This window comes from Saccopteryx leptura, chromosome X (genome assembly GCF_036850995.1).
Source record: "Saccopteryx leptura isolate mSacLep1 chromosome X, mSacLep1_pri_phased_curated, whole genome shotgun sequence".
Classification (NCBI taxonomy): Eukaryota; Metazoa; Chordata; class Mammalia; order Chiroptera; family Emballonuridae; genus Saccopteryx; species Saccopteryx leptura.
The window spans coordinates 4,915,454-4,974,407 of record NC_089516.1 but is presented as its reverse complement, the minus strand read 5'-3'; the positions used below and the strand labels follow the sequence as shown (position 1 = coordinate 4,974,407).

General features: G+C 43.0%; 1 protein-coding gene, 1 long non-coding RNA gene and 1 pseudogene across 2 annotated transcripts; 1 reads left to right on the top strand and 2 right to left on the bottom strand.

The window, feature by feature from the left end:
- Positions 1-1,220: 1,220 nt before the first annotated feature.
- Positions 1,221-11,756, bottom strand: HCCS (holocytochrome c synthase). Its single transcript, XM_066356970.1, has 7 exons — positions 11,609-11,756; positions 10,887-11,030; positions 7,871-8,019; positions 4,871-5,019; positions 4,532-4,651; positions 3,234-3,320; positions 1,221-2,911 (listed from the first exon to the last, which is right to left on the bottom strand). Exons 2-7 carry the CDS (start codon positions 10,996-10,998, stop codon positions 2,713-2,715), a joined length of 816 nt encoding a protein of 271 aa, XP_066213067.1. The 5' UTR covers positions 10,999-11,030; positions 11,609-11,756; the 3' UTR covers positions 1,221-2,712.
- A 263-nt stretch (positions 11,757-12,019) lies between these two features.
- On the top strand, positions 12,020-25,828 carry LOC136386163 (uncharacterized). Its single transcript, XR_010747899.1, has 3 exons — positions 12,020-12,239; positions 22,902-23,000; positions 25,683-25,828. It is a non-coding gene; the product is annotated as an uncharacterized lncRNA (long non-coding RNA).
- Positions 25,829-45,003: 19,175 nt separating this feature from the next.
- On the bottom strand, positions 45,004-45,950 carry LOC136385619 (splicing factor C9orf78 pseudogene; annotated as a pseudogene).
- Between the last annotated feature and the right edge of the window lie 13,004 nt (positions 45,951-58,954).

Genomic DNA, 58,954 nt, shown 5'->3' with positions numbered 1-58,954 from the left:
ACTTACTTAGCATAGTGCTCTCAAGGTCCATTCATGCTGTTGCAAATGCTAAGATAATTCTTTTTTTTTTTTTTTTTTAGAGAAAGGGAGAGATACAGGAACACAGATCTGTTCCTGTCTGTGCCCTGAGGTGGATCTAACAGCAAGCTCCACACTTCGGCATGATGCTCCAACCAACCGAGCTATCTAGTCAGGGCTAAGATACTTCTTTGTAATGGCTGAATAATATTCCATTGTGTGTACGTGATATATGTATCACATTCTCTTTACCCATCTGTCAGTGGACACTTAGGTTGTTTCCGTATCGTGGCTATTGTGAATGATGCTGCGGTGAACATGGTGGGGGTGCAGTTCTCTTTTCGAGGACAAGCATTCTTGATCACCACACATGGCTTCAAGCCTAGAAAGACCACAGTACAAGTCCCACAGTCACCAGAGGTGAGGCGTGAGATGTGCACCTTTTCACGTTAGCTAGGGAAGAACAACTCTGGTTCTTCTTCCATATTGGTGACAGCACAGAAGTTGGTAACTAGATATTCAAAACTACTCATGAGAACTCGCCTTCCCTGGATGGCCGAGGCGGTTGGAATTCTAGCACTAAAGGACCATTTCAGTCGTAGACTCTCCTCTGGGAGACTTTATTTTAAAATATACAAAGGAGGGTTGCACCCTTTCCCGTTTTACATGTCCAGGATGAGGCAGGGAGCATGAACGTTCAATTAGTGCATTTCGCTAGGTGATTGTGGGAATACTCCATGTTTATATGCAGTCTGTTTGACCTCCCCACCTTGTTCGTTCATATTTAGCCCAATGTACCATGGTTTGTTCTGATTCTGAAATGTTTCCATAGATCAAAGACTTAGTTCCAGACTCCAGAGAATATCCAAAATGAATTTCGAGTTATAAAGAAAACCTCCCATTAGAGCAGAGAACTATTGATCCGTCAATATGACCATGTTTCATCTGGACACAGAGCAGCTCAGAAAGCTCACAGGCTGCTTTCCCAGGAGCGGTGGGTGTATGAGCTGTCGATCTTGTCATCAGGTTTGCTTGATGGTGGACTGTTGAGGTGGTTTTTCTCAAGAAGTACTAGAGCCCTATAAAAGGGTGCCTGCCTGCCTATGATGCAATTTTGTTTCCAGTTACAACACTTTTTTCTCATAATGCCTTATCCTGTAATTATAAAAACACACCAATGATTTTCCTTATCCAGGCATACCTCGTTTTATTGATTTGCTTTATTGAGTTCCACAGGTGTCGCTTGTTTTTACAAATGGAGGCAGACCTTCCCCAGCAAAGATGACTCACTTTACTGTGCTACTTATTTATTGTGGAGGCCTGGAGCCAAGCCCACCTTGTCCCCGAAGGGTGCTGTATAATGTGACTCGAGAAGACGGCTGCCCCTAGCAAGGGGACTGTACATTACTTCTTTCAAAGTTACTCCTGCCTGAGAAATGACTCTGAAGTGGCAAGTTACTCTTAGAGATGTTCAAAACCTGTTAACCATCCGCTTTATTTTATTTTAAAATATACAAACATTTTGAAATGTAGAAGGCCTTAAAGTTGTTGGATTTAAAATACTGCACGCAAAGCTGTCACAACAAAGAAATACATACCAAATTAATTACTCCAGACTGCTAATTCCATCTACTAACTTAACAATCCAATATTCAGGAGAAATTAAAGGAGTTAATATTGTCAACCAAAACCAAAACCAAAACCAGCTACTAGTCATGTGTGACATGCTGTTCTCAGAGGAACAGCCAGTTTATGGATTGCTGGTACCAAGAATTTCAATGGCAAACTTAGAGCTCCCTTAAAAAATCTGAACTGAGTTGATGCAAACGTACATTTGGGGAAAATACTCTCCTTGTGAATTCTAACACTCAACAGAATACAATCCTGTCTCAGGGAGGACCGTCCCTAACACTGCACCTGGAGCCAGTCTTCCGAGGTTCAGGCGAGGCCGACTGCAGGGAAGGCTTCGGCAGGGGAATGGGACGCCAAAGTGGGCGACTTGTCAAACACCGGGGACTGCTTGTTGGGAGTAGTTACGTATCAGAACAATGGGAATTAAAATGAAAATTAAAAAGTGAAAACACACGTTCCAAAATACATGCACCATCAAATCACAGGGTAGTTGAAACTACTCAATAGCAAGGTCCCGTCAGAACAGTTCCGAGACCTTGGAGAGCCAGCCAACACATCTTAGTTGGCTGAGAGCATTTCCAGTGTCAACTTGTGCATTTTCTTCAGGGGCCGCTGCTGTATCGTAGGAGCTTTAGAAATGCTGGTAACTTTAAAAAGCAGAACCGAACAGGTTTAATGAAAATGCCCGAGCAGGTCAAAGCTGCTGAGCATCGTGTGGGTTTTCAGGTCTACCTCTGAAATATTCCAGAGAAAACAGTAAGGAAAAGAAGCGGCTCTCTCCATGTTTTAAGGGAAGTTCTTTCTCAGAGGTTGTTCAGACTTTTCTAGATTAATACACAGGGAAACCAAAGGGACTGCTTCCCACTTAAGCTAAGTGGGAAACTTGAAATGAACTGCAGTCAAGTGCAGGATGAAAACAGGGCTTAGACAAACAGGTGCACGCTACCCTTTGCTAATGAAGTGTAAGGTCATCACCCCTTGAGCCTCCCAGTACATCCTGAGTGCAGTTCATGGGGAAAGGCTCAGGTATCCCTCAGAACAGAAATCCTCTACCAGCTGTGGCTACGAGGTCCAGCGCCACCAGGCGACCTTCATTCTGTCCCACACGGCCGAGAGCGAGTCCAGAGCGGGCCGCACATCCAGGATGGTGAACTGGTAGTCCTGGTTGACCTCGCCGCCATCGTAGTAGTCGATGACGTACCTGACCTCCGTCCCGCAGCGGTTGACGATCCAGTCGTGCCTGTCGAAAGGCAACTCATACCTGGAATGAAGGCGCTGGTGAGCGGTGAGCCGCTCACGGGACCTCCCGCTCTGGAGAGGCCGTGAGAACGGCGGGAGCAGCGCGGGGCAAGGCCTGCTCTCAGCCAAATGTCTGACTGGGGAAGGATGACGCAGGACCCAGGGCAGGCCACAGACAGTCCACCGGGAACAGGGTCCACGGGAAAGAGAGCCAGCCAGGGTGAGTGCGGCTCTGACTACCCAGGAAGAACAGGGAGGGCCCTGCGCGCAGAGCACTGAAGAGGATTAGGACAACTCAGTTCAGTCCTGCGACATCGACTGTCACCCCAATGCAGCACACTCACCCCATCCAGGAGCGGATTCTGGCCCGCGGCGAGTACGCTTTCGCTTTCCCTCCGAACCGGACCAATGAGGGACCGCAAGGACACTCCCTAGAAAGCCCAAAGAAGAAAAGCCCAGGAAAAGACCTCTTTTCCTTTGAGAAATACGATGTTGCAGTTTATCAATGACAGTGTTCTGTATGCATTTTACATACTATCACATTTACAAAAGAAGATAACTGTAAAATTCAAAGAAATATCCCTATTTGTTAAAAATCTGGCTTTTTATTTCTGGATCAGGTTTGTTCCCCTCCCTCTACTGCTTTCTAAACGTCTGCCCTTTCTGCAGGAGTCAGGAGCCAAGGCGCTCCCCTTCGCCGTGGGGACATGGCACACTCAGGGAAGAAAAGAAGGGCGAAGTACTGGGCACCTGCCTCTTCTGCATAGAGCAGCTGGGTTTTTGTTTTTCCCAGAGGCACATAGCAAATCCTATACTTTTTGTGGATTTGAAACCAATGAATGGCCTACATGAGGAAACAAAATGCTGGATGGAGGCCGAGGAACTGTTGTAACTGACGTCAGGCCTGCTCCTTAAGGGAGTAACCACACACAAGTGGGCGGAGGGCGAGGTCCTGGCTAGAAAATCCGCTCGCTCTCCGAGGGCTGTGGTCAGGTCTTCTGCGGTGCCAGCCAGCCTGTTCCTGGGGCACAGGGACAGGGGGCAGCATCACACAGGAGCCCTTCACTGGGGGAGCTTATGGCCAGCGTTCTCCCCCAGAGAAAGGCCCTGCGTGCAGCGATTTCGTGATGTGGAGGCCGCTGGGGATTCGGTAAATGCTGTTGACTGAGCATCTCCCTGGGGCCAGAGAACAATTTCATGTCCCCTGTTCCACATGCTCTTTTTTCAGTGGACTCTGACACTCCACATGTCAGGCAGGGGTCTCTGGTCCTTGCCCTTGAATCTGGGCAGGCCGGCGACGCCCTGGGCCCGAGGCTAGGTCAGCAAAGGGGACGCGCCTCCACTGGGAGCTCTTTGGAACTCCAGGTCCGGGAACGCAGCTGCCTCTAGAGGCGGTGGGCAGGGCTCGTGGCTGCCAGCCGGGATTACTCATCAGACAGGCAAATGGGGCCATCAGAGGACTCCCACCCGCCACTGTCAAGCCAACCCTGACCACTGAGCATAATGACATGATTGTCATTTTATACCGTTGCGGAGAGTGGTCTGCCACACAACAGTCACTGCAACAAGCCTGCTACCTAAAATGTTTTATCAGATAATTAAGATGATGGTTTTTTTTTTAAAAGATCTCAAACATACTTACGCAGCATGAAGGGCTTCCCACTTCAAAATCTCCTTCCAAGCCTGCTCATTGTTCTGATTGTGGATTCTAATGATGTTGTACATGTCCCTCTGACTGATGTCGTCGTCCTTCCACTTCCATCTAGGCGAGAACGGCTGGTCAGCTCTGACCACCGCGATGCCTCCACGGCCACCCACGCCCTGCTCTGCTTCTCCGGAGAATCCCGACTACTATCCCGGCCTTGCGCCTCTCTTCTGCTAGGTCCCACCATTATTCTCAACAAATTCCCTTTCTACATAAAACCCTTACATGAACGTGACAGGCACTTTCACGTTCTCAGTAACATTCTGCCCCGCTTACCCTTTCTTTAACATCGCGTTCCAGAACATCTGCTCCGAAGGGTACACCCACTTCTTCTCGGAATCTGCTCTCGGAATGGATGACTCCTCTCTCGCGGTGGAGAGGGCAAACGGCTGGTCAGGGGCCGGTGTCTGATTGGGTGGCGGCATCTAAATAACGTAAGCGGAAATGTTTGAAAACACCGGAAATGTAACGTAAAGTAGAAACAAGCACTATAATTAACAACTTCCAGGAAATCAACACACCATACATGTGACAACCACTGGTGTCAAAATTTCAGACCCCTGTGACCACTTGGCTCTTTGAAGAGTCAGTACGGAGGTTGTTTCTCCTTGGTCAAGTTCTACTACGTGGTAAATACACCTTGTGGTTCTATTTTCGGCCTCTTTCTCCTTGAGGGTTAAGAAGCAAAAACAAATGCCATGATCTGCAGGCATTTCTCCAAGCCTTTCTATGGCAGGCTTTACTGGATGGCTTCATTCTTCCGAGGAGGGATCTGGGAGAATACATGTCCAACGCCACTTCCTATTAAAACGTGCTTTCCTTAGGGTCTCCCTTCCGCTTTCTGCTTTGCACTGAACATGCCAGAGACGCGTACTGACAGCCCCACACTGGCAGGCAGGGAAAGGGCGAGTGGGCTTCCTCCCAGGGCAGGCGCAGCCAGGCCGTGCAGGCACTCAGTCGGCCAGGGTGTCTCAGTCTTGGCACTGTGGCCCTCGGGCTGGGCAACACCTGGTTACCGGGCTCTGTCCTGAGCACTGCCGGAGGCTTAGCAACATCACTAACCTCTACCCAATAGGCACTCTCTTCCCCAGTGTGACAGCCAGTGTCTCCCCAGGAGTAAAATGGCCCGAGGTTCAGAAGCACTGGCCTAAAATTTCCTTTTGTTGTAGAGCATGACGGATTTTCTAGCCGGTGCACCTGAATGAAGTCACACGCAGCCCCTGGGTAGAGATGGCAGGAGAGTGGGCGTGCTGGCGTGCTAAGCGTCCACCGCCTCGGGTGTAAGAACACAGGTTGGAAGCAGACGGGGACGCAGTCCGGGCTCTGCCACCTCCCAGTCAGTGACGTGGAGCAGACTGCTCCCTCTCTCAGGGACATCAGCTCTGGAACGGGGCCACGGGGCCACAGGGACTGCTGGCTGCAGAGTTGTTAGGAGGATGACAGGAGAGCGCGCATGGTGCTAGCACAGTCCAGAAGGCGTGAGCAGGGCAGAGCTCTGGCATTAACAGTCTCACTGCAGGTCCGAATCCCACGGGAAAGAGGGTGCCCACAGTTACAGAGGCTCGTGTTCTGACTACAAGGGGAGCCGAGATGACCTGGCCCAGTGGTCTAACAGGTGCTTTCAGAGATGTCTGGGGATGCTTTTACTTGCCACAACTGAGAAAAGACGGTGCTACTGGCACCTAGCAGGCAGTGACCAGGAAAGCTGCTCAATGTCTCAGTGTGCAGGGCAGCATCCACCACAAGGGATCTCCCGGCCAAGGGTCACCAGCGGCCAGGGGGAGAAAGCCTGCTCTCGCCCACCTTCCTCAACCCAGCAGTCCCCTCCCAGGTGCAGCGGCCGGGGGGGGAGAAAGCCTGCTCTCGCCCACCTTCCTCAACCCAGCAGCCCCCTCCCAGGTGCAGCAGCCGGGGGGAGAAGGCCTGCTCTCGCCCACCTTCTTCCTCAACCCAGCAGCCCCCTCCCAGGTGCAGCGGCCGGGGGGAGAAGGCCTGCTCTCGCCCACCTTCTTCCTCAACCCAGCAGTCCCCTTCCAGGTGCAGCGGCCGGGGGGAGGAAGCCTGCTCTCGCCCACCTTCTTCCTCAACCCAGCAGTCCCTCCCAGGTGCAGCGGCCGGGGGGAGAGAGCCTGCTCTCGCCCACCTTCCTCAACCCAGCAGTCCCTCCCAGGTGCAGGGCACTGCAGAGTGCCCCAGGCCGAGGGCCCATGCTGCCCTCCTCCCAGTCACTGACTCTGCCGGCATCTGGATCTCAGACTTCAGCCTCCAGAACGGTGAGAAACACATGTCTGTTGTTTATAAATACCCCAGTCGGTGACACTGTCCTATATAATATATACTGTTTTATATATATCTTCTACACCTTTTCTTTTCCAGGCTAAATACACTGCTCACAAAAATTAGGGGATACAGTATTTCAAAATGAATATGAAGCAATATAAAAAAAGAAGCATTTGATTTTTTCAAATTAAACAAGAACATCAGAAAAGCAAACAACAAGTCAAAGATAGTTGTTCGATTATGCATTTGAGATGCAAAACCAACTTTGATTTCATTGGTGAAAATGCACTGTACAGAGGGCTGAAAGTACTGGGGAATCTGCACGCTCCCTGACCCCTAATGTTTGCGAGCAGTGTGTTTCTAGTTCCCTCAAATGTTGCTAGATTGGTCAAGATTTCTAAATACTTCTGATAATCCTGTGCCCTTCTAGAGGATAGGCCCGTCTGTCTGTCTCTCCATTAAACTGTGCTTCCGAACACGAAACCTCAGTTCTCCTGTTGTCCGACTACCGCAAAACTCACCGAGGCCGCGCTTGTCTTCCCGGCTTCCGCAATGGCACAGCGCTGTCGGCTGTGACGCGGCACTGCACCGCCCCAGTGAGCCACGTGCAGGCTGGCACCCAGCTGCATCTGTAGAGGCCGCCGGTCTTGCAGGGTGCCGGCAGGGTTCCCAAGACCATCAACACCTCTACTGTCTCTAGGTGCACTCCTAACAGAGCTGCCCAGCTACGCTCCCCGAAGGAGCCGCTCCCTTGGCTTGGCCTGTCCTGTCCCGGCCCGCCTCCTCCGGCACTCTGGGACACCACTGTCTTTCCCAGGCGCTCTCTGAACCCCACTTAGTCATGCATTCTGGACGCCCACTGTGGATGGACTATCAGGTTCCTTGGTTTGAAAAAGAACCGAAGAATACGCCCTAGCAGTCCGCGGTTTGACTTGGGATTGCACAAAAGCATCTGTGCACAGAAAGTCCCGGGAACAGGAGCTGAGCCCGGCTTACCAGGTTCGAAGGGTCCAGGCCCTCCTTCTCGGCCGCAGCGCCTGTGATGGGACACCCCACGTACTCATAGGCGCGCTCCTGATGGGCAGGCACAGAGTAGGTCTTGCTCTCACAAGTTGGGTCGGCTGGCCCTGCACTCACTGGACAACCTGAAATAAATGAAGCATGAAAACAGTGTCACCCCAGAGGCCGGACATCTGGCTCTCTCAATCTAGGCCCTAAAGCAGGGGTCCCCAAACGTTTTACACAGCGGGCCAGTTCACTGTCCCTCAGACTGTTGGAGGGCCGCCACATACAGTGCCCCTCTCACCACCAATGAGAGGTGCCTCTTCCGGAAGTGAGGTGGGGGGGTGGATAAATGGCCTCAGGGGGCCGCAGTTTGGGGACACTTGCCCTAAAGTACTGAATTTCTGACCAGGAATGACCATAGGCAAAGCCAGTTGTCTACTGCTGAATGTTGCCCAAAGATAAGCTAGCTAACATTCTAATATCCTAAAAACAGGTAGAAGGCTCTATAAATTCACTGTACCTTTGGAAGAGAAACAAATACCCCTTCTCTTACTGTGTCATGTCCCTAGCAAGGGAGTGCCACAGTCCCAGCAATGGGCTAAAAGGCACTGCGCCTGCACGCGCAGCTGTGAGCTGCTGCAGTGACCTTTGTGGGAGCCAGGCCACTTTTCACTGGCCTCCCTGACTCTGGTCCCACGTTCCAGACAAGGCCCAGCCCCCATCAGCACACAGGAGATGAAAATGAGCAGAGGAACCGTCAAAACAGCTACTGGAGAAAAGTCTCAAGGCACTGTGCTTGTGCTTTGCCCGAGGACTAAAACAAGGCATAGAACACTACCCCCTGGTAGTCTTAACAGGGTTGCTATATGATTAATTGAGATCATGCAGGTTCTATTATTCCTCATCAGCAGACAGCAAGAGGTTAGCAAGAAGAGGCAGACATGATAGGAAATGTTCCACAATCCACGTAGGATCTAGGTGCCACTTAGGAAAGAAGGTCTGAACCTGTGAGACCAGCAGCAGGACGGGCAGTCAGAGCCCAAGGGTCGGGGTGCTGACGGAAGCTGGCGTGGGGACTGAAGCTGGTCTAGATGGCTTGGGAGAGGGAGGAGAAGTTGGGAGAGCTACAGCCCAGGAAAACCGCTGCACGTGGAGCAGAACCCTTGTCCTAGGCCAGGGGTCCCCAAACTACGGCCCGTGGGCTGTATGCGGCCCCAAGGCCATTTATCCGCCCCCCGCCGCACTTCCGGAAGGGACACCTCTTTCACTGGTGGTCAGTGAGAGGAGCACATTGACCATCTCATTTGCCAAAAGCAGGCCCATAGTTCCCATTGAAATACTGGTCAGTATGTTGATTTAAATTTACTTGTTCTTTATTTTAAATATTGTATTTGTTCCCATTTTGTTTTTTTACTTTAAAATAAGATATGTACAGTGTGCATAGGGATTTGTTCATAGTTTTTTTATAGTCCGGCCCTCCAGCAGTCTGAGGGACAGTGAACTGGCCCCCTGTGTAAAAAGTTTGGGGACCCCTGTCCTAGGCAGTAGCAATGACACCAGGAATATGCTTGACGCTGGGTGTCCCACACAAAGAAGACAAGTTTCCTTTCACCTGCTTTCCTCTGCTTCTCCTTCCAGACCCTTCTTCCACTGGAGGGGTGAGGACAGACTTGCTATACCTCCTATCTCTGCTCTCCCACTCATAGTATCCATCTTTTCTGGGTCACTGATCCCAGCTCGGTGTTTGAAAAAAAATACTGTTTATATTTTTCATGTTATGTAACCCACCGGTCTTCAATCTACAAATATTCACATTCTTTACTAGCGCAAAGAAATCCAACTGACAGCTCTTCTGAATACACAACAAATGAAATCAAACCACAGACAGGCTACGATCTCCCCAGGGATGCTCAGAGCAGAAGCACACTCAGCCTGTCTCAATTCTTCCTGTGCCAAGAAACCCCGGAAGAGAACTGACCTGTCCCTGTCCAAGGTCACAGTTTTCACTGGCTTTGCCACTTATGAGCTCTGTGAGCTCTAAGTTTCCTTAACTATAAAACAGGAAGAAAAACCCACCACACAGATTATGAGGATGAAAATGTAAACTCCATCAGGCCAAAGATTTTCCCCTGTTTTATGTATTGCTGTTCTCTCAGTGTAAAAACAAACAAGTGAAACCCACCAGTGCTTGGCACAGGGAGCTGTGGGTGAATCCTTGCCAACTGACCAAGGCAATGAAGTGTTAGCACTCAGTAAGCACGCCGTGTTGGTCCCCCCCCCTCATGTCTTGAAACAAGAAGTCACACATCAGACCGATTCAGGCCCTGTTTATATAAACCATCTACAGCAGATGTGGGTCAATTAAAAACGAAAGCTTTTCTATTTGCACCTAAAGAATAAACAGCACGTCCATCAACTGATGCCTTATTTTTACATACATGAACACTGCCACAGATGTAGGAGTAAAGTTGTCTGGATAAATAAAGACAGCCATCTCTAGACTGAGGTTTCTCTACAACAGCCCTCTTGACATTTGGGGCCAGATGAGTCTTTGTTGGGGGTAGGGAGCTGTTCTTTGCACTGTAAGTTGTTTAGCAGAACTGCTGACTTATACTCATGAAATGTACCCTCTTCTCTCAATTGTGCCAATCAAAAATGTCTCCAGACATTGCCAAATGTCCCCTGGGGGAGAGGGAATCACTCCCAAAGTAGACACGCAAACTGAGGGGAGGGCCAATGTGTGGAACAAACACTATACCCACCTGCATTATCTCAATTAATCGTTATATCAACCCTGTTAAGCAGTATTATATCCTATCTGACAGACGAGAGGTTGAGAAGTAACTTGTCTATAGTGACATAACTTGTAAATAGTAACATAAGGACCCAAGCCAGGCTGCCTCAGTCCCGGACCCCGGGGCCCCACTAGCGTGCAGTACTGCCTCTTCACTAAAATCCTTTCGAGGAGTCTCTTTTGTGTTTGTTTTCTAGACAGAGGCTCAATTACCTTTCATTTTCCCTTCATGCATTGGACATCCTGAGGGTGGGGATGGAGTCTGATGTTGTGAAGCATTTGAGGTCTGAACTGCAACAGCAGGGGTAGATGCAGACAAACCCATGGCAGGAACCGCAGTCTGGAATCCAAGGAAGTCTAAATTCACACGTACCAAAGCGAAGAGAGATGAATGCCGATGCCTGGGTTGGGACTACTCCCCCGGAATTCTAAATCTGGCCAACCCTTGTTCTTCATCCTTGTCCCTTCACCCTTGTCATCCTTAGGGACATCTACATACAGGGCAGGGTATCCGCTTGTAGGGTCAGCTTTAATACGAATTTAAATAGTATTTACCTCCTTTGGGAAATACAAGTGTGATATGCACACTACACTTTGGGGGAACGTGTCTAAGTGTGCGTATTTTGGGGGTGAGGTGAAGAGGGCCCTGAGAAAACATGTCACAGCAAGGGGCTTTGGCCAGAGGACAGAGGGTCCTAGGTGGTAATCGGATGGGAGAGGGGCGGTTCTCAGTCTAGACTAGACCCCCGCCCCGCGGCTTAGCGCGAGTTTGTGGGTCTGGGATGTGTACAGCGCAGAAAAGGGGTCTGAGGAAGGAAGGAAAAGAAGGCACAGGGCAGGGTGCGGACAATCTCCGCACGATCGCCGCGCATCCCCCCGCTTCCAGCCCCAGGACCCCAGACCCCATTAGCCTCAGCTAGCCTGCCCGTCTGCACCTTACTCCTGTCCCGGCTGTTCTGGGCGGTCGGCGCCGCCTCTCACTTCCAATTCCGGCTGGAGCGGCAACGATCCGCCACCACCACCTTCCCCTCGCTCGGTCACCGCTGTCCCCGCGGTCACCGCCGGCACTCTCGCGCGCCCGCGACTTCCTCTTCCGAAGGCGGGACTTCCGGGTGCGCGGGAGGTGAAGCGAGTGCTGAAAAGGAAGAGCTTCTGTCAATCACGAAGGAGCTGACCACGCCCCCTCCTGTCTCGACCTATAAGTGCGAGCGCCGCGTTCTGGTCCCGCCCCTCCTGGCCAGGAGGCTTTCACACTAAGGCGGAGCTCCGGGCAGGGTGAATATATTCTGGGCCAGAGGCTGCCCTGGAGCAAGTCTTTCTAGTATATGCGCTGCCTACAGGAGCGCAGAGCAAGTCTTTCTACGTTAGATTCTTTAAGCGCGAAGGGGTTGCTTTGAAGAGTTAGTTTTTAAAGTTCTAACTTTTAAGTTGTACCTTGTCAGTTTTAATTATAGTAATAACTCAAGAAACCTCTGGTGTCCAGACTGTGGCGGACCCTGGCAACTCAAAGATGAACAAAACAAGATTCCCCCTCCCAAGGCCTTAACTGGGTGTGTGGATTTGAAGGTTTGTATTTTCACTTACGTCTAACAGAAATTTAGTGGGTTTTATTCCCATCAGGGATGCAGACAACAAATCCTCATAGTATTAGCCATATGCGGCACTAATAGAAATCACGGCAAAACTATGCCACATGATTGTTGTTTCTGTCTCAAAATACTTTTCATCACTTGTTTGAAATTAAGATGATTTTGTCTCGTTACTTAAAGTGTTAATAAGAAGCACATGCCGTTCTGCATCACTGTAGTGGATCTGTGAAGTACACCCAGGTGCCCAACGTGCTGGGAGTGCTAGCCGCTGACAGCTCGGGGCTGAGGCTGTCTCCAGGCTTTGTCCAGCCTTAATAACTAACTGCCACAGGCAAACCCCATTCCCTCCCTGCGGTAGGTTGCAGCCTCTGCGTGGTCTCTGCAAGGGTACATAAGCCCAGGCTCCTAGCCTCAAGAGACAACTCAGAAGGGCCCTCCCAGCTTCAGAGCTGCTTATAGGATCAGCTGAAGCTTCCATTGCCACCTATGCACAAATCTATTAATAATTTTAATTATTGCTTAGTTTTGGTTAGGCCAACGGAAACGACTGCCATCGAAAAGACAATTCATTATCTGCACAGATCCCAAGGGAGGGAGTACACATCACACCACAGAGCGCCAAACAGAGGGAAGCACTGGCGTCCATTATTAGGCCGAGGGAGGGGAAACTGTGGGCAAGAGCCTTAATTTTGTTTTCCAAAAGAAGGACCGGGCGAGTTAGGAGAAGCAGGCTTGAGGTTGGCTAATAGGAGTAATTTCAGCAGGCTCTGGAATATAGGGGCTATCCCCACTTGTCTGGTACCTGGCCCTGGGGCAAATAGGGCAGGCGTATTGTTGCCCAGATTGTGAGAACCCAACAGGGGAAGTGGTTGGGGGTGTGTACTTAGCTGCTCAAGTAAAGCAAACCGACCAGCTTCTAGCCAGGGCCTCAAAACTGGATCAAGACAGCACTTAAAATACTGTATATATTAAGTCAGTGTATATTTCCTGGGGAACCTGGCCTTAACAATCAAAGTCACTCTTAAAAAATGTTCATAACTATATTTCAATATAATTGGTTTCTTTTATAATTTCTTGTATTTTGTTTTATGTATGTAAAAATATTATTCTGAGAAAATAGAAACTTCACCAGACTCCAAAGGGACATATGACACAAAAAGGGCAGAAACTTGTAGTAATGGGAGAGACAGTCATGCAGTTTACATCTCAATACATGTACGTGCAGACTACTCTGGGCCCAAAGGGGGAAGTGGCTATTATGAGTGTAGCGTGCAGGTAGTGGGAAGAAAGGGGGAGCGAGTAACAAGAGTATGTATAGAGAAGGCGCCCCTGAGGCCTAGTGCTAAAGGAAGAGATATAGGTGCGTAAGAAGACTGGTGGGATTCCTTCAACACCGATTTACCCTCTCTGCGGGCATTGTTCTTCAGCTGTTTCTTCTAGTTTGTCAATCCATGTTGCAAGAAACAGCCTCCAGTAGTTATACTATACAATTTTGGGGGGAAATCGTGGTTTAGTATTTATGTTATGACTGAAAATATTCATGACTGTTGATAATTTTTTCCTTGTGCAACTTTTCCACTAGATTTTAATATTTACCTTGCTTTTTTCCCCTTTGCCTGGTTTTTAATGATTATTCTTAAATTCTCTGTTGGCATTGTAAATCTCCTCTCGTTGCACTCAAATATATCAACTACTCTGCATGTTTCATTTCCCCCTTTGAGACCTTACCCTTCGGTAAACACCTCACCTCCGTCACTGCCCAATTCTAGACTCTTTGGAAATGACTTCTGTCAGCTGTCTTCCAGAGACTGCTTTAAAACTATTCTTGTCTTGTGTTGGATCTCTGGTTCTTAGATACCATGTATTTTTCTTTGCTTTGTTTGGGGAGCATATATCAATTTTGATGTCTTGAAAATCAGAAAATGTCTGTTTTACCCTCCCGCCTAACTAGTAGTTTGGATATATACATAATTCTAGGTTTAGAAACGTTTCCTCAGAATTGTTAAGTGGTTTCTTCATTTTCTTCTGGTTTTCCTATTGATGTCGAGAAGTCAGCTATCATTTCTTTTTTCCCCCTTTTCAATGTTGTTAACATCTTTTTCCTCCAATAGCCTGAAAAGTTGTGTCTTGACATAGACCTATATTGGCTTGACACTTGATGGGTCTGTTCATTCTAGTTTGTTGTTGTTTAGAGCGGGGGGCGGGGGGGGGGGACAGACAGGGACAGACGGACAGGAAAGGAGAGAGATGAGAAGCATCAACTTATTGTTGTGGTACATTGTGGTACATTGATTGCTTTCTCATATATGCCTTGAACAGGGGGCACCAGCCAAGCAAGTGACCCCTTACTCAAGCCAGTGACCATGGGGTCATGTCTATGATCCCACACTCAAGTTGGTGAGCCCGCACTCAAGCTAGTGGATCCACGCTCAAGCCAGTGACCTCAGGGTTTTGAATCTGGGTCCTCAATGTCCCAAATTGATGCTCTATCCACTGCACCACCACCTGGTCAGGCCTGGGACCATTCATTCTGGAAACCTGTATCCTTAACATTGGGATATTTTCTTCTATTAATTTTTTGATAACTTGCTTCCCTCTCCATTTCTTCATTGTCTCTTTTAGTGATCCTATACCACTTATGTGCTGTATTCCTAGACTGACACTCTTATTATCTTGTACTTTTCTCTTATTTTCTATCAGGTTTTTATTTTTATTTTTTAGGAATTTTAAAATATTCTCAATGATTTTATTAGGCTTATTTTTGCTATGATGTTTGGAATTTCCAAAACATGTGTGTATGTATTTGTATGTCTGTATATGCATGTGAATTTGTGTAAGTATGTGTATGTGTGTGAGCGTCTATATGTGTGTACATGACTATATACAAGACAGTGATGTGGGTTTTCCAATCTATGGTAATGTGATATGAACTGCTGCTGTTAGACCCAAGGGTTTAACAGAGGAAAACTTGAAGCTCCTTTGGAATTACAAGTTGAATTTATGACTGGTCCTGTTAAAATGAGTCTCCTTTCCAAACCTACAGTTGCTTATGTTTAGAAAGTACTGCTTTTGTATTTCTCAGAGCTACCACAATTCCCTGTCTCTTGTACAATTCTCCTTTCATTTCCATAATCCCGTTTCTCCTATAAGTCCTCATGTCTCCCACAATTCTCTGTTCTATCATAATATTCCACTATCTTTCACAATTTCCCAGTTTCTACTTTTCTCTGTCCTCCCTACAACTCCTCCTCTCCCTTCCATAACATTCTGGTTCTGTAATAAATCCCTGTATTTCCCACAATTCTTAATTCTCTCTACCAATACCCCATTATCTTGCACAAATCTCTTCTTCTATAATATTTTCTCCCACAATTCTTCTCTCACAAGTCTGTTTTACCCCACAATTATATCTCTCTTAAAATTCTATTTTTTCTCACTATTATGTTTCTTTACCACAATTCCCAGTTTTATTCCCACAATTCTCCATCTCTCCTACAAATCTCAATTCTCTCCCATAATTCCCTGTTCTTTCCCATAATTCTGTTTTCTCCCAGAAGTCTCTGCATCTCTCACAAGTCTTTATTTTTTCCATAATCTCATTCTTTCCACTAGTTTTCTGCTTCTCCCACAATTCTCTGCTTCTTCCACAATTCTTTTTTCACTCCCATAATCTATTCTCCCACATATTTCTCTGCTTTTCCCATAATTTTTTATTCTCTCTCACAATTTTGTTTTCCTATAATCCCATTATCTTTGGGTTCTGTCCCATAATACTCTTTTGAATAATCCTATTATCTCCTATAATTCTCTTTCTCTCCCATAATCCCATTCTCTGCCATTTTTTGTTTCTCCCATAATTCTTCATTCTCTCCCATAATTCTCTGCTTCTCTCACAATTCTCCATTCTCTTGTTCTCTGCTTCTCCCATAATTCCTTGTTTCCCCCACAATTTTCCATTCTCTCCCATAGTCCCATTTTCTCCCATAGTTCTCTGCTTCTCCCATAAGTCCCTGTTTGTCCTATAATTTTTCACTCTCATAATCCCTTTCTCTCCAATAGCTCTCAGCTTCTTCCACAATTCTCCATTCTCTCCTGTAATTTCTGTTGTTTTTTAGTTTTCAGCTACTGCATATATCTCTTCTCCCACAATTTTGTTCTCTTCCATAATTTCTTGTTTTTTTCTGTCAATTCTCAATTTCTCCCACAATTTCATATTCTCTCCCATAATTCTCTCCCATAGTTCTCTGCTTCTCCCATAATTCCTTGCTTCTCCTATAACTTTTACTCTCCCATAATTCCATTCTCTCCCATAATTCTCTGCTCCTATAATTCCTAGTTTCCCTCACAATTTTCCATTCTCTCCCACTGTCCCATTTTCTTCCATAGTTCTCTGCTTCTCCCATAATTCCTTGCTTCTCCCACAATTCCCATTCTCTCCCACAGTCCCATTTTCACTCATAGTTCTCTCTCTCTCCCATAATTCCCTGCTTCTCTCACAATTTTCCACTCTCCCATAGTCCCTTTCTCTCCCACAATTCTACTTCTTTCACAATTCTCCACTCTCTCCCATAATTTGTGTTGTTTTTTAGTTTTCTGCTACTGCCACATATCTCTTCTCCCACAATTTTGTTCTCTCCTACAATTCTGTCCTCTCCTACAATTTCTTGTTTTCTCCATCAATTCTTCATTTCTCCCATAATTTCATATTCTCTTTCACAATTCTGTTTTCTTTCACAATGTTTACTCTACCACAATTCTCTGTTCTTTTACAAAATACTCCATCTCTCCCACAATTCTCTATTTTCTCCCACAATTATGTTTTTCCCCACAATTATTCATCTCTCTCACTATCCCTTGTTCTATCCTAGAATTTTCAATTCTCCCATAATTTCATTTTCCCTTTTATTCTGATCTCCTTCACAATTTTCTGTTCTCCAAAATTCTCCATCTCTTCCACAATTCTTCATTTTTCTCAAAATTCCCTACATCTTCTTCTATTTTCTGTTCTCTGTCAAAATTCCTTAGATTTCTTTTATATCTTCATGGATGACCTAGGGCCTATCCCACATCCCTAGGGTTTCCCAGGTTCAGACACACCCCCCTAGGTGGAGGGAGCATAGAGGTCGTGACCTTTTCAGAAGTGGCATGACCAGAGTGTGAGAAGGTAGTGTGGCCTGAGAATGAGGACGTGATATAAGGTAAGGCCTCAGAAAGGGAGTGCAGTTAGCTTTTCATGGGGCTTAAGTTTGACCAAAGAGGAAAGCACAGGTGTGGCAAGAGGAGCATGACCTAGAACCATACTCAAGGCAAACCAAAGGTGGGAAACTACCTCTCCTTAATACCTGGCAACAAGAACATGGGCTTGTAACTTCTCTTGGCCAGTATATAATATACTTATACATATACACATATGTGTATGTGAACTTACGTGTTTGTATGCATGCACTAAGTAACTACATTGAGACGATTAAATTTTTTCCTCTTCTCTCCACCTCAAACCACAAAACAATCATTCAAAAGCTGAAATGAGGGGTAGTGTTGAGTAATAAACTAATTATTGTTGTTGAATTACAGTGATTAAGTTATTGGGCTAGTTGTTGCCATCAGTGGACCTTCATGGGTCCACTGGGTGACCAAATTTAACATGGTAGACTGCAAACTATGGGAATCCCACTGGTAACAAGGGGGGTGAAATGTGTGTTGGTCTGGAGAGAAGCTATGTAGAGCAAAATGAGTGCCTTCCCTCCCAGGCAGGAAACCTAAGTATTGTTTTGAGCAGAGAAGTGGGAGATTTCATCCTTTCTTCTCTGTGGAAATAATTAGTAATGGATGTGGTTTGTGAATAATTACCAAATTTAAATAAAAGTGGAACAACAATAGTGTTATGTTAATAAAATTTCCAGTGGGTATTAGATTTGTCTTTCACTTTTTTGAGTATAAACTACAGTCAAGGAGCAATATAATTTTTCTTTTGAAGGGGAGGAACACAGTAGGCTATAGTTGTTTGAAACTGAGAGAAAACTAAGATGAAGAAGGTAAGAAGACAGCAAGTAAAAGGCTCTGATTTTGAGAAATACATCAGTTTAGGGGCAAGATGAGTTCAGTGTTGGACACACTACAGTTGTGATGACAATGGCTATCTAGGAGGTAAAATACAAGAAGCAGTTCAGAACACAGAATGAAATTCAGGAAAGTGAGAGCTGGTTGCAAGTAAAGCAGCGTAAATCACCAGGTATGGTGGGCTATTTAAGCCACCAGTATGAACGGCGATATACTTCAAGGCTTTCGTTTTTTCTTTGTCATCATTCCATATTTACCAAAGGATCGTTCAACTTCTCTGGGTTGTCCTACTAGGAAGAGAGTATTTGAGTTGCCAACCTAAATACATATTCCGGTCTCTTTGGCAGCTTTATTTCTTGTAAGCATTGCTCAATAATAAGTTGGAAAGAATAGACGTAAAAATGGAAAAGACATCAAGAAGGTAAGGTCTGAGTGGCTGTAGAAGGACGGGAAGGTTGTCTTGAGTGGTTTGGACTCACTGTAAAGTGGGAAGGGGCCATTGAAGCCACAAAAGACAAGCTGACAAACCATTCTTTACCAGCCCCACATCAAACAGTTTTCCAAGAAATATGCTTTGGGGATATTAAAACTCATATTTTAACTCTTGAATCCTAGGAAGCACAGATGTTTGTGATATTTTATTGCAAGGTCTCCTTATGCAACACAAACCAAAGATATGCAGGCTCTAAATGCAGAGTTATTGGTGCAAATATTTAAAATATATCAGGCCCTGGCTTGGTAGTTCAGTGGATAGAGCATTGTTCTCCGGTGCTGCTGTCGCAGGTTTGATCCCCAGTCAGGGCACCTACAAGAAGCAATCATGAGTACACAGTTAAATGGAACAATGAGTTGGTGCTTCTCTCTTTCTCTTTCTCTCCCTCTCTTTCTCAAATCAATGGAAAAATGTTTTTAAATTGTAAAAGATATAATCTTACTGTAGTAAAGGTTTGGACCCCCCCCCCCACTCACACACACATTCTGATAATGACAATATAAGGCTTTACATTCAAAGAAATAAATTGTGAATCACAAAGCATTGTTAACACAAATGCTAAAATAGTGTATGTCATTCTTGCCCCTCTGCTCTGCGGGCTCTCTACTAATTTGCTTGCGATTCCTCTTCAGTTGGACCTCCCTTGACATTATTTCAGAAGCAGAGGCAACTATGGTAATAGGAAGCCTTATGCCTGAGGTTATCTTAGGAGTGAGTGCTCTTTTTGTCTCCACATCTCTATCTTACTAAATTAATCAGTACTCTCCAAAGAAACAGAACGAATAAGAGATATCTATCTATCTATCTATCTATCTATCTATCTATCTATCTATCTATCTATCTATCTATCTATCTATAGGTTTATTTTAAGGAATTGGTCCACACAGCTGTAAGGATTGCCAAGTCTGAAATCTGAAGGGCAGAGCAGCAGGCTGGAAACGCAGCAGAAGCTGACATTACAGTCTGGAGCCTGAAATCTGGAGGGCAGGCTGTCAGGCAAACATTTGCTGAACTCCTGCCATGTGCTGGATAGGAGCCAGTCTTGGATGCCATGGATGGGCGGGACATGCCCCCCGCTGCCTCACCAGTGCTCTTGGTACTGAGGTAGGCATGCCTTCAGATAATTTCATTTATTGTGTTAATTTATAAAGTTACTGTAGGAGCATAAAGAAAATATTTTCACCCATGGCATCTCTGGATGATGCCAGTGCTGCTGCTTCGAGGTCCACGCTTTGGATGACAAGGCTTTCGAGCACCCTAGTTGTTGGCCATAGAAAAACATACAGAGGTCAAGAGTAAGCCTTTAGAAACTTGTAGCAGACTGCAAGCCTGATTTTATAGCTGATGAATTTGCTAATGGAGAAATTTGGCTTGCATTTTATTTGTTTGCTCTTTATTAATTTTTTCTCCTTTGTCAAAGATGATTTGTCCATATATATGTTGTTTTATTTCTGGGCTCTCAATTCTGTTCCATTGGTCTATATGTTTTTCTGCCACTACTATGCTGTTTTGATTATCGTGGCTCTGTAGTGTGATTTGAAGTCAGGTAGTATGATACCTCCAGCTCCATTCTTTTTTCTGAGAATTACTTTGGCTATTTGGGTTCTTTTATAAATTCATACAAATCTGATGTTTTTTGTTCTATTTCTTTAAAACATAACATTGAGATTTTAATGGAGATTGAATTAACTTTATATATTGCTTTGATTAATATGGACATTTAAAATATGTTGATTCTTCTAATCCATAAACATGGAACATTTTTCCATTTCATTGTATCTTTTTCAATTTCTTTTAATAAGGTTTTGTAGCCTGACAAGGTGGTGGCACAGTGGGTAGAGCATCGACCTGAGACATTGAGGACCCAGGTTCAAAAACCCAAGGTCTTACGCTTGAGCATTGGCCATCTTGCTTTAGCACGGGCTCACTAGCTTCAGCAAGGGGTTGCTGGCTTGAGCATGGAATCATAGACATGACCCCATGGTCATTGGCTTGAGCCAAAGTTGCTGGCTTGAAGCCCAGGATCGCTGGCTTGAGCAAGGGGTCACTGGCTTGGCTAGAGCCCCCTGGTCAAGGCACATATGAGAAAGCAATCAGTGAACAATTAAAGTGAAGCAACTATGAGTTGATGCTTCTCATCTCTCTCCCTTTCATTTTCTCTCTCTCTCTCTCTCTCTCTCTTGCTAAAACAAAAAACGTGCTTTGTAGTTTTCAGTATGTAGGTCCTTAACATCCTTTAAGTTTATTCCCAGTATTTAATTTTTTTTTTTTTTGTTGCACTTATGAAAGGAATTTTTTTCAATTTATTTTCTAAAGTTTCATTGTTGGCATGTAGAAAAGCAGTATATTTTTGTCTATTGATTTTGTATCCTGCAACATTACTGTATTTGTTTATTGTTTCTAATAGTTTTTTGGTGGATTCTTTGGGGTTTTCTACATACAGCATCATGTCATCTGCAAAAAGTATTATCTTTACTTCTTTACGATGTGCCTTGGAGAAGGCCTGTTTGGATTGAGGTAACTAGGCATTCTGTTTGCTTCTTGGATTCAAGGATCTAACTCTTTCCATAGGCTTGGGAAGTTCTCATCAACTATTTGTTTGAACAAGCTCTCTGTTCCCTTCTCTCTCTTCTTCTGAAATCCCCTTTATTCTTCTGTTGCTCTTTCTGATGGAGTCAGACAGTTCTCATGGAGCTCTCTTATTATTATTATCTTAATTCCTGAGTCTCTCTCACTTCTTTCCTCTATCTCATTTCTAGTTTCCTGTCAATGCTACTGATTCTCTTCTCTATCTGGTTTGTTCTATTAGCTAAACTTGCTACCTCAGTCTTTAATTTATTGGTTGAATTCTTCATCTTTGTTTTTAAAGTTTCAGTCTCCTTGGTGAGGTACTAATTTTGTTTTCAGAGCTCATTAACTTGCCTATTAGTGTTCTTTTGTATCTTGTTGAGTGTTTTCAGAACTTCAATTTTGAATTGTCATTTACCTGCAAGGTTTTCATATGATTTAGATTTCTTTCTGGAGATTTTTTACTTTCTTTCTGAACTGAGTCTTTTTCTTGGGTATCCACAGTCTTTGTTTTTTTGTGCCTTGAGGGATTTAAGAAATCAAGCAAAAATCAACAATGAAAAAATAAAATATAAATAAATAAAAATGAAAATAAAGTAAAATAAATGTATAAAACCACAAAAAGCAAAAAACAAAAAACAAAAAAAACAAAAAAAAACCCCCAATAATCAAAAACAAACAAAGCAACAACAACAAAAACTAAAGAAAAGGAAAAATTAGAAGAAAATCCTCCCACCACCAAATACCCAAGCTGACTTCCAAAAGATTTTTCTATTTTCTTCCAGTTGGTAGAACTCGATGACAAGTTTTAGCTCTGTGAAATTCCCAGGCTGGCCTCCGCTGAGACGTTGCTGTCATGATGATGGGTGGGGTGGGCTGTGATGTTTATGGCTCTAGCAATGGTGTCTCAGGCCTCTGGACGCTTCTCCCCTGTCTCAACAGACCAGGGGCCCAGACACAGAGCACCTCTTTTCTTCAGGAGAGAGAGCATCTCTGGAGAGCTAATTGTGGGGTCTGTCTCTGTCATTCTCTGTACCCTGCAAGGTGAGGGAGGCGGGACCTGGGAGGCTGGGAGGCCGCATTTTGTATTTTTGTGTCTCGGTCTGAGCGTAGGCTATGGGCAGACTGTGGGAACACTGGTGATTATCCCTCATACTGCTGCTTTGGTTCAGTATGTCTCCAAATTCCCCCCAACCTCTGCACTCCTCCCGGCAGAAGAAGACCCAGACAGTCTGGCTTTCTCTCCTCTCCGGAGCCAGCTGCAAGTGCTCTTATCTTCCGCTCCCCTCTCATCCCTTCCCACCTTTAGTTGGTTCCACGCACTCATCTTTCAGGCACGCCTGAAGCCCAGCTGGGGTTCTTTTGCTGAGTTATAGCTGTTCCATTTGCTGAAATTTCAAGAGGAGAGATCAGGGGTATCTCTCATGCAGCTGTTACTCTGATGTCATGTTGATTTATTTTTTAAAGTTTCTTTATGGTTGCTCAAATTGTCCTTGTATTTTATTTTGTTGTTTGCAGTACGGAGCGCTGAGCACTGAGCCACCCGAGTGAGGTGCTGCACCTGTGTGCTTTGAGGGTCACCTGCAGAGGTCCCTGTCCAAGTACCTCCATCCTCGGGTGAGTCTGCTACGATGCTGGGAATTCTAACCCTAGAGTGACTGGTAAAATGAAGAGGCACCAGCACTCCTTGGGAAACATTTTGAAGTATATATTTTATTGTATCAGGTGAAATAGAAACAATAAATTGCAGGTGATACTGATAGTTAAATATTTTAAAGAAATTCCAGTGTCTGGGGACTATGTTTAATTTAATTACAAAAATTTTTTTTGGTCTTTGTTGTGTGTTCATATACTTTGCTTTCTATGAGCCTTTGACAATATATGTGAGAACTGTGTAGTAGAAGAAGGGTTAAAATGAAGAACATTCTATCTGTTAAAGATTTCCTGTAAATTGGGTGTGTGGGGCTACTACAGTGTGTCCGTAAAGTCATGGTGCACTTTTGACCGGTCACAGGAAAGCAACAAAAATCGATAGAAATGTGAAATATGCACCAAATAAAAGGAAAACTCTCCCAGTTTCATACATATTCAGTGCAGTTCGATGTGGGCTCATGCACAGATTTTTTAGGGCTCCTTAGGTAGCTATCCTGTATAGCCTCTACAGACTCGTCACTGACTGTTGGCCTACCAGAACGGGGTTTCTCCACCAAACTGCCGGTTTCCTTCAACTGCTTATCCCACCGAGTCATGTTATTCCTATGTGGTGGCGCTTCGTTATCAATGCGCCGATATTCACGTTGCACTTTGGTCATGGATTCGAATTTAGCGAGCCACAGAACACACTGAACTTTCCTCTGTACTGTCCACATCTCAACTGGCATGGCCGTGGGCTGCTCCGCTGTATACACGCTGTTACGTCATCATCTGCACATGTGCACATGCTGCCACTCATCCTACAGAAACTGGGAGGGTTTTCTTTTTATTTGGTGCAGATTTCACATTTCTATCATCTTTTGTTGCTTTCCTGTGACCGGTTAGAAGTGCACCATGACTTTACGGACACACTGTATTTTATTTTCACAGGGAACAGTCCAGTCTGGCCCCCAAGGTTCCATAGGAAAGCACGGTGAAAACCATCACTTTCAACCTTTAATTCCAATAGATTACATTTGTTTCATAAAAGTTACTTCACTAAAAACAAACCTCAGAAGCATGGTTCAGATGTTCCTTAATGAGAACAAGTAAGCATTTACTCATTGGGTGGTATTTATTAAAGACAATATCGAGTTCTTGTAAAAGAGTTCTTTTCTCTGCTTTTCTTTTATTGTTTTCTCCTCTTTGCTTCCTCCTGTCCTTCTGTCCTTCCTCCTTCCTCCCATCCTTCTCTCCCCTCTCCCCTCTGTTCCCCCTTCCCTTGCTTTTAACAAATTATTGAGCACCTACTATGTGCAAGACATTGTGCTAGATACAAAAAAGAGAAAAGATGTGCTTTGGTACTAATAATGGAGCCCCAGACCAATGGGTGGAGGATGTTGAACAGAAAGGATTTGATGAAGTTTATCCTCCAAGGCAAGGGGAGAAGGGTGGTCAGAGAAAAATATTCTGGCCGAAAGGAGACAGGCTCTGAGCACAGGAAGCTGAAGGCCATCCACTTCCACTCAGGATTGGGGAATGACAGGAATGCTTGGCGTGTAGGAGGTTAACACTGGGTTAGTGTTATTTAAAGGACTGGGAGCCTGGTCTCTAACTTAAAAGGGGTGTGGGGGTGGGGTATAGCAGGTGGGAACCAATGGAATTTATTAGGATCTGAAAAATAAGCGGAAGTGATAACTCCCTTGTGGGCGGGGAGGCAAGAAACTTCCCCTTTTTAAGTCGAAGATAAGCCTCTTGGTCTGGCTTGTTCTCCTAAATTCTCCTTCTATTTCTGGAAAAAGGCAAATACTGTATGCCAGCCACCAAAATCACTGACTGTATTAAACATGAACTTGTGAGCTTGTTATGCTATAAAGTTATTCCTTGGCTATTTCATATACAGGCAGTTTCCAGTTATGAACAAGATAGCGTCTGTAGGTTTGTTCTGAAGTTGAATGTGTGTGTGTAAGTTGGAGCAGGTACATGTACTTATTAAATGCAACTTAGATGTCTATCTTCACCTAGTGTTTATTTTTACGTTTCTGTGCCCATGAATACTTAAACATTTTCCAATACCCCCGTAAGCAGTCTTGGGTGGTGCAGAAGATGACGGACTTGTTGGAGAGGATGGGACTGGTGTTAGAGTCAGGGTTTGATTCTGCTGCTCGAGTCAGTGTCTCGAAGTGTAGACATCAGAGAGATGCGTACAGAGCTTTTCTTTTCCTCGTCATCAACGGCCTGTAGCATCTCAGGCCCTCAGTAAGCATGCAGTAAACTTTGGTGAGCCTCTCCGTGTCAGGATCTTGCTCTTCTAACGTTGCCATTCCTGCTTCCATGAGACAAAATGCATCAGCTAACTCTTGTAGAAAGTTTTTTCGGTTCTGGAGTTTTCAGGTCCGTGCTTTCTTCCCTAAATACTGTCTTCTGCTGCTCTTATTCCGTAAGGCCTACACCAGTTAGTTTTTTGCCAGGGGAGTCGAGTAACTCTGTGATATCATGTTCACTGATGTCCACCTGCAGTTAGTTACTGACAGCCCTGATGGTGCTCCGTTTGTAAGAACGAGTTGTACGCAAGTTGGATGTTTGTAACTCACGGGTTTACTGTATATACATGCTCTTTCCCTCAATATAGTGCATATTTTTGCAATCCCATCTTTTGTTTTTCAGAAAAAATATTTAGTGGCTCTGGCTGGATAAGTTCTCATGCCTAGTCTCTGCAAGCAAGGCCTACTAAGTCCCTCGGCCATCTTGATGCCCTGCCTCTCCTAGGAATGGAGCCTCATAATATGGACCGGATTGAAAAATGTAAAGGTATCTCTGCTTTGAGAACCATGAGAGCAGGTCTTACATCTTATTCATCTTCTTTCTGTAGCACCGCTCACGATGTCTGGCACAAACCGAAGGTAGAGCTGGGTGCGTGGAGGTCATCAGGAGGGAGAGTCAAGTCCACAGCACACTCAACTGAGTGGCTGCAGAATTATTCCTGCAGCGAGCACACTTCTTTCCTCCTCTGTTTTCCACAGGGTACCTTTCTAAGCCTATGTAAATGGATGAGTAGGAGGATAGACTGATGGGGATGGATGAGAGGATGGGATGATAGGTGGGTGGGGGGATGGGGGAATGAATGAAGTGACGCACAGCAGTTCCTCCTGACCATCGAGACTGTTCAGTGTCATTAAACTCTCCATGTTGGATGACTTACGGCAACTCTGCCACCTATTTCTGAATTTCACCTGGTTGAAGTTTGAAATCACTAAAACTTTTATTCATTGGATTCTGCCACTTGATGCGTATTCTGCTGAAATTTTGACAACTTGATGGTGATATATCTACTTACCTTGTGTATGTTTGATGTTGGCTTTTGCAGAATTGAACATATACGGTTTATAAACGTTTATATTTGGGGGCTGTCAATGTTTTCTCACCTCTTTGGACACTGTTACAAAACATGTTATGGTGAAAACGTTTGCAAAGGGATAACGTGAATTAGAAAATTATAGTTAATGGGAGTGATTTATTGGACCAGTAAAGTGGAAACCCAGATCTATATCCTTTAAATTAAAAACCAACTGGTTTTAAATTAAAAACCAGGTGGCTCAGTGGATGAGGCGCCGACCTAGTGCACCGGAGGTTGTAGGCTTGACCCATAGACAGGGAACATATGAGAAGCAATCAATGAGCACACAATTAAATGGGACAACTCTGTGATACAATGAGTTGATGTTTCTCTCTCTCTCTCTCTTTCTCAAATCAATGGAAAATTTTAAAGAAAAACAACTGACTTGGGGTAATCACTTTAATACTGGACATGTCAGCTATGATAGGTAGGAATTTATTGCAAGGGGCACCCTGATTGGCAAGATCTGACAGTTGCATTATTCTTGTCAAGTGCAGGAATCGATAACCCTGTGACTCTGCAGCTATTCACTATATTTTACTAACACACCTTGACACAAACGTTCCATAATCTTCAGTGTAAAATTAAAAAACGTTTTTTAAACAGCTTTGGAGGGAAAAATCATAGCCTAAATATTTTTGAAGATACCCAACAAAAATGGCCACTGGGGGGCGATAGAAGTTCAGAAATAGCTCTGCTAGTCCCTAAAGAACAGAGCACTTTAGCTGGTTTATTTATTTAACTGGAATTTGGACGTGCGAACCACCAAGCTCAGGAAAATTCTTGGATGAGGAACGCAGTCCTGGGGAAAATCGACCAAAGATGGAATTAGCACCTTGGCGGAATGCCTTTAACACAAAGAACTTTCCTTCCTTGTGCGTTTCAAGAATTGACTTCAGTTCCCACCAGTCTGCAACAGAGGGAGTCAAGTTAAACGGTGAAGAAACAAGACAACGAAGAAGGGTGCCTATTTCTCATTCCCTGCACGTGCATGGGAGCGCACAGTTCGATGCCTACGCCCTTAAGGCCCCTCCCAGCAGCTTGGGTCTGGGTTTTGGCTGCTGTGGGCGGGCCTCAGTCAAGAACTTTCCCAGAGGGAGGAGGGCGCTTGTCGACTTTATCTTAGGAAACTCTGAGTCATAGCTAACACTTCAGGTGACAGTTAAAGAATCTAGTGAGGCAGTTGAAACAGGTTTAGGATGGTGTCTATTAGAAAATGGAGAAAAAAATGTGTCTTCACTGAAGGGGCAATTACTGTATTTTTTGCTCCATAAGGCACACTTTCCCCAAAAAAAGTGGAGGGGAAAATGCCCGTGTGTCATGGAGCAAAAAATACGGTATTTTATTAAATATTTTAACACACCATTTGGTTCAGAATACTTTTTTTCTTATTTTCCTCCTTAAAACCCTAGGTGTGTCTTATGGTCAGGTGTGTCTGATGGAGTGAAAAATACAGTGTGTCTCTACTAATTAGGAGGATCTAAGAACTTTTCTATTGGCAAATGCCTCTATTGAAAAAGGAGCCCGAGTTGGACTCAGTACAGTAAGGGAAGCTCCATGAGTTGGGCAGTGGATGCCGAAAAGAAAAGGAAACATGCTAATGATGTTGTAAAGGACCAACAATTGCATTTGGGACTAGCTGTCTGAAATGATCCCCGGTCACCCCTTACGGTCTGCATAATTATTTGCAAGGTCCCCTTAATTCGAGTGATCTGCTTGCTATGTACGTCCTAATCGTAACAAAATGCATGCCCTGGTACAAAACAAACTGAAACAAAGTAAAATTTCCAGAACCTCAGGGCCTAAAATAGCTGTAAGCAAATGCTGATGGGGTATAAATGGAGACAGCAGGGCATCCGGGCCGAGTGACGCAGTCTGTGAGGTGGACGAGAACACTTCCCCCAGGCTGCGGACCTGGAGCCGCATCTGCGCAGGACTCCAAGGCAGAGGATAGCCCGGGCCCTGGCCCCTGTGCTGGGCGGGGCTGGCCCAGAAAGCTGCAGCTCTCCTCCCGGCTCTGCATGTGGAAGCTGCTTCGCTTCGTAGGAGCTCCGCTGCCTCAGTGGTAAAGTGGCAAGCATACCGACCTGTGGAGTCATCTTAGGGATGGAAGGAACACTCAGATGCTGCTCTGACCCAGGAGTCTGGGCACATTTTTGGTAAAGGGCCTGAGAGTAACTATTTGGGGCTTTGTGAGCCATTGTCTCTGTCCCAACTCTGCCGCCCTGGCAGGAAGCAGCCCTGGGCAATCTGTCCATGAATGGCTGTGGCTGTTTTCTTAGGGCAGTGGTTAATCCGGAAAGCATCATCAAAGGGTATTCACAAACCTGCATTTCTAGGACAGCTTCTCAAACTGTGCTCACCTGAAATCCAGGAGTGTCACCTGGGCTGCTCTGTAACAAGGCACTTCCGGGGGTAGGATGACCACCTGTTCTGGTTGGCCACACTGAACAGTTTCCCGGACCTGGGACTCTCTGTGCTAAAACCTGATCCTGGATGGCTGACCACCGGACCCCAGGGCTGCTGTGAACTGCTGGCACCCAGCAATCCGCCCGCCTTTAAACTGACTCTCCAGAAGATCATTGTAAATGCGGAAGTCTGAGATCCACTCCATCAGCTATGGGAGGGGATTACTCAAAGAAAAGAATTGGAGATGAGTTTCAGGACATAGGTGATGGGTGAAAACATCAATTTTCATTGGTGCGGTGTGTTGGACTCTGTCTGGTACTGAGGTGGAACAACAGCACCCAGCCTGCAGCCCAGGGGCGTCCGTGGAGACGCTGTTTCACTCTAGGTGCAAAGTAGACGCTGCTTCTTCAACTTGAGACGTTTCAGTTGAGGAATGATGGAGCTCCCGTGAGGTCCTTATGAGGCCGCTATTTGTCAGGTGGGATTAGTGAATCTATATTAATTTGGGGCATGGCTTCTCAACCTTGGCAGCTCAATACATTCACCAGGGAGAGTTTAAAAATCCTCAGACCAGCCTATCCCAGAGCAATTTTATCAGAATCTCTGCGATTTGGAGCCCGGAACCAGTAATTTTGTGGTTTGAGGACCATGGAGCTACAACTGCACTGTCCAATAAAGCTAAGATGTGAGCCATAATTTTCTAGAAGTCACATTTTAAAAAGTAAAAGAGAAGTACATTAATTTTAATAATACAAATTTAGTACAACATATCTGAAATTTGATCGTTTTAACCTATGATCATGATAAAAATATTAATGACACATTTCACATAATTGTTTTTGATGTTAGGTCTTTGAAATCTGTTTTTTTTTAAATTTTTATTAATTTTAATGGGGTGACATCAATAAATCAGGGTACATATGTTCAAAGAAAACATGTCCAGATTATCTTGTCAATCAATTATGTTGCATACCCATCCCCCAAAGTCAGATTGTCCTCTGTCACCTTCTCTCTAGTCTTCTTTGTGCCCCTCCCCCTCCCCCTCCCTCTCCTCCCCCCCAACCGTGCTGTGTGTTTTACACTTAGAGCACTTCTCAAATTGGATGCTAAATTTTCATTCGAAATACTTGATCTGTGTTTACATTCATGTACCTGAATTGTTTGAAACACATTTTCAAATGTTCCAGAATCAAGTATTTATTTTAAATTTAAGTTTTAATTAAATGAAAAACGCAATTTCTCTGTCTCACTAAGCACATTTCAATTGCTGAATAAACATTTGTGGCTAATAGCTTTGGTAATGGATAGCCCACATCTAGGCAGTGCATCTCAAACTAGCAGGCGCACAAATCACTGGGCAATTTGGTTCAAATTTAGGGCTGGTTGCTGGGTGGGGTGTGGAGGAGGGTCTGGGAGGATAAATGGAGGTGGACGAAGACTTGACTTGGGGGTCTAAACACACAGTACCATGTTCAGAGATGTGTTGTAGAATTGGGCACCTGAAACCTGTATAATTTATGTTAGCCACTGTCACCCCAATAAATTCAATTGAAAAAATCTAGGTCTCACCCTGGCTCTATAGTTTGGTTGGTTAGAGCATCATCCCAAAGCATAGAGGTTGTTGGTTTGATCCCCAGTTAGGGCACATACAGGAACAGATAGATGTTCCTTACATACAGGAACAGATATATATTCTCTCCTTCCCCTCCCCCCCTCTCTCTCCCCTTCCCCTCTCTCCTTCCCTCTTTTCCCCCTCTCCCTCTCCCCTCCCACTCTCCCTATCTCCTCCCCTCTCCCCTTCCCCCCTCCCCCTCCCCCTCTCCTTCCCCCTCTCCCTCTCCCTCTCCCCCTCCCCCTCCCTCTTCCTCTCCTTCTCCCCCTCCCCCTCTCTTTCTTCCTCTTTCTCTCCCCCTCCCCCTCCCACTCCCCCTCCTCCTCTCCCCTTCCCCATCTCCCCCTCCCCCTCTCCCTCTCCCCTTCCCCCTTTTCCCCCTCTCCCTCTCCCCTCCCACTCTCCCTCTCTCCTCCCCCTCTCCCCTTCCTCCTCTCCCCCTCCCCCTCCCTCTTCCTCTCCTTCTCCCCCTCCCCCTCTCTTTCTTTCTCTTTCTCTCCCCCTCCCCCTCCCCTCCCTCTCCTTCTCCCTCTTTCTCTCCCCCTCCCCCTCCCACTCTTTCCCCCTTTTCCTCTCCCTCTCCCTCTCTCTTTCCCCCTCCTCTTCCCCCTCCCTCTTCCCCTCTCCTTCCCCCTCTCCCTCTCCCTCTCCCTCTCCTTTTCTCTGTCACCAAAATGAAAATAAATAAATAAAAGTAAAACAAATCTAGGTCTGGGATGGAACTTGAGACTGCATTTCTAGCAAGCTCCCGGATGCTGGTGGTCCAAGTACCATCCATTGAGTAGCAAGGGCCTCAAGTCATCTTGAATAAGGGCTACTTCAACACTGATGTCCCCACTCGCTCAGTGGTAATCTTTCACTTCAAAGGCTAGGAAATGAATATGTTCATATAAGTTGATGTCAAATCCATAGGTAGACATACATACTTATATATATGCATGTGCATGCATCTGAGCGCCTATATCAGACCTTGTCTAGGCACACAGGGAAGCACTGCAAACAAAGGACACTTCAGTGCCGCCTGTGTTACTTGTCCCCACTTCAGTTTCTGTTCACTTTACTCTTCTTTGGTTCACTGGAACTAAATGCCAGCTGGATGTTTAATCTTGATTTAAGTCCTTATATTCATTTGTTTGCTTTTTTTAAATATGTGCCATAGATTCCTCTGTTGTATTTCAATGTTTGAAGGTATTTAAAGCATTGGGTGACTCGGGTTCTTTGTGGTTTTGTGTACAGTGTGAGTAAATCTCAGTTCTATCTGGTTCCCTTGTACTTGTAGGGGGAAATTTTGTGTCCTAGTATTTGTGGTTCTTTCTATAGATGCTTTTTCATTCTTCTTTAGACATCAGTTTGGAAAGGTTATAAATTACTTCTGAAGTGTTGTTTCAACATTTATCCAATTTATCTGGTTCCTCTGAGCCAAAGCTGATGTAACTCCTAAGCCAGGTTCTAAAATACAGTCCAAAAAAAAAGCCCAAAACCAGAAAATTAAAATTAAAATTGAGTTCTTTTTGAGGATTTATAATCCGAGAAAGTTGTTTGAGCACAAATGGCAACCAAAATCATAGTGAAGTAGAAGAAATTTGTCACGTTTTTCCCTTTATTATTTTTTTTAGGGGACAAGTTTTTTTTGTGTGCTAAAACACCATTATGTTTTTTTAACAGTTATTGAAATCAGACAAGGGAAGATATAAAGGCATAGTAATTAAAAACTTAAAATCCAGAGAATTATTCACTAAAATTGAAGGCAATAAAATGAGACATACCAATTGAGTATATTAAAACAGGATGAAGAGTAAATATATTGATTTTTACTTTCATCTCAATTTTAATTTTATTATCTATTATTGGCCAGATGAGGTCAAGAAATTGTATTTTTTAAATTATTATTATTATTATTTTTTATTTTTTATTTTTTTTTTAGCTAGAGGGAGATAGAAGGGAAAGAGAGAGAGAGACAGACAGACAGGCAGGGAAAGAAATGAGAAGCATCAACTCATAGTTGTGGCACCTTAGTTGATCATTGATTGCTTTCTCATATGTGCCTTGACCAGGGGCTCCAGCCACGCCAGTGACCCTTTGCTCAAGCCAGCGACCATGAGGTCATGTCTATAATCCTACGCTCAAGCCAAATTAGCCCATGCTCAAGCTGGCGACCTTGGGATTTTAACCCTGCATCCTCTGCATCCCAGGCTGATGCTCTATCCATTTTGCCACCGCCTGGTCAGGCAGGAAATTACATTTTTTTAATAGGAAAGAATACTTATTCTTTGTACACTTATGGATCCCTAATCATAAGATCTTGACTCGTCCATGAAAATGGCTCTTAATTCAGACGCTTTATTCACTGGTACAGATTCTAGAGGAGTGAAAAGTCCCCTGGAAAATCAAGCTGGAGAGCTCTGTATTAAGTGAATAGTCTATTTACTTTTTATTTATATTGTTTTAACTTCATGGGCATCTCTGGATGAATTTTAGAGTATGGGCCATTTTGTATTTCCTGTGGATCAAACTGCATTTAATAATAGCAACAATAATAGCTAACATTTATTGATTGCTCAGTATATGTCAGGGTCTTATTAATTTATTTGTATTATTTTATTTAATTCTCATTAGCAACTTCACAGCATAGGTACTGTCAAAGTATAATTTTTTAAAGAACTAAAAACATGAATCTCATACCAACACAGAATGAACACATGTAAAGAATTTACTCAATTCATTAATGGTGGGAACCATAAGAGGGTTAAGTGATTCCAACAGCATTTTGAGGAACTTGGTATTTGTAGGTATTTTGAGAGAAAAAAAAGTTTTCAAATAAATTTCTAAGATAGATTTAAAAACCAGTTAATATCTTACAGGGCAATAAAACCATAAGCTTTGGCATTATTTTTTTCTACTGGACAGAAATCTATGAATTAACATGTAACTTCAGAGCATCTAAATTCTAATCAAATAAAACGTGGAAAGTCAAACACAAGTACATTCCCTGGATAACTCTTAGGTAGGTAGGTTAGTGCCCCAGTAAGATTTTTAAATGTCATGCCACATCCCATTTCACCACATTTAAAGTTTGGAATAATTTCTTAATGAAATTATAATTATCTACATTTTAGCAATGAGGAGATTGATGCTTAGAGATGTTAAATGACATGATAAAGGAATCACAGTCACAGTAAGAGCAGAGCAAACTGGAACCCAGGTCCTTCTAACATTAAATCCACTCCCTAGTACTTGTTGGAATCCATTTATTCTATAAAATTCTTTGATTAGTGTGTGTGTGTGTGTGTGTGTGTGTGTGTGTGTGTGTGAGAGAGAGAGAGAGAGAGAGAGAGAGACTTGGAAAGTTGTATTTTAACCTATATATTTTGAAGGCTTTTATTGACAAAGTTTATTCAGATGATATTAACATTTTAACATGTTTCCTTTTTTTTAAATCTTATTATCCCTTGCCCATTAAAATTTCTTTTATTAAGGGAAAATGTTCTCTATTGGTTTCTTAGGAATTGAGTGGAGAGCTTTCACTGAACCATCACGCATATTATCTTTGCCCTTGACCACCAGCACACATTTGAGAACTGGCTGGCTAGGAGAGTTCGACTTTGAAGTTCTTAAATAGGCTTTTTCTTGGTACAAAGCAAAATGTGTTCAGGCAGAATCTAAATCCACGAACCTCAGTCTGTAATCAACTCAGTTACCCAGCTTAGATCAAAGAGAGTTAATACATGCCTTTTAGGTGTAATTTGAATGAAGATATTCTCTCTCAAATCGATTGGATTTGAAAGAAGGAGGGAGAGAGAGAGAGAGTACATTAATTGAAGGCAAAGTTAAATTTTGTACTGATCAAGAGGATCAGGGCCCAGATTGAAAGGTTAAAACGTGGAGTGGAGGTGGGCTGAGTGTGTGGATGGGAGAAATGGCAGCACCGGGGGACTCTGCTCCCTCCTCAGTGCTCCCAGTTCTCATCTGTTTACCTCACTCGAGCCAGGTGCTTGCCAAGAAGTAGAAGAGTAGAGCACGTGAGGCCCTGGGCTCTCTTAAGGATCCCAGCAATTGGAGAGACCTCGGCTGGACCACTGCACAGAGGCGATCACTTGACGATGCCTAGACGGTAGCAGATCCCAGCTGGGGTTCAGGGTGGATGGTGACCCCACTTGAGTGTGCTGTGTATCCATGATCCCCATGAGTATTAGGAGAAGAAAACCATAAAGACTAGCAATGGTCATGTGCCCAATTGTAGAAATAAAGATTGTAACAAGCATACATATTTTCTTCTAGTTTTCCAGTAGATATATCTGTACATATTCATAAAATTTGTTTTTCTCCTCTGCCTATTATATAATATAAAGGGTGAGTTCAAACTATTTTTTCAATATTTAAAATGCAGAATAATAGAGAGCTATTGTGACTGAACTAGAAGACAAATAACTATCAACCATTAATAGATAAAATAACAAATAGGACTTTGTGGCTGCACGTTCAGGAAAAGCATGAGTGAGTTTTGGGTGTATGGAAACAGTTACATCAAGTAGGACAGAAGCATTATGTTGTTTATTTGGAAGTTAAAAATGGGTAAAAGGGGAGTGTATGGATGCTGCATTGACAGAGGGGCGGAATGTGGTGGGCTAACCATTGTCAAGTAGGTATCGCTACCATGGCTCCTAAGAGTCCTTCTGCATTGCAGAGAAGTCGGGCACTTACGGTCATCTTCCCCCTGTGCTTCGGAATCAGGGTTTGCTGAAGAGAGTAACTAACAAGCTTTCTTTCTGGATGAGGGAGGTAGAAACTACTGTGCGCAGGGGTGGTTGCAGTTGGATGGTGGGCAGGCAGGAGACTCAGTGGCTTTTCAGGGAGTGATTGAGAACCACATGCTTTGCTGGTGCAGACTGAGCCAGTTGAGAAGTTTCTCGAGCATGCTTGTAAACTGGGGTAGATTTCCGCCCAGCTTTTGCCCCCCACACTGCTGCTCCAGGCTGAGAGTCAGTGTCTGCTCCCTGGTCTTTGGTAGTGATGTTCTTGACCCACTCCCCCAGATACTGCAACATTAACGGAAACCTTAATTCTCATATTAAGTTTTTCATTCATGGGATATTTAGAATGACTTTATTTTCTTGACTGACTCTAAGTTTATGCAAGTAATGTGATGAAAAGGTGTGCATCTCAATGATGCATTTAAGGAAGTGTTATTGGAAGGCAAACACCATAAGATCCACACAAGAAAAGGACACACTGCTAAACACATTTTAAAATACAGAAAATTAAAATTAAAAGACACTATAGTTCTCAGTTTGACCTTGAGATACACATCCTTCTTTAGGCTTCAGTCTGTTTTGGAGAGCCGTCTACATATTATCCAAGGAGTCAGGTCAGCAAACTATGTATGGGTTGTAAGTCCAATACAGTCTGTCACCTACTTTTATAAATAAAGTTTTATTGGAACACAGCTGTGCCTATTTGTTTACATATTGTCTGTGACTTCTTTCACCATCATGGCAGAAATCATGAGGTAAACAAAGCCAAAAGTATGTGCTATTTGGCTCTTTACAGAAGAAATTCACTGACCCCTGTATTATCCTAACTCCTACTTCGTTCAAAAATTGAAGCTTTCTTTCTCTGTCATCATCAACTTGGCTCATTTAGTGGGATTAGACTAAATAAGAATATTAATTTTGTTGGCAAAGAGATTTAGGATGCCTGAAAGAACCTTTTAACTGGCTCAAAGTACCCACTTACCAACACTTCTAACTTTGCATAGCAACATGTCATAAAAATGTCATTGGAAGTAATTGAATTCCTCCTTACTAGTTTTGGCTACCTTTGCGGTGTTTCCTCCCTGCATTGCTGAAGGTAGACAAGTAAGCTCCTGTGGCCTTGATGGTTCCCAGAAGTCCACTCAACACGAGGACTCGCAGAAGAATGGCTCTGCTCTCTAATTGGCCCGTGAGTGTCGCAGATGCAAGGATTGCTCACTTCTGGCATGATCTTCAAAGAAGAAAAAGAAAGGTGTAGATGTAAAAGTGGAGTGTTTCACGTCTTAAATTCAACATTTTAGAAGCAATTGGAGCGTGGTTTGATATATTACTGGAAGTGTAGAGGAATCGTGATTAAAATGCTTTAGAAGTAAAACCCTCAGTGTGTCCGTTTGAGTTATTTTTATCAACTGGCCATGCTAATCTTTTTATTAAGTAACAAAATGGAATTTGCCCTCTCCTCTAAAAAGTGTTGCTATTACAAAGAAATCCAGGAAAGGTCTAGTTTAGGACAAATGTCAGCCATCTTATGACATTCAGGGAGCATTCTTTAGCTTTTGGTTGTGACATGACATCTGCAATCCAGTGAGCCTGTGAATGTGTAAGATAATGAGTCATTGATAAATATCATCCATCCTTGTGTACGTGTCATTGAAGTCCAGCACATGTTTATTTAATTCGTTTAAAAATGTATGTGTTTATGTATGTGTTTACTTAGCTCCTGCCATATGCTGGGCCCTACTTTAGTTCCTAGGTATATGAGGACAGGGGACAAATACTGAGAGAAAGCAAAGTTCTGGCCACCTTTCTTTCACTCATCTTATTTTAGGAGAGTGGCCCAGCTCTACAAACCCCGGATTTGCGGCTCTCAAGCTAAGAGCTCTAGTGTGGCTCGGTCAGGCAGCTTCCTCTGCGCTCACTCCTGGCTTGTGTCCTCTTCCTGTGTTAGCTCTGCTCAGAGTAACTGGAAAAAAAACACATAAGAGGATTTTTTTTTTGAGAGAACTATGAAGTTCATATTGGACCAGAGTGGGAGCAGCAGGAAGCCTCTTGGACTTCCCCTTCCAGCTCTATAGTCTGATGTTTATTCTTCTTGACAGCAAGATAGACTGCCAACTTTGTTTTTAATGATTTGAATGAAATGACATACACCATCCTCCCTTTCGTCAGGCCTCCCCTGAAATCCCATCTTCTGTGTAGCCGATGCTGATGAGATGGCCGGTCTTGGCCTTGGTGCCCCTTTCAGCCAAGTGAGATGAGCTGAGTTAACATCCACACCCTGAAAGGAAGCCAGGAACATTTAGCTCTCCCAGTCCCCTCTCCCTGGCCCTCCCCCACCTCCGCTCTCTACCTGCCACCCTGCAGACACACCACACGTCTCCATCGCATCTAACCTGGCACCTGAATAAACATTTTCAAGTGTTTTCTAATTCCCTGCCTTTCCACATCCCCACTTTTTTCTTTCTTTCTTTTGTGTGTGTGTGTTTCTACAAAATAGTCGAGTTCTCTTTTTTTGTATCCTAGTGTAAACATGGAACAAATGTGTAACTCATCATAATGGACATCTGTTACATGAATAGTAGAGAGCTCATATCTCCCAGATTAATCACTGCTTCTATTCATTTGGAATTAGCAACCTGTGACTTCAAGTAACTCCCTGATGAAACAGAACACACATTCTTTTCACAGATGTATAGAAATAGGAATAAATCTACAATTTGGCAAATGCTCCAGATGCAGAGCACAGTGCATGCTTATAATAAGAAAATATAATAACTGTTTTAGTCTAATACGTGGTAACTCTGACAAAGAGGAATTTATATGGTTGAAACTTCTTGAAAACAGCCTCACCTGCATAAGTGTTTTCTAAACTCTGGCCCTGGAGCCTGGAGTTTCCTGACAAAGTTTTCTCATGTTATTTGTCCTCCTTGGAGACTTGAAATTCCTCATCACTTAGAAGCAAGATAGAAATTTGGAGGCTATGAAGCATAACGGAATTATCGTCTGTAGGAGCCAGGATATTACTGGCTACCCTTCTTTGTCAAGGTATGTTTTTAGAAAGAGTGCATTTCTGTGTGCTAGGGCTGTGTATCCAAGACATCTATCATATACGGCCCATTGAGTAATTGAGTCCGCATAAGCTAATGATTCACAGTTGTATCCCATTGCACATTTAGACAGAATATTGCACTCAAACCAGAATAAGGAGTTTACAGCACAAAGTATTTGCTGAATTCATTTTTGCTGTGAAATAATGCCAGCTTTAGCCCTGGCTGGTTGGCTCAGTGGTAGAGTGTCAGCCTGGCATGCAGGAGTCCCGGGTTCGATTCCTGGCCAGGGCACACAGGAGAAGCGCCCATCTGCTTCTCCACCCCTCCCCCTCTCCTTCGTCTCTGTCTCTCTCTTCCCCTCCCGCAGCTAAGGCTCCACTGGAGCAAAGTTTGCCCAGGCGCTGAGGATGGCTCTGTGGCCTCTGCCTCAGGCGCTAGAATGGCTCTGATGGCGGCAGAGCTACGCCCCGGAGGGGCAGAGCATCGCCCCCTGGTGGGCATGCCGGGTGGATCCCGCTCGGGCGCATGCGGGGAGTCTGTCTGACTGCCTCCCTGTTTCCAGCTTCAGAAAAATACAAAAAAAAAAAAAAATTAAAAAAAAAAAAGAAATAATGCCAGCTTTACAGCAAGGTCGTTTGTTCACCCCATAATCATTTAGGGTCCTGTTCTATCAGAACCTTGAGTCTGATCTTGGCACTGTCTAATTTGGGACATAAAGATGTGAGTTTCTGTTTCCTGAAAAAATAAATAGTATAATGAAGAAGCCAGCTATGTCTACACATGAGGCCAATATTGTGATAGATCCTTTGATAGGCATCTGCACAGCAGAATGGTCTATCTCTCTTCAGTGTGCTGGGGGCAGGGAGAAGAAATTCAGGAAGACTAGAAGGACAATGTGTTGTCATAGTCAACTCTTGAAAGAGGGTTATTTGTCTGGGGACTTGGGGAGAATATTGGACATAGGGTGGGTACAAAGTGGGACTGTTACTGTTTTTCTTAGGTTGTATATATTTCTATTCTACTTCCAGAAGAAAATTCAGAGTGTAGAAGATGAGTGGGAAAATTATATAGCAGGGTGAAGATTTCAGAGGAAGAAATAAGACATAACTTAGATCACTTACAGTTATTACAACCTGATGGTGGGAGAAACATGAATTAATTAATTTCTGGCTTCCTACAATTGACCATGCTTAGGATAGACAAGATAATAAAACTGTAGACCAAAAATGGTCAAATATTGGTAATACCATAAGGTTTAATCTAGTAGATATAACATACAGAGAATGAAAATTATGTCTCAATACTGTCATTCTTCCCTGTCCACCTTCTTAGGGAAAACCACTGCTGGAGCTCTTCCAAAAGATAGTCTTGCCTTATTTCCCTAATGCAACATGTCATTAAAATGGAGCTCTTTCCCAGGTCAGTTTTGGCTGAGGGATGAAGACAATGGGCACCACATTCCAAGGCACCGCCAGGACAGTAATTCTAAATATAAAACCTGAATAGAGGACTCACTGAAATGGAAGATTAGAGTCAAGAGGATAGAGAGTTAATAGGAGTTTGTGAGGGGGTATCCTTGAAAGAAGTGGTACTAGCGGTCTTGCCATTTTTTACTCCCAACGATCAAGGCAGGGAGACTTCAACTCCTAACTCCTGTCCTAGTGAGGGGAGCATCTAGGGGACCCAGGCAATGCAGGCTGAGTCAACTTTGGCTATTCCCATGCGTAGCTCTGGTGTAAAATGACCCATCATAATGGTCCCTTTTTGGGCCACATGGCAACAGTTTTATGCTTTCATTTGACCAGCTGTCATTGGGTGTAGGCCCTCTGAAGGACATGACCTTGGCTTTGGCAGCTGTTTGCTGCTAAATTGAGGCTGTAGGCTTTCTGCCCGCAGCACACTCACAGCAGCTGGGGCCTGAAGCACACCTCAGTGCCCATTGCACCAGGCAAGGTCACCTCAGCATTAAGAAGCAAGTGTGTGTAGTGCAGGAAAAGAAGCTAAGAAGGGACTGGGGACAATAAATCAGAAGAAAAGCCATGTCATGTCACAGGGATGGCAGTCATAGTTATCTCCCGAGAACATGGGTACATGTCTCAAGAAGGCAGCCACCTGGAGAGCATAACCCATCTCACATGGTATGAGTTAAGTTAGAACTTTCCTAGCCACTTGTGTGCATAAGGGTATGAACAGGAAACCAATGGCACATTCATGTAGGGTAATTTGCAAAGACTTAAGTGAAGAGTCTATTTGCAAAGGTATGGAAGCCTCAAGGGAAGGTCCAGTACCCTGGGGAAAGTAAGAATGGCTGCTATCAACAAACCCAGCGTGAAGGGTGGAGGGGTGAGATCAGTTTCCAGGAACCCAGAGACAAGGAGATATCAGTGGGACCTGCTGGCTAGGGTCTGGTCTTTGGGCAACAAACAGGAACTGGCTGACATGAGCCTGCAGCCAGGGTGCTGGGGGAATTCTACTCAAACTCACTCTCCCCACTTTCTCTGGTATCATACCAGAACTCCTCACAGGGGCCCTGACTCATGTAGTCCAGGTAGGTCAGCCCCCAGGGGCACAGAGGTGGGTTGCAAGTGTGCAGTGTGCAAATGATGTCTTCCCTCGCTGGGTCCTGGTGGGGTACAAAGCTGCAGTGATCAGTAGGCAGATCAGGTAAGAGAGAGAGATTGGCTGACCCACCTTGCATGTCTGTATACCACTCAGGTCACAATACATCAGGACAGCTTCTTAGTTTTCAAGGTGAAACACAGGATAGAGTGAAACTCAGGTGTGGGTGTGGTGAATCATAGAATGGGTGAGAGCGGGCAGGGAGTAGTCTGCACTGTGGTGCTTGCTCTAAAGGAGATGAGTATTCAGTTTGATCCCTTCCCCTCTCCCCCAAATAATGGCTGATGTTTTCATTCTAGGTCATAGGCTTGGGGGCAGCTTTCCTTTTACTGAGACTTCTGAGTCTGGATGAAATAAAGTCCCAGAATTTTAACTCTGGCTCTTAATTGAAGAAATTAGTTCTCGGATATTTGAGCGTTGGGAGAAAAAGACACCCTAGTATTGAAGTTTCTGTGGTTAATTTTGTTGCTAGAGATGGATGTTTGACTCTCCTTTGAGGATGATTGCTTTTCAGTTGTGGGGATGAAAAATGACCACAGTCAACTTTTTGGTTGTGCCAAAGGGAAGCTGTAACTCTAAGCCATCGGCATAAAAATTCTTCATTGTAGGGAAGAATTGTACCCTCACCAGAAGGGAACCTGAGGCTGGAAATCAGGGATAAACTTGTTTCCTCTCTCTAGGTCCCAGGAGAGTTTGGTTATGGGGGAGACAATGGTACGAAACCCTCCCAGCGTGAGTGGGTAGTAGGAGGCATGCTCTGCTCTGCAACATGGGAGGTACTGGGAGCTACATTATTTTTGTATCTAGTTTTAAATTTTCTCTTTGCACTATAGTTCTCTCCTTTCAGCCTCATGTGGTCAATAAAATTTTATTAGATTATATAGCCTAGTATTAGCAATGCTTTGTGAAATTAAAGGAAGGGTCACTGTCCCTTTTGAGGGGTAAAGATGTAAGAAGAGTTAATGCAGCCTGCTGGGATGTGTTACAGACAGGGTGGCACTGAATTCCAGGTCTGGCTGTAGCCACAGGGGCACCAGGGTAAGCTGAAGGAAAAGTCAGGAAGTCTTCAGGTCTCCCCATCAGAGATACCTGGGCTGGGCAGCATACTGTGGCACAAGGTGGCGACTTGACCACTGTTTAGGGAACTGCCGCCATGAACCAGGAGCCCTTTGAAACATCTGGCCATCAGTATTGGAGAGACTTCAGTAATTTCTCTAATGCCACTGCTTGGGTATCTACACTCATCCTTTTATATTGTTGGGTGGGGCTTCTTACTCGGTATAATTTTGATTCATTCACACCAGATGGCTACTGTCATGTTGGCTGCTGTCATTTTTTTTAGACAACCTAAAGAAATAGAGGTCAGTGTCCCTGAATAAACAGTCAGGTATTGCATGTTTTAAAAATTATTGTGGTACTCCAGTTGAAACTCTCGAAAAATAACTGGTCTACATCAATTTCTGAGAATAAATCTTTGGGTACAGTCAGTAATCAGTAAATGCTAGTGTTCTTCGCTGCCTCCCACTGCAGCCCCTGTCTCAGTCGAACCCTTTCTTAGCAGTCCTCCCACCATTGGAAAAAGGCTACACACAGCCTGGCATTGGAGCCTTCTCCATACTTGTATCTACCTTCCCTAATCCCACTGTCCCGTGTTTCTGCTCAAACGCACCGAGTCCTTTCCCCGGCCCTGCGTGCCTCTGCTCTCCCATCTGGGCTCCCGGCGTCCGTCCCTGTCCTTCCTTCTCTCCCTTCCAAGTGCCTTCTCTCTGCTCTCCCTTTTGAGTTGAACTATGTGCTTTAACAGACATTAAATTCTTATATATACTTGGATCTCTTTGTCTTTTCCCATGTTAATACCAGACCCTTTTATTATAGGGACTTTTTTTTTATAATTTCAGAACATTGTTGACCAAATCTTGCTTCATTATTACATTTCAAAAATTTCTTGAAATTTTCATAAAACTTCACAAGCATTTTCACCTGATTGAACCTCCCACCTCTGTACCCCCCCCCCAAAAGTACCACAATCCAAATAAATTTTGCTTGGCTTCTCTTAGAAATAGTATTAAACCAGTACGTTGGCCTTTTTATTACTTTAAGTCTTCCAGAAAAAGAACCTGGTATTTCCCTCCCTTTAGAAGCTCTTGTTTTAATTCTTTTAATACAATTTTGTAGTTTTCTGTACCTTCTTTTAAAAAGATGTTTAAAAGTATTTTGTAGTGTTTCTTGTTATTATGATTTTAGTCATCATGTCTCTTTAGCATCCTGTCGACTATGACAGCTGCTCAGACTTTCCTTGTTTTTGATAACCTTGAGGTATTGGAGTTCTGCTCAGATATCTTGTAGGATGCCTCTCTATTGAAATTTGTCTAATTTGTTTTCTTATAATTAGGCTGGGCTTGTAGATTAATGGTAGACCATAGAGGTAAAGCCTCGTCCTACAATGGTCATGTATTACCTTATTTCATATCCTAAGACCATGATGGTGAACCTTTTTGTAAAAACCACTCACTTTTGCAGTGCTGGTCAACCTGGTCCCTCCCATGAAAGCGGGAACACTCACTAGTGGGCAGGAGGGACCAGGTTGACCAGCACTGCAAAAGTGGGCAGTTTTTATAAAAAGGTTCACCATCTGGGTTCTTAGATATATTGAAATAACTTAAATCACACACAAAAGTATAGAGGAATGGATTTTGATCTAGGTTTAAAAAGTGTTTAGACTTTATTCCATTTATTCTGTCTACTGTAAACTATATGTTGGTACAAATTATCTTTGAGGCTGTTTTGAGGGGAAACGTACATGATGGAACCCATAACAGACCTTCATTCTTAGAATCATGTAAGTCATTCTAAGCATTTGAAAACCTTGTTTCAGTTGTGTGCTACTACCTATTAAAAAGACACCACATTGTATTCCAGTGACAGTTAATGTTTCAATCATATAAGAAAGCATTTATTTATACAAATGTTCATATCTCCCTATTTAATAAAAATAGATTTTTGTCAGATTCTTACATTGGTGTATAAATCCTCCCCTCTTTTCCAGGTCTGGTCCGTATCATTTTCTCTTTTGGCCTCTGTGAAATAATCAGGAAGAGGGGTGAGGTAGCTAAGTCAGCATTTATATTGGTGATAACATGTAGGCACATTGGGTAACTCAACTAGCTGCTCCCTGCAACTGCCCCTGGGTCTCAGTAGGGCTGCTGGACAGTGATGGCTGCAGTGTGCTGATTTATTCTCGGGGTGAGCATGACTCTTTCTCCCCCTCTTTTTCTTAATTTTGTCCTCTGAGAAATTGGCAAGTCTTCTCAGCAACACAGAGGAAAACAGGCACGATGAGGAGGAGGATAATGGGTCGAATTTCTTGTAGGACATGGTCATTGGGTCAAACCCAATGTAAGTATGTTATTGAGAAATTTCAGTTTGTATATATAGGTAGGTCTTTCATAAAAGTGAAGTGGTGCTAACACAGACTTTTGCGAAGTGGGGGATACTATTTGCTTCACGCCATTTTGGCTTATGAAGTTTCATAGGACTCTTCTACTTTTAGATAGTGGACGAAGTCTGTACTTTGAATTTTTACTAACAAGTAGTATGGTAAATGCTATATTTATGAAAATGCTAACGAGTGCTTAATTAAAATCTAAAATATCAATATTAAATTTCTAATTTGTAAATAACTGAGTAATATTAATGATTTATGATATGATTAAAGGATGCAGTTCTATGACATTTTTTTTTTACAAACAAGATTTAATAATGTGCACAAGAATAGTTTGCCCCCAAATAAGAAAACCGCATATTCTTTTGTTTCAAAAGGTTACAGCCTGACCTGTGGTGGCGCAGTGGATAAAGCGTCGACCTGGAAATGCTGAGGTCGCCGGTTCGAAACCCTGGGCTTGCCTGATCAAGGCACATATGGGAGTTGATGTTTCCATCTCCTCCCCCCTTCTCTCTCTCTCTCTCTCTCTCTCTCTCTCTCTCTCTCTCCCTCTCCTCTCTAAAATGAATAAACAAATAAATAAATAAATAAAATAAAAAATAAAAAAGGTTACAAACTCAGAGCCTGAAAATCCCGAGGTCATCAGCGGAGGGAGTGTCTGTTTTTGGAACCGGCCACCAGTGAACGGTCAGGTTTCTGTCCGTCCAGGCAGCCTCTCATCGTGAGGACGAGGGACAGTGCGGTTTACACCCCACTCTGCACGCTCCCCCTGAGCCACCTTCAGCACGGCCTGTTCATCTTCTTGAACTTCTCGTAGTGATAGTCGTCGGTGGCCTTCTCGTTAGCGGGGCGCTTGCGGTTAGGGGGAGACCGATCAGGCTCTGGCTTCTCTGTGTCCCCCACTCTCAAGGGACGGGCTTTGGGCTCTTCTTTATTTCTCCGTAGGAGGGCATTGAGCTCCCCGTGATAAAATCGGTTGTGCTGCACGTAATTCACCGCCATGTTGGTGGGCACGAAGGATGTCTCATTGTCTTTCTTCTTGTTCTGCTGCTCTGCCAGCAAACGGGCCTTGGCGTCCTCCGTGGAAATGATATTTTTTATTTTAGCGTCGATGCCCAGGTCCACCTCGGGGATGCCGCTCAGCATCTGGTTGGAAAGCATCTCCCCCGTCTTCTTCGCGGAGGAGACGCGATGTTTTCCGGGAGTTCGTAAACACAGTCCTCTGCATTCTTGGGCTTCACTTTCTGTTCTTCGTGTTCCACGATCCCTTTCCTCTTCTTCAGCTCTGTCTCCATGTACTTCATCATGTCGGCGTCCTCATCCCTCCGGTTGGTCTCCGCAGAAAAAGATGTCCCCAGGTGGAGGTCTTCCTCTTCACTGATCCTATCTTTGCCCCTTTCCTTCAGTTTCTTCATGTCCACCCTACCGCCTGTCTTCATCTGAAAGGGATCATCCACGAGAGTGGTCTCTTCCTGGACCTTCTCTCCCACCAGCAGCGCCACAGCACTCACTCCGTTGGGCCTCTTCCTCAAGTTCTGCACCTCTCGGGTTTCTTCTAGTTTTAATTGAACCTCTTCTGAGTCCTGCTCATCTTCCTCCGACTGCGAATCCGCCCGGTGCCGGCGGAAAGTCTTCCCGGTGACCGGCATGGTGGCGCCGGGCCCCCATGCTCTCGGTGCTGCCTAGGACATTTTTAATGCTCTGATATTTTGGAAGTGGTCTTTTCTGTGATAAAGTGTGTTTTATTATTCTATAAATACTTAGGGTGTATTTTCACATGGCCCCATATAGATGCTATTGTCAATTTCTTGCAGTTGGAAAGAGCATAGTATAGTGAAAACAGCACAAGTCCTGGGATTAGGACTGGATTTAAGTATAGTCTTGGTCAAGTTATCCAACACCTCAGGGACTTGCTTTCTCATCTCTTAAATAGAGATTAAAACATTGTCAAGGATTAAAATAAGTAATACATAAAGTAGCTAGAGCGATTGTCTAATAAGTGATAGTGATTAATATATGTTTGCAGCAATTTTATTTAGAATCTCTGCTTCTAAAGAGCGAGCTGATGAGTGCTGCCATGGGATCTGCATGAATGAGGAGAGGATGAAACTGTGTAAAGGAAATGAGGACTTTGGCCTTGAATTAACATGGATGTTTAATAAAGACTCTAACTCCCCGTAATACATTTAATTATTACAGCCTATTATTACAAAGAAAATGTCGGTATTTAAGCAAGCCTTCCAATTTATTATAGAATGGCATTGTGTGATGAATTATTTATAACTTGGGTTCATAATTTTACCAAAACAGAATAGATTTCCCTCTCTAAGATTCAGAGCAAAGATGTTCTTCTCAACATTAATCATATTTTCTTCAATCAATTAAACTAATTGTTGCCAATTCACAGGAAATTTGGTTTGAAGAACACATTTTTAATTTTGGGATAGCATTCATTGGAAAGCCACAAAAGTAGAACACAGATTAGAGAAACAGTTTCCAAACCAATGTCTGGGATTTTGTTTGGAATTATCCTCAAAACCCCAATTCTGGAGCTTAACTGGTAATATCAAGTGATTTTCCATGTCAATTATTTCTTCTATCCCCTCCTTGTACCTCCTTTCTGCCAAATAATTTCCCCCCTCTAACTATGGCATTATGCATTCAACTGAACCGTCATGAATGTGAGACAGACTGAAAACTCACATGGTGTCAGAAGTGGAAATGGCTCATATTTTTATTGTGTTACAGTGAATTGTAGACTGTACATGGTAGTTCATTCATGTTGCTTCTTCTTGGAAGGTCTTATATACCACTGACATATGAAGCCAGATGTGCCTTCCCAGAGTTGGAAATGTGATATATTTCAAAGAAGCAGCTCTTTGTGCTAATATTGGAAACGAAAGCTCCTTTGTTTGGTGTCTCATCACACCCCATTCCTGGTCTGAAGCTACATAGTTCAAAAATGGCATATTTACGAATACCAGGCAGAAAAGGCATCCACGTAAGCACAGAGGCAGAGGAAACACACTAAACTGGATGAAGAGAAGCATAACTGAATTTTGGAAATGCTGGTTTGGTTTTCCAAAGGAGATTCCCTGGATCCCTTGTTCTCTCCTCCTCCCAGTCCTTACAGAGCTATTTCAGAGCCAAAAAGAAAAAATAGAAGAAAATGGAGTTTCAACTTTCATAATGTTGCAGTATTCCTTTCTATCTTCTCTTTTTCTTTTCCTGTTGAACAAATAATTCATTTTTATTGTATTTTGCCTAATTCCCTTTTGATCTAACATTTTTATTGCTTGGCCACTGTGAAAACACTAATGAAAGCAGTCTAACCCATTACTAGTATTTGGATTTTGCCTATGGCAATCACTAGTGTCTACCAATTTGCTCTTGGACTCTCCTCCCCTTCTCCTACTCCACACAAGTGAATCTCTTTCTGCATTCTTCCCTGTGCTGGAGACCATTGCATTTCTAGGGTTTTGTCATACTTATGAAATAATTTGGGGCCTTTTACAATTTTGTTGTCCACCATTCATATTTAAGTCCATGAGGAAATTCTACAATAAATTTATTGTATAGTTTGTCTCTTTGAAAATGGATTTATTTTATTTATGATTATTTTTTGCTTCATTCTAACTCATGTTATGAGCAAGAGTACAGGCAAATTAGCCAGATTTGCCATATGTATAATTTTTGAGAAAGCAGAAATTTTGTTGGGTTCAAAGTTCCCATGAATTATTAAGGGTTAAAATGACCTATCTTGTTTTGCAAATCTTCAGTTATTTTCATCGTGTTCTCTTTCTGTTGTCTGTTGCTAAAATTAGGTGAAGATGGAAAAATCAAATGAAATGAAGAATCAAGGGGAAGGAGTTCTCCCTCCCGCTCTTCTTTGCCACTGAGGCTTTGTCAGGTTCTCACTAAGGAGCAGCTGAAATCAATGTAAGAATCATTAGTTGCCTTTGTATGACAACATGGATGGACTTTGGGAGCGTTATACTAAGTGAAATAAGTAAATCAGAAAAAGCTAAGACCTATAGGGTTTCACACATAGCTGGGATATAAAACTGAGACTCATGGACGTAGATAAAAATGAAGTGGTTTCCCTGGGGCTGGGGTGGGGTGAGGGGGGTCTATATATCTAATATTTTTTTTTCTTCTCAGTGAGCTTGTGGTTTTAAAAAATATTGCAATAAAGTATATATAACAGATAACATTTTAAGCATATAATTCAGTCATTAATTACATTAAAATGTTGTGCAGCTCTCACCACAGTTCCCAAATCTTTTTCATCACCCTGAACAGAATCTCTGTAAGCATTAAGCAGTAACTCCTCATCTCTCTCCCTCCCACCCTGATAATCTCTAATCTACTTTCTGTCTTCATGAATTTGCCTATTCCAGATATTTTGCATATGTGGAACCATGCAATATTTGTTCTTCTGTGTCTGGTTTATTTCACTTAGCATAATGTTTTCAAGGTTTATCCATGTCATAGCAGATATCAGTAGTTTATTTTTATGGCTGAGTAATATTTCATCATATGTATACACTACTTTTGTTTATCCACTCATCTGTTGATGGACATTTGGACTGTTTCCATCTTTTTGCTATTATGAATAATGTTGCAACAAACATTGGTGTACAAATATCAGTTCAAGACTGTTTCAAATTATTTTGGAGTGCAGTTTCCATGTATCCAATTTTTTTTTTGTATTTTTCTGGAGTTAGAAGCGGGAGGGGGGGGGAGGGGAGGGACTGTCAGACAGACTCCCGCATGCGCCCGACCTGGATCCACCTGGCATGCCCACCAGGGGGCGATGCTCTGCCCATCTAGGGCATTGTTCCGTTGCAACTGGAGTCATTCTAGCACCTGAGGCATAGGCCATGGAGCCATCCTCAGCACCTGGGCCAACTTTGCTCCAGTGGAGCCTTGGCAGCAGGAGGGGAAGAGAGAGACAGAGAGGACGGAGAGGGGGAAGAGTGGAGAAGCAGATGGGCACTTCTCATGTGTGCCCTGGCCAGGAATCGAACCCGGAACTTCCACATGCTGGGTTGATGCTCTACCGCTGAGCCAACCAGCCAGGGCCCCATGTATCCACTCTTGATGCCTCTGTCTGCTCTGTGGCTCCTTCCTCCTTCAGGCAAAGATCGCTTGTTTCTCACTCCTCACCTTAATAAGGAAGGGAGAGATTTCCTTTCCTATTGCCCATATTAACTCCTGAAGAAAAATGATGATTGCTGATACTGTGATCACCACTCCTGGATGGGTCACTCTGCCTAGGGACAAGCTCCTTCATGACTATGTAACTACCACCCAACCTATTGGGTGGGAGGGCAGTTATCCATAGAAAACAGAAGTTCTCTTTCTAGAAATAGGGGATGTTGATTAGCAGAGGTGAGAGATGACCACTGCAGTCTCCTCTCAGGTATGGGCAGAAAACTCATCTTGGCTGTTTATCAGGCTCCCTTGGGTGAGTCCTTAAAAATGACATAGTTAGAGTTTTGGCAACAAAAGGGGAAAATGGAGACTGTCGATGCTTCTGATTGCAATACTAATAACTCTCACCTCATGGGTGAACATTTTGATGAGATTTAGCATGGCTGAAGATGTGCGGACGTTACAACCCAGCAGTTCCAGCCTTGATGCAGTCCCAAGAAAAACTCTTTCACTGTAGCCTCAGGAAACATGGACAAGATTATTCTTTGCAGCATTGTTTGTAGTCGTGAAAAATGGAAGACACCCGAGGGTTTCATCAGCTGGCTAAAAGATAAATGGTAGTGTATTCAAAGGATGGAATCGGATGCTACCATTAATAATGGCCTAGATCTGTAGCTATCAAAATAGATAGGCTCAAAAGTTTAACACCAAATGAGGAAAATCGAGTTGTTGTATTTTAAGTGGTGTATTGAGAACAGTTACGATTAAGAAAGCAAAGAAGACCATATTCAGTATTGTTTAATAAATAAAAGTATAAAACCATATATTGTAACGGTTCCCATGAAATTAAGTAGAGAGGCAAGTGGGATAAGGAAAAAAATTAAGGGAATTTCAATGTTTTCTGTACTGCTCCTTTTTAAATTTTAAAGTTAGCACAGTAAAACTAACTAAATGTGAACATTTGTTAATTCAAGCTGGTTGGTACTGTATTATGTTTTTTTCTTCACTGTTCTATAATTTTAAGCTTTTTACAATTAAAAAAGTAACATGATTAGAGTTCAAATAGAAATAAATTTTAATCTTAAAAAATTTAATATGTATGCAAATAAAGAGTAGATAGATGATAGATAGGTAGATAGAAGATAACTAACATATTGTGATATTTTTTTACTTGGTGTTTTTTTAAGTATTCATAAGAACAGGCTCTTGCCAAAGTCTCCCTGCTGTGCTATACTGCTTCACTCCACTTCATATCATTTATGTATTACGGTACATTTTGTCTGTAATCTTCCCTGTGCCCTAGTATTCCCCTAACCAGCAAAGTGCCCAGTGTGTTTCCCATTAACCTCCAAATTCCTACCAAGAGTTAGTCTCACAGCCCTGAAATGCCTCCCATCATTTTAGCTAACAATCAGACTGTTCCCCAAACGTTAAATGCTGGCAAAGATAAACTATCCAAATCAGTATTCCTGGGAGAAGAAAGTCCTGGGAGGTGAAGATAGATTTCAGAAATCCTATTCATACCATGAGGGAAAAGTCATTAAATAATTGTGCATGAGGCAGTTGGTGACAGCCTTGTCTCTTTTGGTTTTGCAAAAAACGCTAACAAAGATTTGCAACATCTTGCTTGATTCTGAAGTGGTTAAAATTTTATAATAGGGACCTTAATGGCAAGAAAAAGAATCTCAGAAAGAGCATTAATCGCTGAGCGCTGACATCACCGCGTGGGAATGAGGATTGTCTTACACAATGGAATGTGCCTGATCCCTCCTCCGAGAGTGAATTTGGCTTGGTATGCAAATTAAAATATTGTTTTGAAAAACTTGTTGCATCAAATGACAGAAATTTTTTTTTTCTAATCCAGTTCTTTGGTCTACTGTTGGCAAAACAGTTGACAGCAGGCTCATCTAGCCAGTTTGTCTGGGCCATGCTCTTAGATTTTGTGATGTAGTCTAATCACGGAGAATTGTCCTTTGGCAAAGATGCAAAACAGCCCTAAATTCTTGGGGGTCTCTGTTGAAATGGTTTTATCGGGCATAAAAGAGAGGAAAGATAATTGACTTGAAATACTTGCAAACCCTTAAAAGCATTTAGCATGTGAGTGTTTGTTATTTCATTCTCCCTTTGTTGGGAAGTTGGTAGGTGAGATACTGGAAAGTTGGCTCGCTTGGGTAGGTGGCCTTCCTTTTCTCCTTTCAAGCTTACTTGAAAAGGCCTATCCCCAAATGAAGTCTTCCAGGCTCAAGTTCTGCAGCCTGGAAATAATTTGAAACTATTCAGAAATGTTATACATTTCACAGCTCTGCTCTCCAATGTCATTTGACTGGGTTTGAGCTTGAGTTCATTGTCTGATCTTGGAAGCTAAGCAGGGTCGGGCCTGGTTAGTAATTGGATGAGAGAGCTTGAGTTCACAGGTGGGTATTCAGGGAACAGCTGATGCCGTCACTCATGCTCATGGCCCCTGTATCACTGGGGGCAGGGTTCTCCAAGAGAACCACTAATGACATCTTTTGACTCCTTGGGCCTACCATGCCTGAAGCAGCACCATTACTTTTATCTCTTAGTTACATATATATATTTCTTTATCTAGTTTAAATCGGTTTTCCGTTGCTAGGAATTGAAACAATCCTGAACAGCATCATCAGCATCACCTGGGAGCTTGTTGGAAATGTAGATTTTGGGAGTCCACCTTGACCTACTGGGGGCAGGACTCAGGAATCTCATTTAACAAGCCCTGTCTGTGATTCGGGTGCACACTCAAGTTTGAGAAGCACTGCACCAGAAAAATCGGTCTAACTGGATAGAGAGAAGCCCACCTCAAAGTCTCTCTACTCTTCCTCCTCCTGCTCTGGCTGAAATCAAAATGCCAAATTTGTCATCAAGTAATTTATGGTAGACTCATTTTAAATTGCTTTCATCATGTGCAAAGGACCTGTGGTGTTCTTTTGGAATTTCCAGGGAGATGTTTTCCGTGAGAAAGGAATTGTGGTCATCCTTAGTTGTGAAGAGGGGAACGGGAGTTTGGGATCAGTGCCCTTGCAGAAGAGGCCCCACAGTGCTCCCCCTTCCCTGGCGCCATGTGAGGCTATAGCATCCAATTAGCACCCGTTTGGATCCCTTTTTTCTTCAAGAGATAAACTTGAAATGAATATTGAAAAGTCCTTCCCTTAGATTATGTCTCCTCTAATGGCATCTATCACTGAATTGTGTTGCTTTGTGCAGAACTCTTTTCAGAAACTAATTTGGCATTTTAGGTAATGACCTTCAGACAGATAGTGACCCTTGTGGTTACAGAATGTAAATATATCATTTATATAGGAATACCTAAATGCAAGGAATGCGAAAGTATCTCCAGACACTTTGCCTTCTACTTTTTTGGGTTTCTATCTTTTTAAAGGCTCCTTGTAGAAATAATGCTATAATTATTGATGAAGGAGATTGAGGAAGAAAACTGTCATTTATCAAAGGGCTAGTAGAAGTCAGTTGCCTAACATGTGCTATCTCACGTAGTGTTCTAAACTATCATGAGGAGAGGTTACTTGGTCTAGTTTACAGATAAAGAAACCGAATCTTTACTTACTATAGCAGGATATTGGCTGTTCAATGGTGATTAATTTTTAATTTTTTTGTTAATAGAGGAACCCAGAATTACTTTAGGTATCAGGTAGTTATGTATTCAGGCAAGGAGAAAGACTCAGTCTCAGGATATGAAATATGATTGGGCTTAAGTCAAACATGATATTCTACTTGTTGTCCAGTGAGTTATTTGGGAGTGGCCTAAATAAATCTAGCCAGTTAAATGTAAGGGAAATTTGTGGGGAGTGCTATGAAAGCCTGTCTGCTCTGATAAAGTTGAGACCCACATAAATAAAAGACCTTGTTTCTTCTTACGTTGGACTTCTGTCTTGTAAGGATGTGGTGCTTTATTGGAGCCATACCAGCCATCCTGCAACTATGAGGGAAAAACCAAGGGAGAGTTGTTATAGTTGTCCTACCTGGCACTGTCCTGCTTCTGAATCTCTGGTTGTGTGAGTAAGCAAATCCCTATTGTTTAAGCCACTTTTTGTTAGACACCCTATTACTTTCTATTATAAGTGTACATTGAGAACATACATGTTTTTCAGGCTCAAGAATAGGGATTATTAGAATTCAAGTTTGACTGATGGTAAACATTGTCCTGTTTTGTTCTCTCTCTTATCAACCTGCCTTCCTACCTTTTCTTCTAACAAAAATAAACTTTTTGTATACCACCAGCTAAAGAATTTTAAGTCTTAGAAAAATGACCAACAACCATGAGAAGGTATATGAAATCATTCTGTTAAGTACAGTTTCTTCTAGACTAGACCGTGACAAAGAATGCTTCATTGGTATTCTTCAGGTAGACTAATGTGTTTCAGGTATGTGTGGGATAAACACATCCTTGTAAAAAGCCAAATATTACACAAAGCCAAAATTGTCCTTGACTTACTCAATCCCAACTTCCTCTTTAGAAGTAATCATCCATTCTGTTAGTAAGAATCTCCCTAGGTTATTTTCTATGCATTTATACATTTACATGCTCAGACTGAGATGATTTTATACAAAATAAATGGCATTATACTGCATGTGTTTTCCTGTGATTTTTAAAAACCTCACAATATGTATTTTCCCATGTGAGTTAAATAAGTGTGTTTTATTCTGATTATATGCAGCCTAGTGTTCTACAGTAGGAATATACTAATGTTTTATTTAGTTATCTCCTTAGTCAAACAATACCTGCTACATGATAGACACTTAATAAACATTTGTTAAATCAATTTGTCTTGGAAATTACTTAGGGTGTTTGTCATTTTTCCATGTTTCAAACAATGTTTCTATGTAAATTTTAGGTCAGTTTGTCAGTTTGTCTAAAATTAATCCTGTTGGGACTTTGATAGGAATTTTATCGGTGAGAATTGACATTTGTATAATACAGTATTAAGCTTTTCCATGCATTTCTGCACATGTATTTCTGTAAGAAAGACCCCTTTGAAAGAAACGGATGACTCAAATGGAATATGAATTTTAAGATTTAATAGTTACTGCCAAAATTATTTTCAATAAGCCTTCTACAACTTTCTGTTCTATCAATAGTATATATGCCTGACCAGGTGGTGTCACCATGGACAGAGTGTTGGACTGGGACACAGAGGACTCAGGTTTGAAACCCCAAGGTCACCAGCTTGAATGCCAGCTCCTCTGGTTTGAGCAAAGCTCACCAGCTTGAACCCAAGGTTGCTGGCTTGAGCAAGGGTCACTCGCTCTGCTGTAGCCCCTGGTCAAGGCACATATGAGAAAACAACTAATGAACAACTAAGGTGTTGCAATGAAGAATTGATGCTTCTCATTTTTCTCCCTTCCTGTATGTCTGTCCCTATATGTCCCTCTCTCTGTCTCTGTCACAAAAAAAAAGTATATGGTAGTCACAATGATGGTGATGTTGATGGTAATAATGGTGACAGGGGGGCGGTGATGATGATGGCAATGAGGTAGTGATGAGGGTGATGGTGGGGATTATGGTGATGGGGGACGGTGATGCTGATGACGATAATTATGGTGATGGGGGACGGTGATGATGATGGCAATGAGGTAGTGATGAGGGTGATGGTGGGGATTATGGTGATGGGGGACGGTGATGATGATGACGATAATTATGGTGATGGGGGACGGTGATGATGATGACGATAATTATGGTGATGGGGGTCGGTGATGATGATGGTGATGAGGTAGTGATGGGGTGATCATGGGGTTATGGAAAGGGGGGTGATGGTGGTATACTATATTGTAAAAGAACTCAAGGCTTTTCCATAATGATTCAGTTTAGCTCTAATTATCCTCAGATATCTAATCATCTTCAGGTTTTGTTGTTTCTCATTCTGAGTATGGAGAGAAATCTCAACTCTTCAGCTGAAGTTCTGTTAGAAAAATTAGGCTTGCCTAATTTTATACATGCTACATTTTATAAATGCTACCAAAATATTAGCCCAGCCCTATGTGAATGCTTGTAGTGCTATGTTGAGTAGCGCTGAATTGCTTTTTAGGAACAGGAATTTCCACAACCTTAAACCACTGTCATAAAATAGTCTAGAATGGCAGAGGAAGACTTCTAGATGGGAGACACACAGTGAAGATAAATAAAGAGTTAACTGTTGGTTCATGCTTATGTAGCTATTTTCTTGAGTACCGGGAATCCCAATTGAACTCCTCAATGTCTGTTCCCTAATAATCCCAAGATTTCTTTATATCAATGGATCCCCAGACCTTAGGGGCAGTGGTTAACTGGGCTGCCTCCATTCAGAGTTTATTTTCACATTTTAAGCTGGCTTTGCAAAAACTCCTAACCTTCATCACAGTATGACTGGCTTGTCTTCTTAAACTATCAATAGCAAAATCTTTTGGCAGATTGAAGACTTCTTTTGCTGCCATGTTGTGTGTACCTGTATGTTTTAGTTGTTTTGTGTTTCTTTTTTAAAATTTTTTAATTTATTGTGTTTACATAGATTCCGGTGTCTGCCCGAATGCATCCCCCTCCCCAGTGTTCTCTACTACAACCCCTTGTCCCCCTCCTCGCAATGTCCTCTCCCCTTTTCTCCAGGATTTGCTATTCTGCTCTCTGTAACGTTGTGTTATGTATGTGTAATTTCAACAATCTCTTTCCCTTTTCTGATCCCTTTCTATCATTCCCTTTCCCTCTGTCTGCTTTCCTTCTGGACCAATTCCATTTCACCTCTGTCTCTATTCCATTTCTCAGTTCATATTGTTCATTGGATTCCTCAAAAGAGTGAGGTCATATGATATTTTTCTTTCTCTGCCTGGCTTATTTCACTCAACATAATAGTTTCCAGGTCCATCCATGTTGTCACAAAAGGTAATATTTTCTTCTTCTTCATGGCCCCATAGTATTCCATTGTGTATATGTACCATGGCTTTTTAATCCACTCGTCCACTGATGGACACTTGGGCTGTTTCCATATCTTAGCTATTGTAAACAACGCTGCCATAAACATGGAGGTACATTTCTTCTTTTGAATCATTGATGTGGTGTTCTTGGGATATATTCCTAAAAGTGGGATGGCTGGGTGAAAAGGCAGTTCGATTTTTAATTTTTTGAGGAATTTCCATACTGTTTTCCACAGTGGCTGCACAAGTCTGCATTCCCACCAGCAGTGCAGGAGGGTTCCCTTTTCTCCACATCCTCACCAGCACTTATGTGTTGTTTTGTTGATGAGCGCCATTCTGACTGGTGTGAGGTGATATCTCATTGTGGTTTTAATTTGCATTTCTCTAATCATTAGTGATGTTGAGCATTTTTTCATATGCCTATTGGCCATCTGTATGTCCTCTTTGGAGAAGTGTCTATTTCTTTTGCCCATTTTTTGATTGGATTGTTTATCTTCCTGGTGTTGAGATTTACAAGTTCTTTATAAATTTTGGTTATTTTTTTTAAATTTATGATTTTAATTTGTGTTTACATAGATTCAAGTGTCCCACTGAATATATCTTCTTATGCCCCCTCCCCCAATGCCTTTCCCCTTTCCCTCCAGGATTTACTGTCAACCCCTTATCAGACATATTGTCAAATATGTTCTCCCATTGTGTGGTTTGTCTTTTTATTTTGTTCATATTGTCTTTAGCTGTGCAAAAGCTTTTAAGTTTGATATAGTCCCATTTGTTTATCCTGTCCTTTATTTCCCTTGCCCATGGAGATAAATCAGCAAATATCAATTGTCCATTAAGGTGTGGGTTTATCACATTGGTGCTAACCAATGTGAGCTGAAGTGTTGGTGATGCTCCTGCTTGTGGCCCACTGCTCTGGTCCCATGCAATTTTGGGAGGTCTGTTGCCTGCTCTGTGGGAGCTTCTGGGCAATGGGAATTCTGTAGATTGGTTATGGGGATACACCAGATGTATTGATTCTGAGTTAATATATTAAAGTTAGAATGCCTTTCCAGAATACTTATTTTGAATTCTAAAAGATATTCTCTGTGCTGCTGGGATCCTCACTTGCATGTTTGAACCTGAAGCAGTCAAATGAAAGGCACTTTCTAGAAACAAGAAACATAAAATAGAGAAAAGAATACTTGGTTCCTAGACCTCAAAGTGTGGTTCACGGACCAGCAATGCCCTATAACCTAGGAGCTTGTTAGAAATGCAGAACCCGGGTCCCACTGCAGCCCTACTGAAGCAGAGTATCCACTCTAACAATATTCCCTGGTGATTCTTATGCACATTGAAGTGTGACAAGTACTATTTTAGGCAGTGCTAAGACTAAAAGATGTGCATTTTCTGACCTGCAATCACCCTACTGCATAAAAGCACTTTCCATCACTGTTTGTGAGCATTTCAAAGGAGCCTCACAGGAAAGTGTTTGCACAGACTTGCATGGAGAAGTTAAGAGCAGAAATAGCAAGAAGGAAATAATCAAGCAGTTAATGGTAGAGTTCTAGCAAGCCATACAATTGATAAGCTTTGTGTGGTTAGAGCGGGGATCTGCAGTGCTTTAAGGACTGACCCTGAACAATTATAGGCTGACACGGAGATTATGGCCCTGCCCCATCAGCAAGTTTGGGTGGATCAACAGGAGATAACGCTGGCTAGAGAGAGATGAAAGGATAGGATCACTCACTAGGTGTAGGGTTGTGCTTTTTTTATAGCAAGTCCTTTCGTGTCTGCACCCGACTCTTAAACATTATGAATAAGACAAGCACTGTGATTGTTTTATCTTGACCTTGGGTGGTCTTTAGGACTTTGCTTTTAACTCTGTGTCATGGACTCATTTGAAGTTGACTCATTCTCAGTATTCTGAAATAATGATATTTGACCTTGTACATTTTAAAACTGAGATATAATTAAGCTATAATAAATTACACATATCCTCATTTCAATTAAGTTTTGTCATTTGCATGTATTAATCATCCAAAATAAAATATAGAACACTTCTATCATTCTAGAAGGCTCCCTTGTGCCCCTTTCTGGTTAATTCAACTTTCAACTATTGTTTTGATTTTCATCACCATATATATTTTTTCTGTTCTAGAACTTTATGTAAATAGATTTATACATGTGTGCTCTTTTGCTTGGCTTCTTTCACTCAGCAGAATGTTTTTGAGAGTCATCCATGGTTTTGATTATATCAGTAATTCCTATTCTTTATTGCTGAGTAGTATTCTCTTTTGTGAACTTACAAAGTCTTATCTTTATATGTTGATGAACATATAGGTAGACTCCAGTTCTGAGCTTATCAGTAAGACTGCTTTGAGCATTTATATACAAGTCTTTTTGTGGACATGCATTTCTATTCATCTTAGATAATTACCTCGAGTAGAATTGCTGATTCCTAGGATAGATGTATATTTAACTATCGGAAACTGCCAAATAGTTCTCCAAAGTAATTATACTACGTATTCTATACCCTGACTAGGAGTGTTCGAGAATTCTAGTTGCTCCATATCCTCACCAATATTTCATGTAAGTCTCTTAAATT

What these genes read in the sequence shown, in the direction of transcription:
- HCCS (XM_066356970.1), bottom strand. Translation starts at nt 10,998, where the DNA reads ATGGGTTTGTCTGCATCTACCCCTGCTGTTGCAGTTCAGACCTCAAAT. An exon ending in GCATGAAGGGAAAATGAAAG is followed by an intron (nt 8,020 to 10,886) that starts GTAATTGAGCCT and finishes CATTTATTTCAG; the next exon opens with GTTGTCCAGTGAGTGCAGGG. An exon ending in AACGCGATGTTAAAGAAAGG is followed by an intron (nt 4,652 to 4,870) that starts GTAAGCGGGGCA and finishes GTTCTCGCCTAG; the next exon opens with ATGGAAGTGGAAGGACGACG.